The 72089-nt window shown below is 40.6% G+C and overlaps 2 protein-coding genes and 5 pseudogenes across 2 annotated transcripts; 4 read left to right on the forward strand and 3 right to left on the reverse strand.

The window, feature by feature from the left end:
* Nucleotides 1-14529: 14529 nt before the first annotated feature.
* On the reverse strand, nt 14530-15731 carry LOC147433136 (uncharacterized; annotated as a pseudogene).
* A 1986-nt stretch (nt 15732-17717) lies between these two features.
* On the forward strand, nt 17718-19466 carry LOC147433137 (uncharacterized; annotated as a pseudogene).
* Nucleotides 19467-21993: 2527 nt separating this feature from the next.
* On the reverse strand, nt 21994-22940 carry LOC147433138 (uncharacterized; annotated as a pseudogene).
* Nucleotides 22941-35109: 12169 nt separating this feature from the next.
* On the forward strand, nt 35110-38133 carry LOC147433139 (uncharacterized; annotated as a pseudogene).
* A 15932-nt stretch (nt 38134-54065) lies between these two features.
* Nucleotides 54066-57051, reverse strand: LOC147433140 (uncharacterized; annotated as a pseudogene).
* An 8620-nt stretch (nt 57052-65671) lies between these two features.
* LOC147433141 (uncharacterized) lies at nt 65672-66904 on the forward strand. The gene is made up of 2 exons (XM_086492037.1): nt 65672-66170; nt 66282-66904. Exons 1-2 carry the CDS (start codon nt 65672-65674, stop codon nt 66902-66904), a joined length of 1122 nt encoding a protein of 373 aa, XP_086348163.1.
* Nucleotides 66905-67315: 411 nt separating this feature from the next.
* LOC147433142 (uncharacterized) lies at nt 67316-67969 on the forward strand. The gene has a single exon (XM_086492038.1). It carries the CDS (start codon nt 67316-67318, stop codon nt 67967-67969), a length of 654 nt encoding a protein of 217 aa, XP_086348164.1.
* The last annotated feature ends 4120 nt before the right edge of the window (nt 67970-72089 follow it).

Here is a 72089-nt window from a genome sequence, read left to right on the forward strand (position 1 = left end):
AATGGTTATCAAGCCGCACGAGGGGTAAGGGATTTGCAAGGACCACCACTCTATTCAAGGTATCAAGGAGAGAGTAAGCCAAAGACTCAAGGGTCAACAGATCCTGGAAGACCACCCATAGAACGAGTTCGAAGAGATGAACCATCTTTGGCAAGAAATGTTAGAAATTATGGCTTAGGAGCAGCACTGGGAGAGGAACCAGCCTACTACAGAAGACCAGAGGAGGTATATCGATTAGGACGTGGAGATCCAATGATCATGGTTTGTAGCCATCATAGAATTAGACCTTCTCAAGTGCAAAAATGGGTAAACAAGAAATACACAGGAAACGGAGATCCAAGAGATCATATAGCAGCCTTTGTGCGTGTAATTAGAGCTGAAGAGGTGTTAGACTTACCTACCCAATTTACAGGGTTTGGACTAACCCTAGAGGATGACACTGCTACTTGGTTTGACTCTGTAGAGCGTAGAGACATTGAGTCTATGGAGGAAGTGTTTGACGAGTTTATCGAGGAATTCTCACAAAGGGGGATAGCTCATAATACCGTCTCACAAATCCATAAATTCAAACAGAAAGATGGGGAATCTGTATGAAAGGCAGCCCTAAGACTAAAAAGATATCTTAAGTTCCGCCCTGTGGAAGAATTGCCAACTCCATCCAGACTTATGCTTATATTCATCCAAGGACTAAGGAATGCAGATCTCCAGAAGGACTTACATATGAAGAGGAGCACGGCGTTGAATGAGTTGACCAAGGAGGCTCTTTACCTTGTGGACAATTGTGCGGTCTACAAAGAGGGGGAGTTCAAGGACCTTGACGACGATTCATCTTCACAACAAAGTGGAAGCAAGTCTTCTAAGACATCACTGAACATTAGGAAAAATATGAACCCTCTAAGGGACCTTTGGGATTAAGGTTAATTAGAGGCCAGCCAATGAGAAGAGGGTGGTGGATACACTCTATGCCCTCAAAAATGTAGGGGGACAAAGTAGTCTTACACTTCTTAAATGGGCTCTTACCTAGTGAGAAGGTGGGGTGGGGGGGTGGGTGGGCCATATGGAACCTCCAACTTCCCACCTTCTTGATCCGGTTTTGAAAAAATCCCAAAAATTTCAAAACGTGCACCCAAAAACCCTAAAATTCAATTTTTTAAAAAACTTTTGAAAAATATTTTTTTGGTATCCAGAGCTCCCCCAAAATTAGTTCTTAGGCAAAAAGTGATTTTCTCTCTCTAAAACCCCTTTTCCAACCCCTCCTTGGTTGCAACCATCACACTCATCCTCTACTCCAACACTCTCTCTCTCTACACCATCTCCATTGCTGCAGCAAGGAAGCTCCTCTCTCCTCCCCTACCACCTTCCATTGCCACACCAAGCAAAGGTTATCCACCTTCTCCTCCCATTGCCACACCAAGCAAGGGTTATCCACCTTCTCCTCCCATTGCCACAAGGGTTATCCACCTTCTCATATCACTTTATCCTCTATACATTGTAGCAACAAGCAAGGTCCTTCTCCTCCTCCTAGTTTTCTTTGCTCAACCATGGCCAACTCTACTTCGCAAAGGCGGCCAAAGGATAAGGTCACATCACTTGCATGCCACAACACTAGAGGTGTAGATGATGAGTGGGTGCCACAAGAGTTCACCAAAGGTGCTTGGGTATACATGCAACCATCTGCTATTGGCCCTCATCGTGTGCGGAATCGTGCAAACTTGGATCTTCATTGGAAAGGAAAGCTCCCTGGCTTCAAGAACCGCAAAGACAAGGGGACCGTAGCCATTGTGCAACATGTTTTCTCAATGTCAACCATGCATTTGCAACAACCACCTAGATTTCCAACACATTGTAAGTACATGTTTTGAGAATACAAAGCTAGGTGTGAAATCACAGTGTAATGTTATTATGGATTCATAATTAAGATTTGTCATGCATTTATAGTCATATTTCCATCCACGTTGGTGGAGGAGCAGCCACTACATAGTCTCTCTGGCACATTCAATGCTATACATGCGGATATTGGAGCAATAATGTTCCCACATCTTTGCCCAACCAAACTGGTTCAAAGAAGGATTTTCTTCTATCCTCACTCCTATATTGTCCCTACTTCTACACAAGCGTTTGGAACGCTTGAACCCATCAAAGTAACTTCCTTATTAAGTATGGAGTGGCCGGTGCCAGATTTGTGGTCGGTAGCATCTTTCAAGCAAAAGATGATAATGGATGTCCAAAACTCTTTGAATTACTCTAAAGCTTCTAGGTCTGTGGGCTTGAGTCGGTGTTTGCCTATTCATTGTTTTGTGCACATTTTTAAAGAGTTTGGATTTGTGGAGACTACCACAATGCTTGTATGTAAAGATGCACATTACGAGGAATTAGGAAGGCTTTTAGAAGAGGACTGGGGTTTTGTGGAGGGCATGCACAAAGGGGACCGGTACCATTGTAAGGTTGGAGCTTCAGGTATTGGAATGCGCTATTTGAAATCCCGCACCTCCTTGTACATACGATTTCACTATGATCGTTGGATGTGCAAACTTGGAGTGTGGATTCCCTTACAGAGTGTAGATGGTGCTATTGCAAGCTTTGACATTGCAGTGAAGATGCCCAACGATGCTTTGGAGGCAGTCCAAGTGAGCAAGCATTGGACTCTTAGTAATGTTCGAGAACATTTTGTTATTATGGGTTTTGAGGCCCTTCAACAAGCACAATTTCGTTTACAAGGTCACAAGGTGAGAATCCTTCCACCACATTTTCAATACATCATGGTTTGTCGATCATTGGATGCTTATTGTAATGAATGTCCGCAGATTGGGAAGAGAATGGAAGACAAATTGAAGGTCGAGGAGGACTGGGGGATGGATGGAACTATGCTATCGATCTTATAACTTTGTAACTCTTGCAATTTTCAAACTGATCCCCGCTGTAATCAACATGATTTGCTTCGACAAATCATGCCTTTGAATATAACTTTTTGCATTGGGATGAGAAATCATTTTTTGGTGAAAGTTCCTTTTTTTTAATGTCTTAAAAAAAAGGGTCCATTATAAAAGGGGGGCCACCTAACTCGTTCACTAGCAACATTTATCTTCTTGGTGAGCGAGGAACCTGATTTGGAGGAGCTTCGCTTACCACACCTTCAGGTTGGGTCCTTTATCAAGGACACCAAGGAGCAGCAGGTTATCCCCATGAACCCTGCAACGGAAGGAAAGGCACACCGGCTCGAGTACCCTAGGGGTCTTGAGGAAGTGGTTGAGAAATCCATAGTTGCGGCTGGCCCTAGTGACACTCCAGTGCCACTACCACTGACGGATGTGGCTATCCCAGAGGTAGAAATTAGCCACTTCTCCTCAGTGTTAATGGATGGGGAGGAGTATGTGTTCCTGCATGATTTGGAGAAAGCATTTGGCCTGCGCATGGATGAATGCTTGAGCGTGCTATGCAACAACACCAAATGTCCCTTAGAAAATACACCAGATGCCCTAGAAAGCAAGCTCTTGCCAGATGGGGACTCTGTTGCTGACACTATTGCACTTGTATGTGCGGAGGTCCTGGCAGCAGAGCAGTTTCACGTGGCTGATGAAGAATTCCAAGCCACGCAAGCCAAGGTTGAGGCTGCTAGGATGCGTATGCCATTATGCAACCTCCCATATGATGATCCAAAGGTCGTATCTGTGGTGCATGGGAGCATTGACTTGGATGCAAAGGGCAACAGGGAGGAGGACGACAAGGAGCAGGAGGTAAACTGTATCCTAAATTTCATGTTACTATTTTATCCTTCATTGTCGTTTTTCTCAACCTTCATCGGTTTATGACAGGATGTTGTGGATGTTGTTGATTTTGCTGCAAGGACGGGATTTGGACCTCAAGCTTCCCTTGCGCATTACCTAGGACAACTCCCCCCTGGCAATGTGGCCATTATACATAATGAATTTACTCCCCAAGCCCATTTTATGACTTGGTCGTTAAAAGCTTTGAGCAAGTTTTTGTGTTTGAGCACCATTGCTCAAACTGCGCATCAAGTGTTCCTAGTGCGTAGATCCCTTGTATGCACAGCGTTTGGTACTGGCTTTCGTGGTAAAGTGCTTGCCCAGATAGGGATACATGCTTCCATTGGCTCAACTGACCCAAAGGCCATAGCGCAGTCCCTCTTGACTGGGGAGTTGTCTTACGCGCAAAATAGGCGCCAGGAAATGGTCAAAAAAATTATGAACTCCTTAGATACATGATGTAAAATCACCGTTTTGGAAGTAATAAAAAATATTTGAAATTATCTCTCTATCTTGCAAATTTTTTTGAATGTGATTTGTCAATCTTGAAAATTGTTTCAGTTGGTGATATGAAAATTGTTTTGATTAGTGACTTTGTAATTTCAAGTTCTGTATGTAATTTCAGTCAATTTCAATAAATTTAGGTATTTTATGTTCCCTAGGGGGTAGATAAGCCTACCAAGGGCCAAAAAAAGCATGGCCACAAGGGCGCGCAAATGGCCCATCCATCAATTTTGGATGGGCCTTTTGCGCGCCCTTGTGGCCAGGCTTTATTTTGCCCCTGGTAGGCTTATCTACCCCCTAGGATACTTACAAAGCACAAATTTATTGAAATGAATTGGTTTTTCATCATTAATTTAGATGCACCCTTTCTATGGCAATTCCAACATATGTTCACACTCAAGGACACTAGAAAAGGTTAAATCAATTATGAAATAAAGTTTCCAGCACGCTATCACCTGCTTTAGCTCTACCTAGTACACCCCTGCACCAAAAAGTCCAATTACATTGTACATTTGAAATCTCCAAATTAATGTTGCATAGACACTTGGTTTCACAATATGTTATTTTTTTGATATCCTATAGGGAATTCAAAGCTTCAAATGGCCAAAAAAGGGTGTCCACAAGGATCCATGTAAAATAATGTTGCAAAACCAATAGGTCATAATCTGAGGATACTATCTTGAAGCTCCTTAAGCTCGGAAGCTCCTCATAAGCGGGTCATAATCCTCTAATCCTAAGTTCTTATGCCGAATTAAGCCCTATAAGCTCGATGCCCTTAATCTAATCCTCCTCATAATCTTATGCTCTTCTAGCCGCCCATTATGCTCTGAAGCTCTATGCTCTTAAGCTCTGGATAATGGAAGCTCCATTTTCTTAATCTCCATAGCCTTAAGCCATTCATAATCGAGATTTTCTTAATCTCCATATTCGAGTCTCCATAGCTGGAACAAAGCCTAATCTCAAACTGTTAACAATGTCCATTCGAATAAGGAAGCAGAAGGCAGAGTAAGCAGGATTCCATCAATTTTCTTGTTTAGCACCTGGTTTTAGCCAGGATTTCTTCTTGTAAAGAGCCTTTAAGCCCCATTAGTGATCGACTAAACATGGATTTTGTCAATTAACTGGGGATTAAATGCACTGTCTGTTTTAAATACTGTTGTCGATAAATTGTATCTGCTACACCTTGTTTTCCGCACCTCTCACAGCTAGGGGCCCGATGCCTTCCCGGATCACCTTTCGCACAATTATCCCCCGACATTCTTGGTGAACCCGACGCGAAACGAGCCGGGGTGAGCAGTGTGGTGAAGAAGGATGTCGACACCGCAAGAGGCTGCCATGTAGAAAATGATGCAGCAATTTATTGCTTACATGCAACAACACCAGGCTGCTCAACAGCAATACAATTTGCAGGAGAGGATTCGTAAAGCTCGGCACACAGTGACCAAGAAATTACATCTATTTGAAGGCTGAGATATTATCAAATTCTGCAGTATCTATGAGTAGGCAATGGAAGAGAATGGAATTGATGATGAGAACACAGTAGAAGGGTTCCATTTGATTGCTAAGCCAGAACTTAGGAGTCGAATTAAAGAAATTCAGGTGCTTCAAGGCGTGAATTGGCAAGATTTCAAGAAGGCGCTTCAGGAGGAGTACTTCCTGGAGGATTCTCAAAGAGTAACCAGGCAAAGTTTCATGAAGTGGGTGCAAAAGAAGAACAAAAATCTGTCTGCACGAGAGTTAATGCGGGAATTTGAGAAGAAATTTGAGCAATTGTCTTCGACAGAGCAACATTCAATGAGGGATCAGAAGGTTGAGTTGTTCATTCAGGCTGCTGATCGTCGACTTCAAAAGAGTTTAGTGCAGTTGCTAGAGGATCCAAGTGGAGAATTGGGCTTAACATCCGACTGGAAGGTAGTCACCGAAGCAGTCGACATGATTGTGAAACGATAGATGAGAGTTGACAAGATGATCGTGGCTGACATCATGGATGTTGCGGAGGAGGAACCTAAAGAGAAAACAACCTCGGCAATACCCAGAGTGGAAGAGCCAGTTCTTGACGAATTGGTGAAAGGTATTCAAGAATTGAATTTGAATTTTAAAGCTGTTAAATTTGATGGTCTAGCTGCAAAAGGGTCTACATCGGAGCCTAGGCAGCAGCCACGACGCAAAGGCTGGGACCGATGCATGTGGTGTGATAGTGAAGACCACAAGTATGTTAAGGAGTGTGATGAATTTGACGAAGCATATAAAAAGAATGTGGTGTTCTGGAAGGACAAGAAGATACACCTTAGGGCAATAGGTGAGATGCTCCGCCTGAACTTCGGTAGGGGCGGCATGAAGAAGATAGTTGATGAGATTCAGCATAATGTTGCTCTTGTGGAGGCAGCTACTTATGGGCTGCAAGTTTGCGGGAAGGGTGATGAAGATGGTGCTCGTACCAAGGGTCAATTATGGCCTTATGCTTTGAAGACAACAGAAATTGGACAGGTAACTTATGGGAAGCTGTGGCAAGTAGGGAATTCAATTCGAGAAACCACAGGGTGGACTGATCTAGTGGATTCCCTCTCAGTGTATGCATTCATTGCGAAGTCTCAAGCTAATGAGGCTATGGTGGAGGAGAAGCGGAAAAGAGATGAAGAAGCTCCTGGGACATCGAAGAGGACAACGAGGTTCAACAGCAAGAAAGAAGAAAGTCCTGCTCCAAAGCCCGCTCCTGAAGTGGTGATGGAGGATGCACCTAAGGACAAAAAGCAAGGTAAACCTAGGGGACCCTCTTATAAGCTCAAGTCTGACATTGAATTAGCTACATATTTAAAGAAAGTCTTTGAAGAGCGAATTCTGAATAGCAAGGTGGAGCTCACATTGGGTGATATATTGGGGATTGCCAAACGTGAGTTTCATGAGGAGATAATAGATATCATCAAAAGGAAGCGGTAGATACCAAGTGAACAGGAGCTAGAGTCAGTGAAAAGCCAGGCGGTATGCCACATTGAAGCAATTCTAGACGATTATGAAGAGTATTTGGCGAATATTGAAGAAGAAGAAGAGTCGAGGTCTGTGGTGGTGTCAAATCCAACCGTACCTGAGGTAAGGCATGTTCATTTCAATGAAGATGAAGATAGTGAAAGCATACCAAGGAGTCACTTTTCAAGGACTCATGGGGAAAGAGCAACAACCGAAACTGTTGTAAAGCTTGGCGACATTGAAGAACCGGTCTTACCACTCATAGATCATGGATCGGAGATCAATTTGATGGCTAAAAGCTTGCACAAAAAGGGGAAATGGCCTATTGATGTGGACCATGGTTGGCGGATTCGAGCTGCCAATATGCTTCTAGGCGACCTCTATGGTGCATGTGCCAATGTTAAGGTAACTGTAGGGGATGTCTGTGACGAGCAAAATTTCTTTATACAGGAGCATTCCTCTTATCCTTTAATTTTGGGGAAACCATACATTACGGCTGTGCAAATGGAAACCAAAGTGTTGGATGATGGCTCGGCCTATGCCAGGGTTCGGAGCCGCGATGGTAAGAAAGCAGTGCAATTCTTGACTATATGTGTTGACCATGCTAGGAATAAGGACAGTCTACAGGATCATCCAATGCCGAAGATACGCAAGGAGTTTAGAGAACACAGGTTTTCACAGGATTTTCTCGGAGTGCCATTATAAAGCGGGACTATGGTGGTACAAGTGAGGAGAAGTTCTCGCAAAGAGAAGCTTTCTCTTCGGGATTTTTGGGGTTAACATCTGAAGGTTCAATCTCTTTCAGAAAATTTAATGATTTGCCGAAGTGGGAAAAACAGTATGTCTTAGGTATTCAAAGTGAATTGCAAGGTTGTGATGTGCTTGAATCCGATGATGTGATTTCAGGAGTCTTTGAAGAGGTATCTTATGAAGATATTATGTCAGTGCTTGAAGAGATGAGGCAAAATAGGTTACAAGTTGTAACAGAAGTAGTCAAGGTTCATTCAATGGACATGTATGATGAGTTAAGTTCATATGAAGAACTTATGCATATTGAAGATGAATCAAGTGACACTGTTGAAGCACATGTAGAGACCAAATATAAAACTGTTGCAAAGAAAGTGAGGCCAGTGGCTACATCACTTCCAGAAGGAAGTGATGGGATGATCAAGGAGGCTTCTCGACAGCCTATACTCAGAGATCTGAAGAACATAGGGCATAAGTTTACCAAGGAGACACTACAGCAGCTGAAGGTTGGTGAAGATGGTTTCCTCAATGAAGAGGAGATCAAATGTTTTCAAGGTATGCTCGAAAAACATGGTAAAGCTTTTGCTTTTGAGCCAAATGAGATAGGGTGTGTGGATCCGAGTGTTGTTTCACCAATGGTTATTTTCACTGTTCCACACATGCCATGGAGCTTGCGTCCTATTCCAGTTCCTAAGGCTCACTTGCCAAAGCTCATCAATTTTCTCAATGAAAAGATTCAAATGGGAATTTTGGAGCCGTCATGTGCTCCGTATTCTAATCGATGGTTTATTATTCCGAAGAAAAATGGCACATTAAGGTTCATTCAGGATATGCAACCGGTTAACAAGGTAACAATCTGCAATGTGGGTACTGGTCCAATTGTGGATGAATTTGCCGAGGCCTTTGCAGGTAGATCTATTTACTCCATGGGCGATCTTTATTCAGGATATGATCAATTCCAGTTAGCTTTGGAGAGCAGGGATCTTACTACAATGCCTACTCCTCTTGGTTTGGTAAGGATGTGCACTCTACCACAGGGTGCTACTAATTCAGTAGCTCATATGATGAACGGCATGAATAAGGTATTAACGGACTTTATCCCACATGTTACCATGCCTTTCATTGATGATCTACCAATTAAGGGTTGTGAAGAAGGCTCAAAAGATGAAGCAAAAGACCAGAGGGGGTGCAGACAGTTTGTTGCTCAACATATTGCTGATTGTGATGCTATATTATCAAGGCTTGAAGAAGTTAACTTAACACTTTCAGGTCAAAATCGACTTTTTGAGCTAAAGAGGTCTTAATTGTGGGACATATGTGCAATTCTGAAGGAAGAAGGCCAAGTCCTGCAAAAGTTGAAGCAATCCAAAAGATGAAGGACACGTGTGCTTCAGTTACTGAGGTTCGTCGATTCTTAGGCGCGTGTGTGTTCTATCGTGTTTGGCTGCCACAATTTGCTCATGTTGCAGAGGTGCTGTATCAATTGATACGAAAAGGTAAGAGGTTTGTTTGGGAAGAAGTTCACACACAAGCTATCAAGAAATTAAAGAAGATGCTTCTTGAGGCTCCGACCTTGAGGAAAGTTAATTATAAATGCGACAAGCTAGTTATTTTAACAGTTGACACTAGCCCTATAGGTCAAGATGATGTTGAAGGACACAGGTATGCAGTGAGATTTGGAGCCAAGGTGCTCAATGCAACGAGGATATCCACAGGTTAAGAGGGAACTTTGGGGCATTGCTACTGCTCTAAGGACCGATAAAGAATATTTTATTGGATCTACCGTTGTGGTAGAGACAGATTGCTTGCCACTAATAGGAATGATTGAAAATTGCTCTACTCCGGACATTGCCATGCTACGATGGATAGCGTATATCAAGTCTCTTAACCCTGAATTTTGTCATATTGCAGGTAGAGATAACCCTGTAGCAGATATGTTATCGAGAGCCAGATTTGAAGATGAAGAAGAGATGCTGACCATGAGTGATAATGTTGGCTTGAAGTTCTACACATCTTCTTATCTACATGCCAACTGCGGTAGTATTGCTCATGTTTTTGAAGTTTTTTCTGAAGAGTTTTATGATGGAGAGTGGCTTATGATTGGCCGCTACCTAAGTACTCTCACTAGACAAGAAGGATGGAGTGATCAAGAATTCAGGAAGATCAGGAAAAAGGCCTATAGCTATTTCGTGAAAGATGGACATTTATGGAAGCAACCGAAGCGCCCAGGAGGGGTACCACAACGAGTTATTTGCGACAAAGCAACCCAACAATAGGTGATTAAAGAGTTTCATGAAAGTCTATGGGCTGGACACAGAGGAGTCTGGGCAACCTTTGTCAAAATTAAAGACCGATATTGGTGGAGAGGTATGTATAAAGACGTGGTTCAATTTCTAGAATCATGCTTAATATGTCAACAGTACTCTAATGTGCGACATAGAGATGGGTTGCATCCCACATATCCACTGGCTATGCACTACAAGTGGGTGGTGGACCTTATTACAATGCCAGTAGGAGTGTGGCAGATGAGATATATTGTTCTTTCCAGGGAAGATCTTACTAATCAGGTGGAAGGCAGAGCTTTGCGTGCCAAAGCTACTAGTTCAGTATGCAAGTTCTTGCTTGAAGATGTTATCTCTAGGTATGGATGTGTTGGCAGAATTACTGCAGATAGAGGAGAAGTGGATGCAGATGAAGCTCGAGAGTTTTTTGCTCGTATGGGCATTAAACTCACCCTCACCACAACACATAATCCAGAAGGTAATGGGAAGAGTGAAAGGGGACATCCGCCTATTGTTAAAACTTTAGCAAAGGCGTGTGAAGGACATATTGGTGATTGGCCTAAAATCTTGCCATTTGCTTTGTGGGCTGATCGCACTACTCACAGTTCAGTTATAGGATTTACGCCATTCGAATTGATGCATGGGCAGAAACCCATCATGCCTACGGAGGAAGCAGTTACAACTTGGACCATAATGCCATGGGAAGAAGGTATGTCTACTGAAGACTTGCTTGCTCTACGTATTCGGAATCTTGAGAGGCGTCAAGAGGATATTGAGCACGCTAAAGAGAAGCTTAAGGAGGCGAGATTGAAGAACAAGGCAACATTTGATGGAAAGCATAGACTACGACCACATGCTATCAAGGAAGGTGATCGGGTACTTGTCTATGATAGTAGCTTGGAGAACCAATACTCCGCTATGCGAAAAATGGTGAAACGGTGGTTTGGACCATATGTGGTGCAACATGTTTTTGATGATGCGACATATCAATTGTGTGAACTAGATGGTACTATGCTTAAAGTGTCTATTGCAGGAAAAAGAATCAAGTTGTTCAAGAAGCGAGAAGGTGAGATTGTTCTTGAAGATTCTCATTCAGATCCACCTCCAGAGGATCATGTTATGTATGCGTCAGATGATATGTCTGATGATGATTTTAATGAAGCTGATTAAGTGCAATTGGCACAGACCGGAGGTTGTGCAGGTTCAAAGGGGGTGAATGTCATGCAGCTCCGCTCCCATGCAAAGAAAGATGCCAGGAAAATGCACATTAATTTTGTTTGAAGATTATATGTTTAATGAACAGGGGGGATGACCATTTTGCGAGCATAATCCCACGAGCAAGACGAGCGATGGAAAAAAAAGTAACAAACTTAAAAAGAACCCCAAAAACACAAACATTATGCTTGATGTATTTCACTAAGAAACACTCGATAAAAATCAAACACAGCTTTGCATCTTATCACAAAGAATCTTTTTAAGCAAAGGTAGATCAATGCTACATGTTGCAAACTTCCTTTACAATATGTATGAGCATCATAGTATCAATACCTTTGATATAGATTATTCTATTCAACAAACAAATTAGCAACAATAATTTTGTTTTGCAATTTCATAAGGATTTAACTCATAGAAACTGCACGTAGTAGTGGTGGTTTTATTTGAGAAACATTTCTACATTTCCAAGAATCACAAGACCATACGCAAATTGAATCTTTATGCATTGTAAATGTATCACTAGAAAAACAATAAATCACACTTTGTTAAATCTACCTTTAGTTAGCTCTCTACCTTTTTGAATGCCTAATTGTGGAATGTATACAATAGTAGCCAAGGATACATGCTCATTTTAGGCTAAAAATTTTGAAGGCTGTATACCATAAACAATGCATTTGCAAATAATTCAATTGCTAGAAAAAATACCTTGTAAGTAAACAGACAATGTAAGTTTTTGAAACTATATATAGTACAACTGTAGGAAAAAACACCTTGAGACTGTATATAGAACCTAAAAATATTTTCTCAAAAGTGGCCTAGAACATATAGAAATGTATATATGAGCAATCACGTAATGTATACAAATACAACAATCGCACATGGTAGTTTGATACAATCGCATATGGTAGTTTGATTGAGCAGCTATACATAGACAACATTTTTCAAAATTTCCAAAAAAATGCAAGGTAATCTAAAATCTATGACAAAAGTCTCAGTGCTTGATGGAGCTCCCTTTTAGTCAAGGCTGCTTGATGAACAAACCTTTGATGAAACACATCTAACCCAAGCTTTTTTGTGTAGACAAAATAAAGATGCTTGCAAGGCATATATTTTTTACCCTCTTGTAAACGCTTTTGGAAATCCTCACATGTGCAAGAAGGAAAGATGGACACTACCACCAAATAGCTCTCCTCATTTTTCTCGCTTGTACTGGTTGTCAAAGTAAATTCCACATGATCATTTTGAATCACCACACGTTGGCCATGAATTGTGCAAATCAACTCTGCAGATCTATTGATTCTTGCCTCCATCTCTTTTGTTATGACCCTAGTGACCACCCCCACCCTACTATCACGATGCTTAGGATGCACATCAGCATCATCTGCATTGTGAACCAAATTTGCATTTTTTTGTGATGTAGTTTCAATATTCTGCAAGTCAAATCCTGCAGCACACAATGCTTCTATTTTTGTATAATCTAAGGATGTTCCTTTTGAAATTGGCCATATAGTAGGACGGTTTGCTGGTCTCTCCTTCACAATTTTTGATGGCTCCCATGTATGATCAATGTTGTTTCCACAGAACCATACAAATTGTTTTCTTAGACCTGAAGGGATTTCAATGAGACTCTCAAAACAAGGGGCAGGCACCCCTAATAATCCTCCTCTACCCTTCTTATCAATTAGCTCATTGCACTTTTTGTTTTTATGTCGTAAGTATCCTTGGCATCGCACTTCACTCCCTGGATTTGTCCTTCAAATAGCCCATCGTGTGTGGTGAACATCCACCTCAATAGTGGTTTTTATTCCAATTGAGCTATGGGTAGGTCGAGTTGAGCGATGTGCAGGTTGTGTGACATACTCAAATTCAGGCCGATGTGAATCTCTATCTCTAATTGGATTATTGTGTTTGCCTTGTCGTCGTCGCCTCACTGTCCTTGAATCACCATCTTCCAAAAAGTTTCTACTGGAAGCATTAAGCTCAACTGCTGCCTGATTAGTTAGGTCCACCACTTCTGTAGGTCTTGGGAGGGTTGCACTAGATGAAGCTCGTCTTTTTTTAATTTTCTCAATTCCAGGGCCACATCCAAGGTGTCCACCCTTAAGAAAAGAGTCATATTTTGACTGCTGCAAAAGAACAGTACAAAGATTACCGTAGCAAGCATTGTATAGAGAAATATGTTTAACCCCATCATTGGAAGCTAACCAGCTCCCATGCACGGACTCCGCTGAGTTTGCCTATGGTACTAGTTGTCTGTCACTCCCCTCCAAAGCCTGAAATAAATTTAGAACATTTAAACTTGCAATTATTTTATCTACTAAATATTTAACAATGACTCACCTTGACCATGTATTCACCCCAATGTGCAACTCTGGCATGCCACCAGACAAGCCATGTCTTGAGAATTGAAATCTTCGTCTTGTATAAATGTTCTTTTCTCAACCACATACGTAGATTGTCCAATTTTGTTTCGGCAGCCTCTTCAGAAGGTGCAATCCTCCATGCTCTACACCTTTGTTTAAACTCTTCTTGACTGTGGGGAAGGATACATTTTCTTGCATGTTGTTGCATACTCTGTTCCCAATGAAATGAGCATGATCTTTCCTGTCCAACCATAACATTATTAGGGCCTCCATTAAAAATTGTCCTCACAGCTCGCCAATTTGCCTGAGCTTCATCAGCCATAAATCCTTTGAATTCAGCCTTTTTGTAACCCTCCTTTTGCATCACTCGATTCAGTAGCATCCCAAAAAGAGTTTGAGCTTCAGTATCTTCCACTTTAAAATCTCCAATAGCTATGGTTTGAATTTCTTGAACATAAGGGTTATATACATGGCATGCCATAGTTGTCCATTCTTGCATTCTTTTAACAAAATCAAAGAAAACCCAACAACTTTCCAATTCGACACCAGGACACATTTTATTAACCAAATCAACACCATTGCCAGGTCCTTGGGTTGACATTTTAAAAATGTGACATCTATCAAAGCCAGAGAACTCTAGTTGACCAGGAAAGGCCATGCTTTGAAAAAAGTCAAAAAGCAAGCGCTTCTTCAAACTAAAAATGGAATCATAGCTAGTAGTGGGTTGGCCGACCTCCTCTTGTGCTTCTTTCCTCCACCGTGACAATCTTCGTTTGTCAAGTGTAGGTGCAAGTTTAGCAAGACCTCACCTAAGTCCTTGTCAGAAAGCATTGTCTTAGCAGAGTGGTCTTTAAAAAGTGCTGATTGCAGTTCTATTTCCTTTGCCAATTTTTGTTGGAGAGACCTTGGCCTACCCACAAAATCTTTAGATATCATGTCCTTCACTTTGACTTTAACATCCACCATTGCTTGTTTTGCAACACCCTCAGCAACTGGGTGTAAGTGACAACCCATGTGAAGAATCCCTCTCGTTATTCTCTTACCAGGGATCTTTGAGGGCAAAAAAATAATGAGCTTACAAGGGCATTCAGAGATGCAAGTTGGGGGAAGATTACAATAAAAGCATTTTAGGCTTCCAAAGCTGCCTATCGTGGATCCTGAGGGACAGACTTTTGACAAATGCCCTATCGAAAACTTTTCGTTCATTTCTTTTGATCTTTGTACTCCTGAACATATATTGTTTAGGCACATTAAGTGTCCACCACATTTTTTGAATCTGACAATCCCATCAAATCCAGCAATATTGCTTGTTACTACATTTGTCCAAACATGTCCATCAAATTTGTCATTTGCTCCTGTTGTCCTGTTGGTAGGGCCTGCATATGGAAGCTCAAACATGATGTTTCCATCATATCTTTGTGGTAGCTCATCAATCTTTCTTATCTCGCGAACTAGCTCAAAGTTTGCTCTTAAAGAGTTCTTTTGTTGCAGATTTCTAAGCATCTCAACTATGCTATGTGCAGTGGAAGTTTCCAAGCTAGCAATCTCTGTTGCTTTTGGCTCACCTTTCTCCTCCACTGCCTGCTGTATTGAACACTCTTCCTCAATTTCTATAACAGGAGCTTGTCTTGATAGCTGTCTGCCATGCAAAACAAATTCCTTCCAAATTGAATATCCAATTGAAACACAGTATTCTCTCCTCTGTGAATATTTGGCACCTCAAAAGGAAGACCTTCATTCTGCTCACCAAATAATTGATGAAAACTTATTGTATGCTCTACTAATCTAAAACGTGCACTTAACTCATGGCGTGAGATCTCCACAACACTGTTTTGAGTTGAAATCTCTATCTGTTTAGTGCTGCTCTCATCTCGTATAATTGCAGTATTCATATTTGCAGAAAGTAGAAGGCAAAAGGCGAAAGTGGCAAAAGATAGTGTTAAACAGAGAAAAAGACTCGTATATATGATGGTATGAGAGTGAAAAATAAAGCACAAGATATTCTGTTTTAAAGTGATGATTGGCGGTATTCAATGTGGAGTATCTTACTTTAGATATGACTCAAGCATTGTTATCATTTTTATTATATATCATGTATTATCATTTTTATAGTTTTCATATATTCAATAAATAAAAAAATAGATTTAAAATGTCCTACACGCCGTGGTCTTTGATTGTGTGGACAGCTTGAAAACGTAGCTTTGTGTGCGATCCCTACAGCACACAATGAAACGGCGCAATTAGCAGAAACGTGAACATGTACTCCTCTCTCTCTCTCTGTTGTTTTTGCTACCAGGTCGTGGAGGGGTTTCGGCAGTGAAACTCCTCTGTATCTTAGCAAATTGGTTTCGGGTGCACACAGTAGCATGCTGTGCAGCTCGACTTGACCCTCGAGGGCACACAATCCCTATCCTTGACACAGTCGGGGGCAGCCCCTATCATTGACCCTCGCACACAGTAGCTCGACTTGACCCTCACACACAATAGCAGGCTGCTCTTGGTCTAGACGGCCCTTCTAAAGGGGCCCCCACCCACTGAGAAAAACGCGTGACCAGGTAGTTTTGACGGCGAAACACTTACTGTGCAGGTGCCCTTTGCTTTCCAGAGGTTAATTAACCTTTGCTGATTTTGCCGTGCGAAAGGATACAAGCCTGTTGATAGCCGCCAAGGACGTGTGATGTGTTGCAAATCTGTTGCAAAAACGCGTGATCTGATGCAAAAACGCATGATCTATTGAAAAATCTGCTTGAGTAAGTGTGTAGGTGCCCCTTGCTCATTTCAAGAGAGAATGAATTGCCTGCGCAGGTGCCTGAGAGCTATTGCGAGCAGGTATTGATGCCATGGCAATTGAGAGATTTAAATTAAGTCAATGATGTGACTTTTGGACAGGATTTTCCACTGCTCTAATGAATCCATACTGCTTGTTATACTAGCCTGCTAATGCTGTATGTCAGTGATCGTACAACAGAAGCAATTAGTGAAGAAGGTCCGGACATTGGGAAAACAAAAGAGCAGATCCTCCCAAGACTACCAACTTCAGTCTTGTACAAGTCATGTAGAGTATTTATTTGAACTTAAAAGTTACTCCCCTCTAGATCCTCATAGGATGGCTCAACAGGATTACCCTTGTTGCTTCATCTCTCTAATTCATAGATTCTAAACAGAGCCCAAAACAGAGAGCCTATTCCTTGCCATTTCCTTGCTTGTAATCACCCAAATTATCCAAACTGTAGTATCAAACATGTGCCTTCTTCCCAATCATCTGTCAAGATGTGTTTTAGAACATGTCTAAGCATGATCTACAGGTGGGCGAAGCTCTTTTGCCAAATAGAACATGTGCCTTCTTCCCAATCATCTGTCAAGATGTGTTTTAGAACATGTCTAAGCATGATCTACAGGCTGGCGAAGCTCAGTTCAACAAATCTAAATTTCACCTCTTGAAATCTCTAGAAATTATGCACAGACCAGGTAGTTTCGACGGCGAAACACTTAACTTTTAACCTCCAACACCATGAAAGAGTGGATGATCGATGCCATAGCAATGACTGAGCAGGTGGCTTGGGGCTCTTGGCAAGATTGGGTTTCTCCGGCAAAATACCTTTGAAGACGTAGATTCTTGACCAACATGGGACTTGCTAGCTGTGTATTGGCTTTCCACACCATCAAAAGGGGCTAGCTGTGTATTGGCTTTCCACACCTTTGACCTTCAACTATGTTATGAGCTGCCTTTCCCCATCGAAATGCATACATATCTCAGTCGAAATGCATACATATCTCAGTAAAATTCCAACATATCTCAGTCGAAAGGCATACATATCTCAGTCGAAATGCATACATATCTCAGTTGAAAGGCATACATATCTCAGTCAAGCCATAAGATGAGGAAAGTTCTTTTCAACACTGCTCCATGCCAGGGGTTTCGCCGACGAAACCCTGCCTGGGTATTCGTCATTGGAAGGTCGCATGGGGGGGGGGGGGGGGGGGGGGGAGCATATGCGGGGCATCATCACAAGAGTTGGAGCATAACTCATCTATGGTGTTGGAGCATAACTCCTCTTTGGTGTTACACTCCGCATTTCTTGAGAGTTCTCGAAGTCATTACTTCATCTCTAACTCCACCATAACATCAACAATAAACACAATTCTATGATATTAAACATAAATTATTTGACAAGGATTGGTGGCCGGGAGCCACAGATGGTGTAGGCTAAATGCGATGCCAATTGAAGTACAATCAAACAGTAGCCATCGGTTAAGGGAGATACCGACCGTTCGTCCTTCAGATATCTTACTGTGGATGTGTTAATGGAAGAGGTTAAATTTTTTGGTTGGACTTCTTTTCCCATTTGCTTTGGCCATGAAGCCCATTGGCTATAAACTGCCTCTAACATGCCATTACACTTAAAATGTCAAAAACTATCTGGAGTATTTCAAACCAATAGTATTTCGAGTGTTTGTGTAAGTGCCGAGGCTCTTCCCCCATTTTTGGAAGAGGCTACTGTTTGATTGTACTTCAATTGGCATCTCTTGCCAATAGTTGATTGTAGGAGGTACCCAGTATGGATTGGTGATTGGTTGAGATGTGTATGATGCATATACATAGGAATGGGGCTGGTTTTAAGCATAGAAGGCCAATGCTAAGACCTCCACAAACACACACACACACACACACACACACACACACACACACACACACACACACACACACACACACACACACACACAATGCATGTGATGTCGGATTTTGACTGAAATGCATGTTCTTAAGTTTTGAATTTTAAATTTGGCCCATAAATAAGCATCTTGTTTTGAAGAAATTTTAAATGTATGTAAGTTTAATATTTTTGTTGATATGCTTATTTGTTCTTTATTTGTGCTTTGGAAAGAGGACAAAAGGTTCACCCAAAGTCATACGCAAGAAGAGGAAATCTGTTGCTAGTAGTGAGGATAGAGAAAAATTAGTTGATAAAGCTGAAAATGCTCAGGCTAATCAACAAGTAGAAGACATTCATGATGATCAAGGAGATAAAGAGGACACTAATGATGATAAGGATGTAGATGGGGGTATGAAGGACAATGAGAAGGTGACAGATGACAAGGAGGTTGAGGAGGTCATCCCACAAGCTATTATCACGCCTCAAGGCTCCGAGTTTATAGACAGTTTAACCCTCAATAAAGGATGTATACCCCCTATGATTCCTCTTTGTAGGTGTTTGATAAATGAGAGAGTACGAGAGCTTAGAAGGGACCTTTCTCTACTTAAGAAGGTTTTTGAAGAAGAAGGGTACCTTAAGATGAAAGGTATGTTCATCTTATCCATAAATCTTCCTGATGGTTCAAGTAGAGATGTTAATGAGGACATTACAAAAACTTGGGACAAGTATTGGCATATGGTTAACAAAGAGTTTGAGGATGAGCTTGAAAACAATGATCAATGGTCCATGTTGAAGGGAAAGATGTTCTTTGTCTAGGAAGGGAATCATCGAGCGGCCTCTTGGATGGAGAGCATAAGCGAGGTCTCACGTAATGACAAGAAGAAACATGTGAGGGTTTTGGCACAATTTATTGTTCCTACCCAACAAGAGGAGTTGAGATTAATTGCTGCTCTTCAAAGATTGAACATGTAAGTCTTATTTTCATTTGTACATTAAATTTTTCTTTTTCTTTGTTTTAATGATACGTCTTGAGGTAAATTTTTATGGTTTATTGTTTATGTAGAATGAATGAAGAAGCAATCATTAAGACCAACCTCAAAGACTACTTGTATCATACAAGTACTGAGGCGGTCCGGGGCGGGCAACAAGAAGAGTGGCCTCTAAGCACCCTTCTAAGCTCTCGTGCTGCTCAATTGGGTTGGGGTTGGAAAAAAAACAACAACACACACACAAACCCGCAACCTAACCCTACACAAATTTGGGGCACCACCTAGTTTTGGATGCGAACTAGGACGCGTAGAGAGAGAGAGAGAGAGAGAGAGAGAGAGAGAGAGAGAGAGAGAGAGAGAGAGAGAGAGAGAGAGAGAGAGAGAGAGAGAGAGAGAGAGAGAGAGAGAGAGAGATAGTGCTCGGGCTGCTTTGAAATGTATCGGCAATGAGATCAAGCAAACACAATTATATATGTAAGAAAGAGAGAGAAGGGGGAGGGTGCTTGTTGCATTAATACCTTCTTACAAATCTTTCATGATCAATCAAAGTGAGATTTGTACTTGTTCAACATAGCTTGAGTAATTACACCACAACACATCACAAGAAAAGCCACCCCAATCACTGTCTTAAGGCCAGGGGAGTCCTCTCCACCCTGTCGCCCTCTTACATTATGTGGGATTTATGGCTAAATTGATGACAACACCCAGAGACAAGCTATAAAGAACTTAAAAAAAACACCAAGACACTTACACATCATTGTTGTCCATTACTTCACGTTGGAAGAGAGACAAAGTATCCAAGCTTAGTCCAAATACACCCTCCTTGATTCAGCAAATGTTGGGCTTACACTAGTAGGAGAAATTATAGATTTCTTACTCTCAATTGAATGATCACTCTCTCTTACAATGGCATAGAGTTCCCTTGCTAATCACCCCTAATACAACACATGCATATGCATAAGACAATGAGCTTCCACTCAAGAGCTCCTTCTAGAGAGGTTGAGCTTGGATTCTCAAGCTATAGCATAGTGCTCTTGCTTATGGCTCCCCCTTTTTGTGCTAGCTACACCCTCCTTTTATAGAAATTTTGAGGGCTAGGGTTACTCCTCTAACCATGGTTGGGTTAGATTTTCAGCACTTATCTAATTTCTTTTTCTTGGAATTATCAAGAAGTTGGTGTGGATAGATGAAGAAGAGAGAGAGGAGAGAAGTGGAGGTGATAGGACTTTCCATAGTAGGTTAGTGTTAGTAAATTAGTAGAGTTAGTATCTTTATTGATTTACAAATGGAATTGGATATTTACAATGGGAGTATCCAAGTAGGATACAAATAAGGAAGAAAAAACTCTTACTAGGTAAGAAAACATGGATTTCTTACAATGTTGATGCTCCAAGTGTCTTGAGTAGGGTCAGTTTTGACTCTTGTTGACGGTCCACTAGCTTTGAAAGTACGTTTTTTCCACTCTTGACCTTCCTTTGGGAGCCAAGGTAATTGAATATGAGTAATCAATCACCATGATGCTGTCTTTCAAGAGAAGAGGCTGAATTTTGTGGTTTTTTTATATAGATATGGGTAATATGGATGAGGAAAAATGAGACTATGTGATCAATTTAGAAATGGAAGTGTGTGTAGGAGACATGAGTTCACCATGGTTTCTCTTATTCTTCAACGTTGAGAAGAAGGTGAGTAGGGTGCAGAGAGGAGTGGTGAGAGAGGTAGGGATGATGAGTGGAGAAGTGTGTGTGAAAGAGGAAAATGATAAAGTGGAAGAGGGAGTGTGGTTGTATAGCATGGGAAAACTGGGGTCCACCAATAAAATCATAGCTCATAGCTCGTAGCTCAAAAAAATATGAAAAAATTTGAGGTGAAAGTTCAGCTCACGAGCTACAACTTTTGTTTGTATCACCTTTTCAAATTCGGGGAGCATGTGATCTTTAAAAATTCAGCAAAACCGACTATTTTTTCCACTGCACAAAGTCCTTGTGAGGTCCTTCTTTGGATAATTCTTTTGAATGAGTGTCAATTTTTTGAAAGCTTTTCATTTGGAGCTTTCTCACATAGTTTAGGTCTTCCTAAGTTGCATGCTCAAACTAGAGTATTCACTTAGATGTTTCTAAGTTTTATCTATCTTTGCAAGTTTGATACATGTACAATCCCTTCATAACAATAGCATTAGTGTATAAAAAAAAAGTACAACCCAACAAGAACTTCTATGTATGTCATTCTTGTAGAGAAACCTACAAGGCTACAACCAAAAAAGTACTATTTTTGCACATGTCAAAGTTAAATACTCAAAACAATTTTGCACATGCTACAAGCACTACCATCATTTCAAATAAAGATTCGCCAAAAGCAATAATATCTAGGGTCCCAAATAGAACAAAGCAAAAAGCATGCCATCGAGGAGATTGTTTTACTCGGAAATTCCAAAATGGAGCCTCACAAAGTATACGATCTCCCACCAAAATGTCAAAACAAATTGTGCAAACTACTGGGAATTTCTGTCTTCTCTACTTCTTTGAAGGCGTATACTGTCGGGGCTGATTCAAGATGAAAGTGAGATCTCTTTCACGTAGTGTTGGTTGATGTATAATCATATTTTTCTTACCATCCAACGCAAGAATCTGTGTGTAGACAAAGTATAAATGCTTACAAGCTATGTAAGATTTTGTTGCTTTCTCCCGTCCTTGAAAATCAAGGCATGTACAGTAGGGCTCCATAGCCACATGCACATCATATACATCTTGCGTTAATATCTTGAACACGGCATGACGATCAGGCACCATAATTATCTCTTGTACAAAACAAGCTTCCATACATGCTCCTATTTCCATGCGCTTATTTGCCTCCTTAGAGACACCGGACCTCCATTTTTTACTGTGCTTTCTAGAGCTTCCCATTGTCTCCCCTTTCTTGACAACCTTTGGAGAAGGATCTCTAATCAAAAAACCTGCCCCTAGCAAACAAGCATACTCCTCCTTTGATACACTTGCTCCACTCTCTACTAGCCAAGTTGTTGGCCTTTCCGGTGGTGACAATACTTGTTTGGCCACAACATCAGTGTGTTGCACATCATGGCCACAAAACCACATCCATTGGTGTTGCCTCTGGTCTTTGTAAGTTCTCTCTCCCCAAAAGCATGGGGCCACAAGTCCTGGAGACCTACTTTGGATGACATTCTCACATCTCTCCCTTCAAGCACACCAAAGCACTTACGAGAGACATTTTGAGGCATTCGTCTGATTGCCCAATGACCCCTTGGCACAGCAATCTCAAAATCACCTATAGAATATTCACTAATAGAGGGTGCGGTGTCATCTCTTATGTCATTATCTGCATGAATCTCCTCATCTGTGGAATCTGCATTCACATCAAATTTCTGTCCCTCTTTCTTCATGTCCGTATCAAACAAAATCTTTCGTGGTCGTCCGTGCTCTTTTCGTTGTCTAGACTCCATCACATAACCAGGATTATGAGAAGCTGTTTCTGCAAACCCTCTTGCCTTCTTTCTTTGCACGGTTTCCCTGTCTCCATGCAATAAGGGTTGCCCATAAAATGGTGTGCCTGCGACTGCTCCTTGGAGAGCATGTTCCAATGCAAGTGGGCTGAGAGTTTTCTCTTTATTTCTTGATCTCTCTAGATACATTTGCATATCCGGACCAAGCCCTATGTATCTACCAGTCAGATAACCATGTTGCTTTGTGCATTGAATGTAAGCGTTGATGACATCAGTGACATGTGCATCATACAAGGAAATTTTTTTGCTACCCCCTTCACCAGCAAGCCAAGATGCATGAATGGTCTCTGACAAATTGGTACTAGGAATTTGAGCTTTTTCCCAAGGACTCATAGATATCTGCATTCCACCAACAAAAAAATTTGAATCAGTGAAACAAAAAATAGAGAAGGTCAAAGTTAGGCTCATGATTGTATCATACTTCATTGTGTAGGCTACCCCAGTGAGATATCCTTGTCTCCCACCACTTGAACCATTTCTCCAGTGACTTGATATTCTCACTTGCAACATTATTTGACCACCATCTTCTAATTGCTTATGCTTGCTTCATTGCCAGACCCATTGTCCTTGATTTGCGCCAAGTCTCACACATGTCTCTGTGGATACTAAACTTTTCTTTGGCTATATATTTTTTAGTATGTTTCTGTAGACTTTGCTCCCAATGGAAGAGACAGGACCTTTCCCTTCCAATCATGATGTTATTTGGCCCTCCATTGAAAATTGTACATACGGCAACCCAATTTGCTCCAGCCTCATCAGCCATAAAGCCTGCAAAGTCTGCTGATGGATAACTTTCTTGAGCCAAAGCATCATTAAGAGATCTCCAAAACAAGACTTGTGTGTCTGTATCCTCCTCTTTGGTGTCACATACCGCTATAACCATCAATCCCTTGAAACTAAAGAAAATAACAAATCTTAGCCACAACAAGTCTGCAAATGATGCAATGACAAAATGCTGCAAACCATAAAAAAATTACCTTGCATCATAGACAGAGCATGACATAGTTTCCCATCCATCTATTCTGTGTGTGTGATCAAAATGCACCCAAGAAGCACTCAAATCTCCATTTGCTCCTCGACGCATGCGATTGACAAGGTCTATACCAGACCTTAGACCTTTTGTTGACATCTTAAAGATGTAGCACTTATCATTTGGGACACCTTGTCCAGGGAAACGACTCCCATGAAAGTAAGGAAAGTGACATTTTTTCTTCAAAACCATGATGTGGTCAAACCCATCCCCAACAATCGAGTATTGTTGTCTTTGATTCTGAACCAGTGGAATCATTTCTTCCAATATATTTGAGAGCTCTGACTCCCCCATTTTTAGTTCATCTGAACCAACAATAGCGTCAACCAATAATTGTCTGGCGACAATCATCTGAACTCTTCTTGGTCCACTGCTTCTATCCACCTTCAAGACACTTGCAACCATCTTGCGTATTCTCTCTATTGTGGCTCTTGACGTACCTTCTTGAACATCATGCAAGTGATGACCTATGTGAATCATCATTCTTGTAAGCTTTGGATTTGAGGGCAAAATGTAGTACACTTTACAAGAACAAGGACTCTCACAGAAAACAACTTTTTTGCAATAATGACAAGTGATACTTAGGTTTTCTTCTTCACATAGAAGCCCTTTGCTTACTTGCTTATCCAAGTAACCATGAAAGAAGGATACATTGAACTTGGTGTTGTTCAAATAATACGGGCAAAGAACTCTATGACAAACTAATGAGCCCAAGCAATAACTAAGCCTAACAGTACAATTTATGGACATGTTAGTTTTATGCGGCCTAGTCCAAAGATGACCATCAAATTTTTGCTCCATCCCTTCCATCCTCTTACAACCTTATTCAACGGGGGGTAGCTCAAAGGAAATGTCACCATCATAAACTTGTGGAAGTTCAGTCACCTATTTGATTTTCTTACTATTGTTTATCAGATGTTGTAGTCTAAAACATGTTTTGCTACCTAAAATCCAAGGGATAATGGAGTTTTTTGTCAAATCATGAACGTCATCATCACTGGAGTCCAATATTTGTTTTTTATCAGCAGGCTTTGTTTCCTCTTGCATTGATGGATTGTTTATCTCAAAACAATCTTCTTTTGCACATGGATTGTTGTTGATGCTTGTTATGCCTGGCTTAGCACCAAAATCACTCTCGCCACTATCTGTAATATAGAGCATATCACTAGAATGTTCAATGAGATACTCGGAAGAGAGAGTAGAGTCTAGTAAAAAGTGCTCATTTTCATCAATATCCCACTCTGAAGGGGTTTCGATATACATTTTTTCCAACCCGATGTAAACTATTGCTTTCAAACAGGTAAATTTGTATGTTGGAGGAAGAAGACACTGAAGATAATATCTGCTGAGCAAGAGTTTGTTGTGTCGAAGCTCTACTTCTCTAGTGTGAGTCTCTTTTCCAAGTGTCCAAGAGATAGTTACTCTGTCCATCTTCATAGCAAGACAAAGGAAGCAGCTGCTTGTCTAGACCTAATACAAATTTCTTACCAAAATATAAAACATAATGTTAAAAGAGAATGCATACATTTTTACAAATGTAATATTCTTCATAGAATCATTGACTACCGCATCATAAATGACGACGGCTACAATCATAATTTAATATCTTCTCATGGTTGATTTTTAAATAATACCGACGGCTACAATAATAATTTAATATCCTCTCTCCAATCATAACGTTAGGTAAAAACCATATATTTACGAGGTAAAAGAGACTCGCAATCATTAGACATGCAGATCATTCCACAAAATACACCTACTTTCAAGAATATAAACACAAAAACCAAGAGGTTTTTTTTGGATAAGTTGCGTAGGTATTACGAAAAAAAATCCACTAGATTTCACAAAAACCTAGGTTTTTTCGACCATCTAAAGTTTGATAATAAAATTAATGAAAAATTACCAAAATACCTCTCTAATTTGTGGAATATCCCAAAATATCCTTCAAATTTTTCACAATTCTCAAAATACCCCTTTTTGTGAGAGTAAATTTATCCAAAGATTAAAAAAATTGTAGCTTTTCATAAGAAGACTGATTGTCAAAAACTAGAATTCAAGCTGGTTATTTACGCTTTGGAGATGAATTGCGTCATTATTTTTAGACATAATTCTCTTTTTTTGGGAGGTGAGCACTAAAAACCGGATCTCGATCGTCAAAAATTAATAAAGATAGAAAATCGTGAGCAAGCGTATTTTGGGAAATTTTGAAATTTGAGAGGTATTTTTGGAATTTGCACAAATTAGAAGGGTATTTTGGTAATTTTTCCTCAAATTAAGAAGATCCTCAAGTTTTAAAACCCTAAAATTATTAATAATCCTTAACTTTGCAAAGCTTCTTATTTGTGGAAAAAATGGCGGTGCAGATCAGCGAGCAGACAAGGTACATCACATTTTTGCTCTCCTCCTCCATCTCTCCCTCCACGCCTTCTCCCCACTCATTGAGCACGCTATCCGTCTGCGCGCGCGCAGACGGATAGCGTGCTCAATGAGTGGGGAGAAGGCGTGGAGGGAGAGATGGAGGAGGAGGGGTATGCGAGGATGAGAAGTATTTTGAGGAGTGTAATCCATGTGTTCTGCCCAAGCTCTGCTTGGTTTGTGAAACTTCGCCCTCTCCGGTGCGAGCACACTGTCCGTCTGCGCGCGCGCGGACAAATAGTGTGCTTGTACACCTGCGTCGTCATCATCAGACCCTGCATCGTCTGCATCGTTATCGTAAGACCCGGCGTCGTCATCGTCAGATCCTGCGTCGTCGTCGTCCCTGCATAGCCAGAGGTTCAGTATCGTGGAAGAGATTCCCTGACGCAGGAGATTCCCTGGCGTGGCTGCTACAGTTTACGCGAGCTCAGGTTTACGCGATGGTTCCATTTACAAACCTTGATCAGGTTTACGCGATCGTCTGTATGTTTCCATTCGAAGCACTATTTTGGCTTTGAAGACTGCAGATGTTGGGTGCTGAAGCAGGAGATTCCCTGGCGTGGCATGCCTTGTACATGGTGAATGTTGTCCTCACAGAAAAAAGCACAGGGATTTAGGACTGATAAGCTGTACATGTTATAGAACAGGTTTTAGAATACCCAGGTGCAGGCCATACTTTACCTGTCTTTTTCGATGTATCATCCCCCAAGCACCGTCCGCAGGTGGGAGTAGCTTTTAGACACCACTGATGATGATCAAATGCACCATAGTTTGGGATGGGGCAGAGTTGAGGTTGTAGGTCTTCGGATCAGGAAAATTTATCTGCACATGTGGCCGCCATGCACCCAAAAAAACACAGCAAACATAATGAATTCTGATCCCAGACCATGCATAACTCACAAAGTTCCCGACAGTGCAATGCATTATTCACGAGAGCACGAAGATAAGTGTTTTGACAAGTGCCATGAGAACACGCCACAGCTGGTGACCATAGGTTCTTGATATGTAGATCTTGCAGATAATCTAAGATAGACAATAAGCGCTACACACATGTAGCAAGCCATTTCTTTTGATGTAGATGTGCTCTACAATTGAGTATTGCACATGCAGACACATTCATGGATGGTCTCTCTTGTTTCTTTGAGCTTGTGTCGCCTCTTAGCATTGTAATCAGTAGTGCTGAATTTACGAGGGATAAAAGATGCACTAGTGTGTACCATGTACCATCGGCCTTATCACCGCATGTGCCAGTGCGCCCTCCACTCTCAATAGCGAGTAGCTACTTCACCAGGCCAGCAGCAACACCAGCTTGTTGCACTTTCAAACCTAAAATTCCGTTACAGCCGGTGGGCTTGCTATTTCATCTTGCCTTCCCACCTTCACAGAGTGATACCTCGATGCTTCCTCCTTACCCTTTGGAATATTGCAAAGGAAAACCAAAAAGAACCTCCCACCCGGCCTACCCACTACACCAACTTCCAACTTGCACTTCATGTTCTAATAATCCAAACCCATTTAGCCTAAAGTTAAGTCCTATTATGAAGCTATTTATAACTTCCATATACACTTGGACCTTAGAAATACAGTAACTTTTAATAGTAATCCATCTCAAGAACCACATAGTACCATGCAAGCTCCACTCTCTACCACCCTGCCGCTCTTTAATTTTCTTGGATTTTGGCAATCTAGGTAAGTATTTGTCATCAACAAACTCAAATTTCTCTCAACTTTGGCCGTACATTTGTCACCTGTAAGCTTTGAGCGTTGGTTATAGGACGTATGCCCCCTCTACTTTGCTTAAAATAAAAATTTCAAGGAAAATTTGCTCTGGCAGTGCAATGCATTGAAAAAGGCTGGCAATGGACGGAAAGCCTTTCCTCAATTGCATTCAGTCGAACAATTTGTTCAACACATAACTGGCAATTCCGTATTTATGCTTTTCTGTTAGCCTTGGTTGGCATTCTTGTCCACTTCAAAATCTTAATGGAGAATTGTTCCACTGAAAAATTTTTGGTGCTAGTTATTGGTTTTGACATGTTTCTATTTGGTTATTGGTTTTGACAGGTTTTGACGTGCAGTTTTTATGCCTTGAAACCATCTTGAAGGTTCATTTTTATCAGGTATTTACCTTATGTTCATTTTTTAGCAGAAGGTCAAGCTTTTCTTCTTCTTCTTTGTCCTTTGGTATTTATATATTTGTTATGGTTTTTTTGCACTTATAGTATTTTAAGATAGAGTAAGTAATTGTAAACAAAGTCTTGATTATGTTATTTATTTTCTTTATAGATATTTAAGATATTTACCATGGTTCCTAAACGCTCCATGAGAAAACGAGAAGCGAAATGTTCAGGGGGTATGACTCTATGGTCTGGGACTGTTCAAGGAAGGCAAGTTACACTTGAGGATGGTCCCTCAAGGATTCTACCAATGAGTCCGCCAAAGAAGTCTGTGAAAAGAAGAAATCAATGTGTGTATGTTGTTGATGAAGAAATCAATCTATAGATGGAGCTTCTAATAGCACTGCTATCACTCCAAATACTGTTGGTCCATCTTTTGCTCCCACTCCACAAACTACTCACACAAAGAACAATAACCAGGATGAAGAAGACGACTTTTCAAAGCATGACAGGGTTTTTGGGGAGAATGTGTCTCTAGGGTTGATGAATGAAGTCATAAGTCAATTTCATATCAAAAGAAAGTCAGAACCCCCTTTTGTTCCCTTATGTAGATTAATAGCTACAGATGCTGTTCGATGTGCAATTTTGGATGCACCTTGGTTGACATCCACGTTTGATAGGGTTGGCTATGTCTCTTCAATGGGTTCTTTTATTGTTTCACTTAAAGGACGACATGGAGAAACAAAACATTTGACAGAGGACACGATTGAGAAGTGGGATCCAATATGGCAAAGACTCAATGTAGAATTTGAAAAGAATCTTGTGGGTGATTGGGTAGATCTTCGAGGCAAACTGTTTTTTGTGTGGGATGGTAACCACAGGTTAAAAACTTGGATGCGACGAATTGAAGAAGGCAAGTGCTTCTTTTCGCTTGTGTTTGAGTTTGAATATACATTGTTGCACTTGAAAATTTATTTTGGATGATGTTTCTTTTGTAGAGCACTCTAAGAATGAAAAATATCATGTGCAAGTTCATTGTGAATTTATTGAGATAGATAAAAAGAAGAAAGCAGAGTTGATTTTGAGTCTTGATACAACAAACGAGTAAGAATTATATGGATTATTGTTGTTCAATTCTCTGGTTGTAATGTGATTTTTCATTTGATTATCCTTTAACTCTTGCTTTTAGAATCTCGCGGGCTACAGCTCCACCCAACTTGGCACATGAAGTATTTATGTTTCAGAAGTTTGGTATAGCAAACAAGTCGAGCATAATGGAATATCTCACTCCTGAGCAGAGATCTTGGATGGAGGTTGAGCTTAAATTGGAGGCAAGAAATAACCAAGGGATTGTGCCATGGTACTCAACGCCATGCATTTTGATTGCTCAACTTGTTTGGAAGGTATGTCATGATGCTCAACTTGTTTGGGATAATAAATACATTTCTTTAAAAAATTTAAATTGCAAGTACTTTGAGAATGAGTATGTCTTCAACTACTTTATTTTGAAGGTGCCTTAGTTGAAGGTTACAAGTTATGCCTGACTCCATGTTTTCAAATAAGCCTTTAATTTTCATGTGGGAAGTCTATTCAAATTATGGATTGGGTTACGATTTGTATAATGCCCTAAATTCCCACGTGGGAAGCCTTTGCAGAGGTGGCAAGTTATGGATGGAATTTTGGCTTGAAATATGCTTAGAATTCCCATGTGGGAAGCCTTTGCAGAGGTGGCAAGTTATGGATGGAATTTTGGCTTGAAATATGCCTTGAATTCCCATGTGGGAAGCCTTTGCAGAGGTGGCAAGTTATGGATGGCATTTTGGCTTGAAATATGCCTTGAATTCCCATGTGGGAAGCCTTTGCAGAGGTGGCAAGTTATGGGTGAATTTTGGCTTGAAATATGCCTTGAATTCTTATGTGGGAAGCCTTTGCAGAGGTGGAAAGTTATGGGTGAAGTTTGGCTTGAAATATGCCTTGAATTCCCATGTGGGAAGCTTTTGCGGCGGTGGCAAGATATGGAGGGAGTGATGGTTTCAAATATACCTTGAATTCTTGCATGGGAAGCTTATGTGCAGTCATGGATTTGTTTGTGTTGTGTTGCTAATGGCTCATGAAAACATTGCCAAATAATTGTTTTGCTTTGAAGGGGAGTGGGAGTCCTTTTTGGCTGATGAAAAGAGAAGGCTTAGAACTTTAGGTCTTCTTGGGGAGGATTTAAAAAAGAAGATGAATGAAGCTTTAAAGAAGGAAGAAGAAAAAATGAGGGATAGCGGATATAAGTACCTTTCTATTGCAAATCCTGCACATGGTGAAGAGTTTTTTACTATGTTATTTGACAAGGATTGGCATGACAAAACAATGGTAGGGATCACTCGTGATAAATTATACAGCTTGTGCGCCGCAAAGATCACAATAGAGAGGTATGTTTTATTTCATCTTAAACTTTGATTTATTATTTTTATGTGCAATGTAATTAGTAACATTAATTTTTGGATCAACGATTGTAATTCAATAGACGCAAAGAACTTCTTCACATGATGATTTTGACCAAAGTTAAGGACTCCAAAGGAGGTCATTTTGCAGACTATACGAAACTTAGAGCTTACATGAGACAAGAGACCTATTGGCAGGGAATGTTTGGTGAAGCTACAATTATTATTGCTAAGTTTGAGGTAGAGGGTCCTTTGTTGCCAAAAACATTTGAGGCCTTCTTTAAGGCATCTAGGAAGACACATGTTTCATGATGATGTATTTTATTGTCTCATTTTTATGTTGAATTTTCATTTAGATGGCTATTGAATTGTATGCGGCTAAAGATGATAGAGTCTATGCCGGAGGATGTACAAGAATGGTTAGATAAAGAGGACGAGAATACTATGTTCTCGTCAACACTCTTGGAAAAGGGTATTACACCTTGGGAGTGCTCTCACTGTCCATGGTGGTTGGAGTATCCCCTAGGTGTTATCCCAAAGAGCGAGCAAGAGATTCATGCTCGTAAGTGAACTACAATCTCTTGTATGAAGTACTATATTTTAGTTAAAATAGAATTTTGTTGATTTTTTTTTTTTTGTGAACTTTTGTATGGAAAGGTTTTTTGGAAGAGAGTCCCATCTCTAATGACAGTGTAATCTCACCCCAAGCTACATACATTGATCCATCCACCAAGCCACCCTCACGTGCAAGAAAAGGTAAAAAAATTATAGAAAAAACCCCCCAATGTGTGCCTGTAGATGTTGATGTTGAGGAGGAGAGCTTTCCAACGTCTCTTCTACCAAAAAGATCCACCTTAGCATCAAAATCTTGCTTCTCCGAGACTATTATGAGTCGTTCTCTAAATGAGTGGATGCCAAAAAAACGTACCACAAGTAGACGTTCTTTGCTTGTTTATTTGCTTTTTATTACTCTAATTAATTATTGCTTGCATTAACCATTGACATGTCCTATGGTTTTCTAAGCATTCTTTGAGATTCTAAGCAAATGAAAATTGCATTTTCATGTTTAGGAGAGGAGTTCATTACATGTGTGGATGCTTTGTTATTGGATGTGGAAGCAAGTGATGACCTAGCATGGCATAGGTAAGACTTACATATTTCTCTAAAAATTTATATTACCATAATGTACTCTTACCATAATCATTTTTGTGTGTGTTAGTATTGAAATGTGGTTCAAGGAAACACCAATCTATGATGGGCACGAGTATGCATTGAAGGGGGAACTCTCCCAATATGTGGCAAGATTGATCTTTGTAGACTTCCCTACATCCATGTTAGTTGATGGTATTCACAATCACACTATAGGTGAACTTTTTTTATGTCATTTGGGAGGCTTCGTGCTCGTTATAGAATGCATATATGTTATGATGTAATTTTTCATTTTAACTTGCTTGTGTAGGTAATGTAAAAGTTGTTCCTGAGTGGAACCACTTTTCCACTGCCGTGGCAACTGGTGTCATGGAAATTGCTGATGTTCACTTGGTAGACGAGGGTTTCTTGGTGACTTTGTCTCTTGCACAACATTTGGGAGATCTTGTCATGCAAGCTAATAGATTTAGTTTGCAGCTCCATCGCTCGTGGACTTTGATGTGTGATGGGGGATATTTACACCCAGAGACTGGTGAGCAGGTGAGGTTGCCTTCTCTATCTAAAGCTTGCGTATGAATTTAGAGTTATTCTTATTAAGTGATTTGTTCTCTCCTTTCATAGGTGATGGATCTCACTCTTGGTCTATTTTATCGTAAGAATTCTCAAAGCATTACACCTCATTATGATAGAAAGGCTGGGGAGGATGTTTCTCCTGAGTTCTTTCCGGCCTCAAGAAGCTACCTCACAGAGTCTCCTCCTCGTTCATGTAATGATTATACAAGTTTAGCTGGAGATTTGATTCGAGGGGGAGCAGAGCGTACTAAGACATTTTACAGGTAACTTTCTAGCCATGAACTCTTGTGAATTAGGACACACATCTTAATAGTTCTATGCAATCTCTTGTCGTTAAACTTTGATTATTATGTTTAACACAGTTGGCTGCTAGAAACATTCACATATGAGGACGACCATGTTATGGACATCTTTGCCAGGTGTGGTGGTTTGGGGCTTGCTTGCACAAAGGAGATACATCACAGTCTAATGTTAGAGGGTGATTTCTTTGTCTTCTCTGAGTGTTTAGAGAAGAAAGTTTGTGGTCCTCCTGCTGAGGAGGAAAACTAGTAGATTAGCTACTTCCATTGGTGGAAAATTATTTTTGTGACTTGACTCTATGTATTGTTTGAGATAGTATTTTTTTAATGCAACAACGAGCAACATATGGAGATTGTGGGTTTTTCCCTTGTCCCCACAAGGGTTTTTTCATCCACAATCATGGTGCCTTGACTTGAAAATCGAGGCTCAATCTATATGTTGTTCAATTATGGGGAAAATGTTGTGTTTCTCATGTCATTATCTTGTTCTTGTTGTTCTTATTGGGGTTAGGGTAATGCAAGCAAATGCCTACTCAATAATCATCATGTGTGTGTGTGTGTGTGTGTGTGTGTGGGGGGGGGGTCTCTCTTATTCTCTCTAATTGCTTATAGCATGAACAAGATAAAGACTCATTACTAGAGTAGACTTCAATTTTCCTCATACCAAAAATTCAAAGATTTCACTTTGTTCTCTCTCTCTCTTTCTCTCTCATATTCTCTCTAATTGCTTGTAGAGAAAACAAGATAGAGACTTGTTGCCAGGGTAGACTTCAACTTATCTCATGCAAGAAATTTAAATATTTCACTTTGCTCTCTCTCTCTCTCTCTCTCTCTCTCTCTCTCTCTCTCTCTCTCTCTCTCTCTCTCTCTACTTGACTTATAATGCGAACAAGATAAAGACTCGTTGTGCTAGAGTAGACTTCAACTTACCTCATACCAAAAATTCAAATATTTTACTTTGTACTTAAAATTCTTGTGGATCATAAACATAGACTTTGTGATGATCTTTCTTATAAATACTACGTATATGACATTGTAGTATCAATATATTGACATTGATATGGTTATTTTAAAAAAAATCAAATCTATGTTATATTACGATGGCCCTTAATTGTGTCACAAACATGTAGAGCACAAATTTTTTACTATGCACTTTATCGACCTAGTTCAAAAGATATATACCTTAGTATGTGCAAAAGGTTACATCTGATTTTTCTACCCACAAAAAGCTCTAACTTTGTAGAGAAAGCTCTAAATGAAAAGCTCCTATATTTAATATCTTCCTTTTGAATACCTCCAAGAGTGAGCCCCCCATGGTGCATGCATGCATTCCACATACCCTTGACCTTATTTGGTAGGTCTATAATTGAAGATATTGTTGAGATCATGATATAAGTGAATAGTATAACTAAGAAAATCAAATATTGAGGGGTCTAAAAAAAATATGTACATGTCAAATATAAATAATATAGGTGGAAAAATATAAAGGGGTCAAAATAAATATCTCTCATTATAAGTCTACCATAAAAAGATGAATATTTTTGGTAGTCTAATTTATGAGAGTAATAGGGAATAGATGTAGGAAGGAAAAAATCACAATAGTGAAAAAATATACACATAAATAGAACTAGTTTTTTTGGATTTTTGTTGGGATGGAGTTACACAAAAAATAAGAGAATCTTGCATGAAATTATTTTTATATGGAATAAAGAGTATGAAAAATGGTAAGAAAAAATGTGGTAATGGTGAGTCAATGTACATAGCATAAATAACACACACCTAAGTATAAATATTTAAATAAATGCCAAAATAATTATGAAAAATCCTTTTATTTAGGCCCTATATACAATAAAATATTTACACACAAATGGGCCATAATATACTTATATATATATTTTGGCTCAACTAGCCCGGTGACTAGATAATTGAGGGTTTTTAAGAAAATATGGAGAAAGTCCCTAACTCACACACGCCTATGTGCAGTGAAATGGTAGGGATAACCAAAATGTTTGAGTGATTTGATAGGGTGAGGTAGCTTACTATGGCAATTATGGAAAGCCAAAAAAACGGCTATCAGTACCATTTGTTCTTTAGATGGGTCTCAAATCACTGAAAATTTTACTGAGACTGAACGAGTGTCAATGGAGAAAGGAAGGGCTCAAGAAGCACAATCAGGAAAGAGGGTTTGGTATCCTCTTACTCAATCTATCCTTGGTCCCATGGTTTATGGGGTATGTACTTAAATTTGTTAAGATTTGGTAAGATTTTAATAATCTTTTTGGTTCTTGATACATTTTATTGAAATGGTGTATACAGAATAAATGGAACTCTAATTTACAGGTAGCATTAAATAAGATACCTCTTACTTTGTCACAAGATGAACGTGTGAGGGCTGAGATTCAAGCAAAGAGGAATGTTGTTAAAGCTTACAATAGACGCATGACTCGGGTAAGTACAACACTCTATTAAAAGTATAATAAAAATATTTTTTTGTTTATTTTTTTTGGTTATTGTAGAATCTATCCGTGGTGAATCCTGCTAATGGAGAAGAATGGTTTCTAATTTTATGGAGTCTTCCTTTGAGGATGAAAAATTCAAGATTACAATAGAGAAACTCTACTCTATATCTTGTGCTACATGTTCTCAAGAGCTAAAGATAAAAATGCTAAAGCTTTTGGGAACAAATGAGAACTTTTGCCAAAGTTTTGGTATGCCTTTGGGAGATCATTTCTATATCCCTTGGTTGGCCAAGGAAGTATGGATGGATCAAGTCTTGGAGGATGCAAGAAGGCTTTTACAACAGGTTATAGATTCCACACATGGAGTTCACAAGGTGGTTTTGCCTCTAGATGTTCACTTGGAGTCATATTTTGAAGACATTGTTAGTAGATATAGAGGAGTACTTTTTTACGAATTTCAAAAGGAGATGAATGTGGCTACTCCACCATCAAAGCATGTGGACTTGAAAAATTCTTCCCGTCGATTGGTTTATAGGTAATTCCTATGTTATGCATTTTGCTAAGTGACTATTGTTGTATTATATAAGTTCGTTTTATTTATGTAATCATATTGTTGTAGATTCTTGATGTATCTCATAAGAAGTAAGAAGATCACTTGCATGCCTGACATATGTAAAGCATGGACAATTATGTGTCCTCCTACATATAGTATGTACACCTCCACTATCTTCAGAGAGAACAATGATTCTGGTGGAGCCTTTCTTCTCACGGATTGGGAGCGTAAGCACTGCCCTTGGTGGATTGATATGAAGAAAGGTGAGTGTCTAGAAGAGGAGAAGGAGAATTATCTTCGTCATTTGAAGGGTGAATGTAAGTCCAACTCAGGGTCATTAGGAGAGATGACTGTTGAGCAAAGGAAGAAGATGGAGGAAGAGTTGAAAGCTCTCAAAGAAAAAGAAGATCAATAAAGACAAGAGCAAGGCAAGAATCGTGGAGGCTGTCCACCAGCAAGGGTGGAATGTCAATCAAGGGTAAGTAAGTTAAATTGTTGGTGGGAAAAATATGTTCTTGCTATTCTTTCTTTTGTTATGTCTTATGCTAATCATTATGGCATGGATTGATTTGAAGAAAAATGTGTTATTTTTTTGGCTATTGTTAGATACAAGAAACTTAGGAAGTTCTCATACCCAAAACAATGTTGGAAAGGGAGCTTTGATTCATGCACCTTTGGCTAGTTTCCATTCCATTCAAAAGAAAGGAGACATAAAACAGTCGAAGGTTTGGATTTATGATTACATTGAGCTTGGCAAGGAGTTCACTGCAAGAAACTTCAAGGATGGTTTTGGTGATGCGAGAGTTTTTTGTTGGCTTGGGTGAACGTGAGAAGATAAGAAATGGAAAACCTAGTGCATGGAGTGTTGATCTTACTGTTATTGATCTTCCTACTGGTAAGAGAGTTTTCAATGCTATCTTGTATACACCATGCATATACTTAGCTCAAATTCTTAACACTCAAATACAATAATTTTGCTTGTAGGTGGGCTTGTTCAAGGTTTTGATGGCATTCCTACATGGAATGAGCTAACAGATGACCATGTCAAGTTTTCATTGGTGGTTGCATCTATAGTGATGGATGACATGGGTTGGGTGCTTGTTCTTTGTCCTAGCACCGCTCTTAGTCTTGTGGAGCGCTTGGCGACACGCACAGGCCTAGAGCTGAGTTTTAGGTGGATCATGGAGAGCTCTGAGCCATTTTCATCACGAACAAAGAATGGGCATACACAAAAGGTAATAAAACATCCTTCAAAAAACATGAACAATTCTTTAAAAGAAATTTGATACATGCAAAATTGACTTTTTTATGTGTTGTTTCCATGGCTATGATAGATGAATGTATTCTATGCTTTGGCATTTCACAAGGCGAGAAGTAATCCTTCATTTGATCATGAGAGTGCTCAAAAGGTTTGTGTGTCATTTTTTATTATTCAATGTGATTGTTTTTGCACTAAAATTCTTAAATGTTCATACATAGCTACCTCATTTTCTTGTATGGTAGGTGGGGAGAGTCTTGCAACAAGATCTCTCAATAGAGATTATCAGTCACTACTTGCCATCGTCTGCTCGCACAACACGTAATGGCAAGAGTGGTGGGTGGAGAGGCATGTTAGAGAGGAGTGTTGCCCATATGCTATTTTTTTTAGAGGCCTTGTGCCCTAAAATAGGTACATGTTTGGAGCTTGGTGGTGGTACAGGGCCTTTATTAAAGGCGTCTATGCACACTTCTCGTGGTTGCTTGGTCGTGGAGAGTGATCTAGAGATATGTGAGGGATACTTGTCTCCTTTGGTACAGGGGTACTATGGTGCTCTGCAGGTTGCCGAGCTTGGAGATAGTGATGATAGCATGGATGATGTGGGGAATGATTTGGTTGTTAATGATGTGCATTCAGACTAGTGAGTTTTCTTTATTCATTATTTTATAGCACCTAATTTTTATTTTTTATGACATTATTATCTCATTGTGATTGATAGTGAGCTACCTTGCTATGCAGAGGCAATGGCAAGGCACATGGCGACCACCTATTCATATGACCAATCACTCGTGCGTGAGAGGCGAAGGCGACGATGTATTTTCATTGATGACCACGCAGATTTGGAGTAGTCTTCTTTAGAGTGGATCTTATTTTTTTTGCATGATCACTTAGCTTCTTTTTGGGTGTGCAAAAACTTGATTCTAGCCATGCAACTACTATTGTCTTTTAGTTTTATTGACTTGTAAACTTTGAGAAATATGTATTTGGGCAAAACATTGCCTAGACTTTTGGACTACATTAAGCTTGTTTTGTATATGCAAACACTTGATTATGGGCTTGCAATATGATATTGTCATTTGGTGTAGAGTGATGTTTTCTTTGAAGCCTCATAAGGATGTTACACATATGGACATAACAATGCCGAGACTAGTGGACAATATCGTTATTGTCAATCTTCTTGTCATTCATTGATGATTGCTCAATATTAAGATGACACTAGCTAATTGTTTATTGTAAAATGTACATTTTTCTTTCACTCATTATTGAGTGCTCAAAATTGGGATGACATTAGGGTCTACTTCAAATAAATTAGAAGTATTGTCTGTGTGTGCACGGGTGCATATTTCCCCTCAAAAATGTCCGCTTCCATTCTCGGCCTCTTTTTATAATATCACGCTTGACAGTCGTGTAAAATTCATTCGTAATGTGTGGGTATAGCATGGGCTTCGTGAACTCATGGGCTTGTAACACTAGATGTCAATTTGAAAAGACATATCTAGTTAAATTTTCATGACAATTGGAAACTTTTTGAAATTGTATGATTGCTTCAAAATCCTCATGTGAGGTCTCTCATAAGGAGAGAATGTTTTTGGTAAAATAGTCTGTTATACAAACAAGAATCTAGCCGATTTTTAAAAGGAAAATACATGAACTTGAAATAGCTTAGTTAGGGTTACACACACATATGCAAGGTAGAGTGGTGACCCCTTGATCCTAGTGATTAGTAAGTAAATGAACGCATGAAAGTTTGTTCTGACATATACACATGCATATATATTGAATTAGTTGTACATGTGATGTCTATGAGGTTTGCTAAAATTTGTTGATTTCTCATCATTTCACTCTACAATTCCCTCCATGAGTTAGTCAGTCCACTTCTAAAGATGTCTAATTATGCGTATCTAAATAATTATCCACATCAAGGTGGAGCGGTGATCCCTTGATGATTTGATCATTTGAGCATTTGATGCTAGTGATCCTTGCAAGATATAGAACTCTAAATTATGTAGAACTTAAAAAAAAAACAATGTTTAAGCTCATTACAAGTTAAGAAATACACATGCACATATCCACATATATGTGCACACACACACACACACACACACACACACACACACACACACACACACAAACACACTTACACTCACACATAGATATATATTTTCATATAGAAACATACATAAATTGTTCACTTTTATATGTTGCTTGAGTAATTCCCTTGATCGTGTTGCTCATGAAACTATGCTTGCATGACTGACGTACTCATGAACAGGGATTAAGGGCTGGTTGCAGGCCGAGTTCAATGAAGAATGTATGTCAAATGCGGCTGAAAGAGCCAAAAAATGCTTTAATGATGCTAAACATTGTTATGCTAGAAGTGAACATGGATAGGGTATTGTGCCATAGAACTGCAGTGCTCGATGTGCTCTACCGACCTGTCTTTACGGCTCGTCGATTGGAGCTACGATAAAGAAGTTATGGCAGTTCGAAGTTTAAGTCAATTGCAAATCCGTGCCGGGTTGGGCAATAGTAGCTGAGGGGATAAAAATGAAATAAATGCATCAGGCTTAAGTGCTCACTTTGTGGAGCATGTCGGTCTTTTCAGATTAGAGATTGGACTTATGGTTACCAAAATATTAATTGTTTAAGATTTACCGAGGGCCGAGTCCACATTAGCCGGTCCACTTAGTTGGAGTGCCAACACTGCTATGGTTTGCTGTAGAAAACTGAGTAACTCAGCAGAGCTTCGCCGATATGTATGCAAAGGTGGCGGTTGTAGAGAGATGTTGTTAATGGAAATGCTTTAATCAGTATGTATGCCAATTGGGGAGGTGACAAGGCTGCCGAGTGTTTGGAAGTGCCTTGGCCGATTTGTATTCTAAATATGATGCCTTTACGAAGGCCGACCGCCCCAAATGATTGAGCCTGGTAAGTCCTTTGCCGACAAGTATGCCAAATGTGGTGCCCTACAAGGGCATTAACACCTTCAAAGCCCAAACTTTAAAACCGCACGCCCAAGTTAACCAAAGAGTGGCCGCCCATTGTAAATGGGGGCTCACCTAAACCTTAAGAGGTGTGAAAAACAAAAGGGCAACCATGGCGGCAGCGCGCTGAAGGCGGAGGAGGGAAGAAAGAGACTCGCACTGGGCGCTACAGTCATCGGGCGTGCATGACGCAGAAGCGAGAAGTGACCACAATGCCGGCGTGAATAGATTTGGTGCTACTGCCGCTGCAAACTGTGCTGGGCATCCGGCGACCTGCCACGTCAGCAAGAGGCCGGACCCATTAGTGACATCGCTAATGGGTGCCGGCCATTTTTAGAAAAGCATGCCCCATGCAACAAAGGGGAGGCTAATATAAAAGCAACAAAATGACCCTAAGGTGGGGATCATCTTCACTAGGGGATCAATACTCTCGGGAGGAAGGCTCTCTAAGCCAAGGCCTCGAGAGCTCATAAGAAATCGAGCTACTAAAGCTCTCTCTCCTTAAGCAAAGGGAAGGAGAAATCTCTCGAACTCTTGGAAGCAAAGGTTAGTTAAGCTCTTAATCTATCTTCTTGAGCTGCTCCTCATAATCTGAGGATACTATCTTGAAGCTCCTTAAGCTCGAAAGCTCCTCATAAGCGGGTCATAATCCTCTAATCCTAAGTTCTTAAGCAAAATTAAGCCCTATAAGCTCGATGCCCTTAATCTAATCCTCCTCATAATCTTATGCTCTTCTAGCCACCCATTATGCTCTGAAGCTCTATACTCTTAAGCTCTGGATAACGGAAGCTCCATTTTCTTAATCTCCATAGCCCTAAGCCATTCATAATCGAGATTTTCTTAATCTCCATATCCGAGTCTCCATAGCTGGAACAAAGCCTAATCTCAAACTGTTAACAGTGTCCATTCGAATCAGGAAGCAGAAGGCAGAGTAAGCATGATTCCATCAATTTTCTTGTGTAGCACCTAGTTTTAGCCAGGATTTCTTCTTGTAAAGAGCATTTAAGCCCCATTAGTGATCGACTAAACATGGGTTTTGTCAATTAACAGGGGATTAAATGGACTGCCTATTTTAAATACTGCTATCGATAAATTGTATCTGCTACACCTTGTTTTTCGCACCTCTCACAGCCAGGGGCCCGATGCCTTCCCGGCTCACCTTTCGCACAATTATCCCCCGACAACGTACGTAGCCGGGAATCTACCTTTCAAATTCTCCTTGAGAAGCGGCCATATTTCATGCGTGAATTGATCTTTTTTTAGGAAATCGGGTGCAACTTCCCCCCTTGCCAATGACTCAACCCATCGTTCCCACAAATCCACAAATTTGGACTCATAGGTGGCATATTCTAAAAGACCCTCCTGCTTCAAGTCTCTCAACTTGTCCCACAACTTTTCTGAAGTGGTACCTCCCCGAAAGCGCCTCTTAAAAGAGGTTTTTAAGGGCTCCCAGTCATCCTTGGTTGCTTGTGGAAGTGCATTGTACCATGATCTAGCTTCTAGCTTCATGAGATGCTTAAAGATTCTAACCCGGGATTCATCCGTATCTTTGTTGCTCACTACATATTCTACTTCAAAGTCATCTAGGAAGTCTGTTACCAAATCCTCCCCCTTCTTTACTTTAAATGTTGGAAATGCTACACTTGCCATGATTATTGAGAGAGAGCTAGAAAGACACACTGCTTAACTTGCAAAACTTTTTTTCTTCTTTACAGGGAGGCGTGTATACCCTCTTATACTAGGACATAGATTAAAACTTCAAACGGTACATTGCCTTGTACCAAAGGTAAGACAAATGGCTGATCTGTTGCCAGAACCTCAAAAAACCGCTCCCTACCTGGCATGGTGTCGATGACGTGCTGGTAGTGATCCTTCAAGTCCAGTATTACCTTGATTGAGCATACACGTGTTGGTATGTGTGATCTGTCTTGAGGTAGGTTGTACTGATTCATGTGAAGCTTAGAGGTGCTTAGTCACTGTCCAAGCTTGTGGGAGAGGGTGGTGTTCTTTCCTGAAACAAACTCAGTAGATCCCTAGTTTCTCTAGTGAGAGTGTGAGCCAATGCTTCCGTTATTTGTGTTGCAGCATCAGGTGCGACTTGGAAACTGACTGTGATAATTACCTCGGTGACTTGAGTTACCCGATTCTCAAAGTAGAATAGTGTTGATTCTCTATTGTGCAGAGCTCCTTCCATCTTGTTGTTGTGGGTTGGTTGTAGGTTGCGGACATGGTTTCGACCTTCTCCTTCTTCTTCTTGGCACTCGGCCTATGTATATCCACTGGGTTTGGCGTGTTGGTTGACTCTCCCACTGCAAATCGATTACCGTTATGCCTGGCACTCCGCTTGGTACTCGAGCTTCAATGGAGATGCGGAGTTCGTCTAGTTGTGCTTGGAGCTCTCTTCTTCTGTCGTCCAGTTAGCAAATCCTGCTAGCCATTCATCCATTCACAATAGTTTAGGGGTTTCAATCTTGTAAACTGAAGGGTTTCATGAAAAGATCCTCCGTGGGGGCACCAAATGACGAGGGAAAATCAATCCCCGAACCCCCGAAGGCCTCTAAAAGAAACGTCGGGGGCCGAATGGCGCGCCTCGAGCCTGTCACACGGTAAAGCGAACAAGGGGCACCACCTAGCTTTGAGCGGCTAGGACGCAAATAACACACCACCATAACAAAGTTTTCATCCAAGAGAGATGGATGCTTAATTAGCTTCCCTTCATCTTCCATAGCCCAAGGGTGTAGAGGTCATGCTCAAATCGAGCATGGTGACTGCGGTGATGGTGATGGTGTGGGTGTGTGGGGGGGGGGGACACACACACTGCATAGTGCACTCTTTGGTGATGTTGTGTGTGTCTTAGTGTGATGGTGACCCCTCTTTATATAGGGGAGGAGGGGGAAGAAATTATAGAATTTAGAAATGAAAAAATCATTATCTACACAGGCCATGTGACTGTGGGTCCCACTTGTCTGGCTGTGTGTATATGTGCCAGAATAGCAGTCTCATGAGAGAGAGATGGGTTGATGAAAAAAAGTGAGAGGTGACATGGAGAATAAAGCAATTACAAGAGGGGAGAGAGGGGAGTGTGTTCAGAGGTGAATCTGTGTGCAGATGTGTGTGAACACAAGAAAAATCAGGTAACCACCGGGTGGGGATGGGTCTGTGGGCACCTTTTTCAGTGAAACTGAGTGTGTGTGAGTGTGGGGGAGGTTATCTGGCTACAAGACAAGAGACATGGCGCCCTTTAGAGAGAGAGGGGGATATTTGGGTCATGGGATATGATAGGAGAGAGAAAAGGGGGGTGGGGTATACTATTTTGGAAGATAGGAGAGGTGCATGTGAGTTAGGGTGCATTATTGGTAAGGACAGGGAGTGGGGTAGCTTGAGGGGAGAGAGAAAGGAGAAAGGACAAGGGGAAGAGAGAGGGGGTTGACCTTTTGAGTGGAGGAGAGGAAAAGGGACACACGGTGGGGCAATATTGAAGAAAAAGGAGGCAGGGTGGGGATGAGCTGCCCCGCAGGCATGAGGTGGCCTATTTTACCTTTCTCACTTATTTACATACTCATACTTTATTTTTTTTCTTACTTTTCCAATGCCTTTTATCACTCCCTCCCTAAGAGGGGGTTTCCATGGGGTGGGGAGGAGAGAAGAGGGGTATGGGAGCCTGGCTCGTGAAAAGCCCCCATCAGGGGCACGGAGACTCTGAGGGTCTCAAACCTCAAGAAGTGAACCTACCAAGCAAACATATCATCTCAACAAACAAACCATCACTCTTTGATCAAATTTTTTTCCTATGTCCTATCTCGTCACTCCAGGTCATAATGCCATTTTGTGGACTAAAGAGACTTGGATCATCACAAAACTTTAAGTAAAGCTATATTAGGTCTAAGGACATAAGTTGACAAAGTCTAGTGGTCATTAGACAAGGTACCAAAATCACGATTCATCATGTATTAGGTCATAGAAACTGCAACAAAACAGCAGAAACAAGTCGCCCTAAGGTCTAATAACACTTTCCTATGGTCAAAATGTCCCAAAAAAAGATTTCAACACTCAATTCTACAAATAAGACTCACATATGCATAGTCTTGAACCACATCAAAACTTGTAATTCTTATACTTATGTGAAAGAGAAAGACACAAGGAACAAAATGCAATTGTTGGAACTGAATTTGGATTGCTAGATCAAGAGAAAAATGAGTTACACCTTGCACCTGAGTAGCCACTTATAGTCGTACAACAGAAACTCTTCAAAGTCCAAAGGATAAGTTACAAGGTGCATTCAAGCTAAGGTTGTTGAGCTTTATACCTAGGGCTTTTCAAAAGCGCCAACAACCGGCTCAACTAGTTTTGGGCTCATGAAAAAATAATACAACTCAAATTGTACAGTTTTCGGGCCAAAATTACATAAATTCAATTACAAGGCTTCTAAAAAAAAAGGGATAAATTACATTAAAAATGTGGCTTTTACAAGTTGTGGTCAACTAGAAGGGTGTCTGTCAGTTGCATTGGCCAAAAAAATATCTACCATGTATCAAGAAATTGCTACTATGAGTGGGCGTCGGTTGCATGTTCGCTGCTCCTTGCAAGCTGTCAGTTCTCCAGGACTCCATTGGGACACTTTCCAAGTATTTAGTCAACATTCAAACCCCTCTTATATATGTGTGTTGGTGCTCGATGGGGTATCCCCCTCCCAAAAAAATTTCCCACCTTCTTGTATACATCTTGCATATGATTATGAAATTGTCCCTTGTCATTATCTCTTTCTTACCCCTTCTCTCTCATGCTTCTGCATGTACACTCTCACAGATGGAGTCCCAACCAACCCTCAAAATTTCCCCCCACCTTGTTGCCACATTGGCATTTTCCATTGCATAACTCAATTTGCATAACTCACTGTACGACACAGAATGTGAACTTCAAAATTGAAATAAGTCCTTTCCTCATTTGGTTCACAATGTGCTAGCCTCTTGAAGTCCAAATGGGCAAAAAGGTCAGGACCAATGGAGCAGTTCTTGTCTCAAATTCTAAAGTTGAGAAAATGCAGCCCAAATCTCAGATCTTGAGAGTTTTTCCATAAGGATTTTGGTGTAAATGATGAGACTGGATTGTAGATTTGTCGGCTGACATAGAAAAGGCCAAAACAAAGATGCAATATGAAGGCACTCTCGAGGCTCAGAGGGCTGTTGTGTAAAAGCTTTTCTTGGGCTACATAGGCAACCCTTCTTTGGCCATTATCTTGCCAATGTTGACCTAAAAACACAAATGAGGGCTGAAAAAAAATGAAAATTTGGACAGCTTGAAAGCACAAATAAGCTCCTTTACGGTGCCCGTATGAGCTGAGACTAAGTGGTCAAGAAGGTCTCAACTTTTGAAGTTCTTCTTCTTCATTGCCCCAAGATTGCACGCAAAATTCAACATTTTGAGAGGTGCTTGATGGGAAGAAAGTGTTGATGACAAGGTTGAGTCGCGGGTTTGTTGACTGCCAAAAGAAATCCTAAAAAGGATTCCAAATGGTCACAAAGGAGAGGATATGATCAATGGTCTTTGGTGACCCACAAGGACCTACATGATTAAGCCCTAGTTGGTTGGGGATTGACCTCCTTCTCTCCTCGTAGCCATTTCCTTTCACCACTCTGACCATGCGCTTGTTACCTTGATTATGTAAGATCGATTTTTGCCATAGATCGAGGAAGAGGAGGTATGCCACTTAGCATGCGTTGATTTGAGAACTAGTAAAGCTATTTCCTATCTTTTTTTCATTGAGATATGGTGACTCTAAAAAGTACAAATTATGGCCTCCTCCTATTGTGGAAATTTAGCACCTCAAATGTCATGTGGCTCTCCTAATTCAACAGCCACCGTCTATCTCGTCAGTTGAACCTTGTGTGAGTTAACGGCAAGGCTCTCAAGGCCAAGAAGGCTGTTGTATAGGCACCTTCAATCGGGGGAATGAGGAGGACTATTGAGGCTTATCTAAAAATTAAAATGAAGGCCCAAGAAAATGCAATTTGGATAGCTCAAAATATGCAAATCAACCCTTTTTAAGCATCCTCAACTCAAGAGTTCATGCGCCTTGTTGATTTTAGCCATTAATCACTACGCATCAAAGTTGCTTACGAGCGGCTGGGGTAGAATCCTAGCTCGTGCGAACATGCCCTAAATAAAGAGATGGGGTGGTAGTTGAAAAGGGAAACCGACATGCAGTATATAATCGAAGGAGACTCAAGGGTGGATCCACACGGGAGGGAGTAGAACGAGGCTAAACTCTATCAAAAGGAGATTTTTGACGAGCAAAAGAAAAAGAAAAAGAGGCAACGTTATAAAAAAGGTCAACGCAAGTCATTTTCCAACACGACATCAGCAAAAGAAAAAAAGGCAGCACTTATTGGTCTGCAAGAAGTGAGCACGACAACCCTCGTCACTATCTCGCCTAGATTTACAAATTCGCCCTGAATTTACAATTCCCCTCGCATTTACTATATGACATACTCAAATCCACTATATTTCAATGAACACAAGCGGGCGTAGTGGTTAGTGCACATGGCTTGCATTGGGGAGGTTGTGGGTTCAAGACATGGAGCACGGCCCGCCCCGCCCCGAATTTACACGCCTACCCGAATTTACTTTAATTTCTCCTTGAATTCTCCAAATGTCCCAAATTTACAAATGTGCATTGGACGGCTCGAATCACTTCAATCGTCGATCCCCTCCCACCGTGCCCGTGTGAGATAGCGTGGAGGCATGACAATTGCACATAGTAATCGAGAGCGAAAGAAAATAGGGAAAAAGCTGGTGATTTTGGCCGTTGGCAAGCAAAGCAAGAAAAAAAAAGGACAATTGTGAGCAAGGGCAAGAAGAGCTTGGGGGACACAGTCTAGACGATTGAGAGTGTCGTGGTTGCATCTTTGAATGCGAGCATGTAGGAGCCCTTAGTTGTATACTTGCGGGCTTGCATATATGTGCTAGTTGCCACATCGTTTGAAGGAGGTTTACATACCGTCAGTGGTCCGGAAAAATGTGTCTCAACTTAATATCGTGCCATTTTCAATTTCAAAAATGCTGGTTGAAGGCAAGGGGAAAAGGAGGAATTCCACCCCAAGATAGAGAAAATTAGTGTAAAAACCCAAAAAATAAACCTAATTTTCTAAATTTCCTCTTGGAAAATTCAAGAAAGGGAATTTTGTATGTTTGGAGAAATGATTTTTTCCGAACACTGCATACCGTGCAACGGCTTGAGAAGTAAACAAAAGAAATTTACATAAAAATATTTGGAAGGAGGTGGAGTTATCGGAAGCGAGCCAGGTTTCAAGGCAAAGGCAATGAGGTCATCTATGTGCATAAGAGCAAGTCCGTGATCGAGACCACGAAGAACAATGTCATAAGCTTCCAAGTTGATGAGCAAAAAGTAATTTTGTTACAAGTAAAATTTTATTCCTAAGTTTTCGTTAGCTTGTCGATAAGGTACGAAGAGGATCAAAGAGAGTGCATGTGGTTATCAAAGGAAGTGCATGTGGTTATCAAAGGAAGTGTGAGTGTGAATAAAAGCAATTTCTAATGTGTGTAAAATCAAGAAAAATATCCAAAAGAGCAAGGGAAAGGAGCATAGACAGTTAAAATTAAGGAGAAGAAAAGGAGAAAGGAGAATTATGTCCTCACTCATGCTCAATTTCTCCGTTAGACTCGACCTTTTGCTTTCGATCATGTTCTCAACAGATTTAAGAGTACATGGCGCCTATTGCAATCAACTTATTGTACTCATTTCATTATTTATGTATATTAAAACAAGGTGAAAGGTCACGGTGGCCTGCAGCATGGTAAATGAATGGTGAGCGGTACTGTCAAAGGTGGTCAAAAGGCAGTAGAATGTATGTCGTGGAGTGATCAAACCAGTACATGTAGTTGGATCTTGATTCGTATTTGGATATTGTCGAGCTAGTCCAAATATGGTCTAAGAAGACCCATAGATTGTTGTAACATCTTTTATTAATTATCTGATGTTATATTTGTGCCAAAAAGAGGAAAGGTGGTTGTATGAAGTATTAGGAACTTTAATGTCAATGTTGAAGTCACCCAAGATAATGATTGGAATTTCCATAGTGTGTTGTTCAAGTGATGATTTTAATGCGTTATTAAATTTGTTAATCGTGTCGAAGGCGAATTGTAGAGGGAAACTATCTTGATGATTTTGTTGTTTGTGAACTTGATTGTTGTATGTAACATCTCAATTCCTGGACGAGAGATATTTCCATTGGCAAAGTGGGTTAGTGTTTCTTCGTGGAGAATCGAAACACCCACTTTTGCATTAAATTGGTGTTGTAGGAAGCATGGTATTGCATGCGGTATTGTTTTTGTTAGTCTTGTCTCTTGCAAACAAAGTACATGTGATGTCATTAGAAAGGAATTTGTTGCAATCTTTCTTATGTGTTTATTAAAGAACACAATATTGAGAGATTGGATGATGATATGTGTGTTTGAGTAAGGTTGCAATGACTTTTGGGTGGAGATCCATTTAGCTTGTACTTTTAGGCGATCCAATTCTTGTAGTACAATTTGGTTGACTTTGATATGGGAAGGTTGTATTGTTTTGAGCAGGTAAAGATTTATTGGCTCTCGAATGCGTGACAATGCTGTGTATGCGAGACCATGTGCTCGTATGTTTCCAGGATTGAAGGCTAGTGTTTGCAACGTAAGACCTTGGGAACAATGAATTGTTCGAGCACTAGTTGCTTGCAATGGGAATTGGTATCTAGAGATTACATTCAAGTAGTTTTTTTCGACCTGGAATTCATGAACAACACGTTCTATTGGGGTCCATCGGTTTTTAATGGTTGATAAATACAATGTTTGATTTTCATAGCGTTTTTTCTTTCCAATCATAGGGTTAGAGAAGTGAACCCAAATTATTATTCTTTTCCTTGCTTCTGTAAAGGTTTTGTACTCGCCTTCTGCTCCATTAACCAGCCCATCAAGAATATCCAAGTTTCCTGCACATAGCTCGACAACAATACTTGTTTTCAGGCTTAGTGTTGAGTGCAATCCTCCAGTGAATTTGGGATCTGTAGGGATGTTAATTGTTTTGTTGCATGAGTTATTTCTTTTATCAATAGCGATGAAAGTTTGGGATGTTCCCTCCATTTGATTGAAAACAACAAGATTATGAGTGTCCTTTTCTTTGTTGGAGTAAAATAGATGAGAAACTTGATGGCTGATTGGAATGGGTCTGTAGTAATTGCTGTTAAGATATTCCAAACCCTCAGAAGTATGTTGTCCAATGCGAAGTCTGTTAAGAATGTCTATGAACGTTGGATCGTTCTGTCGCATTGTTAGTATAAGCTCATAGCATTGTGGATGAGTGTGCCCATACGATGGAGAAACTGCTTCTAAAAGTGCATGTTTTTGCGTGAAGATCCAGCTGTCCTTAATAGGGCTTGCCTGACATAGATCACCACAAAGAATGACGTCCAACCCACCGAATGGTTTATCGTGAATGCGCTTGATTGCTCGCAAGCATGAGTCGGCCATGGAAAACATTCTTGAGCCTATCAAAGACACCTCATCAAAAACTGCAATTCTCAAGTCTTTGTAAAGGAGAGAAAGGGCATCCAACTTTTTGGCGCTCAACCTTGTATGTGCAGAAGTAATTAGAGGCAAGTGAAGCGTCGAGTGGATTTTTGTGCCACCAATACTAAAAGCTGCCTTTCATGTGTACACCATGAGCAATGCTATTGGAGATTCTAGATTTGGAGCATTTCTATGGCTGTAAAATCTTTGTAGTCCTTCTACTAACAATAGCAATGTGAATGTTTTCCCTGTTCCTGCACCTCCTGTTAGGAAGAGGTGTATTTTTTTGTTGGGTTGAATTCTTTTTTTCAACATGATGTCGTCAAATATATGTCGTTGCTGCTCATTTAATTTTTCGATCCGTGCGTGGAAGTCGTCATTTTTCATGGAGGTGTACTTTAAATGCTGTAAGTGAAAAGGGTTTCTAGAGTGCATATTAAATTGCAAGTCATTAAGAATGTCTGCATGATCTGAAGCATGTGAGTCGTTGTTGGTCGTACTAGTTATGCTTGGGGTGGAAATGCAATGCATGTCTAATTTGTCTATTGGGCTTGAGTCTTCATTGAACTTGATTTCATTTGATTTTATGACTTGTAGATATTGGTTATATACATCACTCCATGCAAAAGATTCTGTCAGATGTTGGTGTTTATTATTGATCCAAGGGAGATATAGCAAGCATTGTTCTCTATAGTGATCTTTTGGGTTTTTAAGAATGTTATATTTGACGAATCTTATGATCTTAGCTTTGCGCAATTGTTTGTATATTGTGTCCTCTTGTTTAATGTTTGATGCATATTCAACCAAACATAGATGATGGAGAATTTGTGGTCTTTTAGCATATTTATCAATAATGTTTTGGAAGAATATATGAGTCTAGTTTTTGTAGAGATGCTTTTCTTTTCAGGACTAATGCACGTTGATCAGGAGGGTTGGTAGTTATGTAGACAAAGTCACGAGCTGTAGAATGGAGTGGCAATGATAATGCTATGTAAGATGCTTGTTGTGCTCTAATTTGTTGTGTGTTGAGAATAGTGTTACCGAGCTTACGCAGCCGCTCAATTGTTGTTGTGTTATTGGCAACGCAAATATCAAATTGAGATTTTATTGCTCCTATCGATGTGTTGTCGATTTTTGTCATCTATGATGTGCAATAACTTGTTGCGCCATGTGCGTTCAAGACGAAGTGAATATCGGTCTTTGCGTCCCACAGTGTGGAAATCGTGGGGTTGAAATTGTTTGTGTAAATGTCTGTTATATCTCGTTTCAAGAAGATTGTTGTTGTGGATAGTGAGTTTTCTATTGCCAAAGTATATTCTTTGAATGTCAAATGGAGGCTTCGTATCCATTCTGCAAAGGAAATGGTAGTTCCAGTGGGAAGTGTATCAAGGCTGTTCTTAATGCATTTAAAAGTTTTCTTGATTCTCTTTCGATTTTCGTAGTCATTGATGGTGGGTCTGAGAATGATTCTGAATGGCATGGGGAACCTTGGAAAAGAGAAGCGACAAGAGTTTCCTTTCTTGAGACAAGTTTTTCTATGGCGATGTGTTTGTATTTCATGAAGCTCTGATGGTAGCTTAGAGCTGCCTGTACTTATGTACTTGTCCACAAATATCACAATAGTATCATCTGTGTCCTGGTCTAATATAGGAGCTTCTTCAACCCATAAAAGACCATGGTCATGCTGGCTGCCACGTCTTTGGAACTCTGTAACAAAGAAATAATCAAGGATTTTTCCACATAATGTACTTTCGTTAAGCAATATTCTTTTCATGGCTGTGAAGTGGTTAAGGTAGAAGCGAGCTGTTGTTATTGGATCTGCTCGTACCAAGCGTCTACGGAAGTAGCTATCGCTCTCATTGCTATCTTGTCTCAGTGAGATTAGTTGTTGCAAGGCATCGACAAGCTTGTTCCAACGTTTCTCAGCAGAGGAAAATGTCACAAAGAAAGTTGGGGACCCTACTTGTCGAATCATGGTGAAAAACTTTTTTTTAAACTTTTCTTTATAATCCGACGAGGTACGAAGCGCTTCAAAGTCTCTATAGCCGAGTTTTGACAAGACTACCTTCTCTATGTTTGTGTCATGACAAACCTGTCCCAGCACAAAGGGTTGCTCCCTCGAGTTTCGCTTTACGGAGGTGTATCCAAATGGAGGATAGTATTTTTTGTGTCATGATCTTCACTGATTTGGAAAACAAGTTTTCGATGTTGAGTGCAAAACGTCTATCTTTGTGCATTAGCTCCCATTCGGCTACTACTTGGTAATTTTTAGATATGTGTTGGTGGTATTTTCTAGGCTCTCCAAAGAAGATGGTAGGAAAACTAAGCTCCTCACAAAACTTATCAGTAAACAAACCAAGTGGTGTGTTCCCCTTCGATGGTGCAATATGCAAAATTTTACCATTATAATCAACGACCTGCTCAGCAGTAGTGATGGTGTGCAAGAGCACATCAATGTCAATACTTTTCTCGTCCTCTACCTCATATGTGCTTGTGTGTAGGGAAAATGATGAGTGCGAGATTTCTTGAAAGTGTGCAAGCCAGTTATCATTTATGGTTATTCTTTCCTTTTTATACAGAGAGGTGTGAAGAAGAGCGTGTGTGGCCTTTACTATCAATAACGGTCTAACAAGGCCAGATAAGTAGAAATGTGTGTACTCGAGCTTGCGTTTGAGACCTATCAAGACTGAAGCCTCATCCTGGATAAAACGAGGAAGCACTTGCTGTGTTTTTTCAATATTCGCAAGAACATTGACGACACTCCCTCGCAAACCCTATTGGCATCATAAGTTAGATCTCAAATCTTTGCAAACGGTATGTGAATGGAGACTAGGTGTGCCTCAACATTGTTTAGTTGCATGATTGGCAGCAGCGGGACGTTGAAGCCTAATGTATGTAAGATCTCAAACGGGATCCTAGATTTGTTTGGTTTGCGTTTGCATGCGCGACAATAGAATAGAGAGCAACATCTTTTTTGTTTTTCACCTCCAGCATGTGAGCATAGTGGAGGAGTGAATTGTGTGACTTGTGAGCGAAAAAAAAAACGGCCTTTTTTGCGCATGGATATGTAGGTGTGTCATTCAACCTCTTGAGGAATTTGTTCAAAATTTTTCTTTTTTGTTGTGGATGAATGGAAGCATATTTCTTCGATGATGTAGTCTCTGTTAGCTTTATATGTCTTAGTCGCTTTAGTTTTGTTGTAATTGCAGAGTGTGTACGGACACAAAGTGGTTTCTTTTCAAGAAAAAGATTTGCGATTTGAGTAGCCGGTTTATCCATGTTCTCCCTCCATGAGCGCGTTAATTCATCACACTCTCTAATTGTACAGTGGACAAGATTATGACGAAGTTGTGAAAAGATAATAGATTAAGCCCATAGTAGATGCATCCATAATTAGAAGCCCTTTTTTAAATTGTTCAATTGGTTTTCCAATTACTTCTTGTTTTTTGTGGCCGCTTGTAGCATTGTGAAGAATTACAACAAGTGCTTTTTTGAATTTGTGGGAGAAAATATTTATGACTTCTATTGTGAGAGTCATCGATGTTTTGCAAGTTTCGTATAAAGCATTCAATTGCGCAGCTCTTTTCCTTAATGGCTCCAATTTTGATGCAAAGAACAATGAAGCCGAAGAATGCAAGATAAAATTCGTTAAGTAGTTCTCGAACAAGCATTGTTGCATCATAAGCCAAAATGATTCGAAGCTTAAGTTTGTTTGCAATACACTATGGAATGCTAAAAACAATTCTTGATTAAAAGGATGTGTTTGCATAAATATCATGTCAATGTCTATCTCTTTTGGAATGCTCAAATTAGTAGGATTCTGCATGTCTAGCGGAAATCGTGTGCACGTGTTTGTTTGTTTCTAGATGTGTGTGTCTACATTTGCACATATATGTATGAAAATATCGATATGGGTATTTGTCTATGTGTGTGTGTTTGTATCTCTGTCTGTATGAGAGAGAGAGAGAGAGAGAGAGAGAGAGAGAGAGAAAGAGAGAGATTTTTTTTAAAATTTGTGTGTGCCTATTTGTCTTTGTTTGTAGATGGAGAGAGAGAGAGAGAGAGAGAGAGAGAGAGAGAGAGAGAGAGAGAGAGAGAAGAGAAACAGACAATCTTTTGAGCAACAACCACAATAGTTAGGAGCACAGCCAAAAGTGTGCGAAAGCATGTTACAAAAAAGTAGAGGATGGAAGCATTGGTTTCATTCAAGAAATAGTTAGAACAAGCATGCAAAATTAAGGGTAGCTAATAATGAAAGACGAACATTCGCAACACTAAGTTTTGGTTTGGTACGCCACCACATGGCTACTTGCATTGCTCTTGAAGCGGCCAAAGCGTGAGGTTGTTGCCAAGGTGTCTCTTGCCTCAAAAACAGACTCAATGTAGATTTCGTTGAAGGTCCTATCCAATGCAAGGACTAAATCAATTACTGCACCAATGACTTGCACATCGAGAAGCTTTTTGTCTTTTGTTGCAATACGTGCTTCCAACTTTGTTGTCGTGATTATTGTGGTGTTTTTATTGCAAGATACACAATAAGGTGCTTGCCTGAGTTTGTAGACTTTTGTGGATTTACAATTAGAACAATGCTTCTCCAACAACACGCTATTGAAGTCGACGAACCGAAGAGTGCCAACAATCTGCACAAGATAACTATGTCAGAGTTTGAGAGAAGGGACTTGAAATATATCACTTTATTCTATATGAGCACACCTCACGATTGTACCCCAAATTTTTGGTTTGAGCCTGGAAGACAGCAACAAGCTTCTCTTTGAGGCGCACACTATGAACAGGCACTAGAATTGTAACATCTAGTATCGACAAGGTGTTTGGTTTACCGATGAATGCTCCAATGTTTCTTGCAGCACACATTACAGGGCCATCAACAACCATTTCTTGAAGCAACTGTTGACAGACATCTTTGCGAGAGTTCACAAAACTCAGCTACAAGAGAATATTAAATATGTAAATCAAATCAAAAAGACCCATGACTATATGATGGAAGATTTCAAATCTACAATAGAAGAGTAGAAAACAATAAGCAAGGTAGGCCAATTCTTATACATGCCCTATCTGATGGGAGAGGACCATCTGCAACTACAAGGTCACCAATAGGTCCACCAAATCTTGATTGTGAGTTGTGCTTTTGTAAAATAACAAAAGCAAGTGTGCTTAACTGAGAACATTGAGTTGAAGATTGTTGTGCACCTATGTCATCAGGAAATGCACGTATCTTGCAATCAGGGGCGAAGGTGAGGGACACTGGGAAAGGTTCCGCTGCGCTTACATCAGTTGTAGCATCAATGTACAAGGAATACAATACTGATTCCCCATCTGCTCTATTTTTGCGCCTAACAATCGGGCTGTCAATGTGAAGAAAGTCACCGAGGTGGAGCTTGTCGACGTAGAGCTCTATGTATGGATCATTCACCACCACCGTGATAGTGTCGGTGCATTCTTCATCAACCAAGTCGACCTTCAAGTAGCAGTTGTACTTCAGTTGGTCAAGGACAACTTTGTAGGTGCCATACATATTCAATATCTTGCCCTCAAAACAGAATCGTGGGCTAGAATCAGCGATGTCAGTTTTCAAAAATTGTGGTAGAAGACTTTGAGAAAATGGAACAATACTAAGATGAATAGACTTGCTATGTATTTGAGATGATTCATCTGGTCCATATAGCCTAGAATCTTGAATAGAAGGCTCGACTTCAATCGAACTTGGATCATTAGCAATGTTCAGAGGTGTGCCCTCAATATGGTTTAGGCCGATTGTTCCTTGCAGTGGCACCAGAGGCTCAGTAGACAAAGGCTAGACAAGTATTTAAAGATATGCTTCCTTCTTGACATTAATGGGGTCCTCCACAACTTGCTTGCCTACATAATCCAAAAGATAGTAAAATCAGGAAATAGCTCTACGACTCGATAAAATGACTCTCAAAGAAAAACACTTTTGAAAAACGAAAGGCTCACATCTAGAGTTCACTGAGTCGTTCAAATGAAACAATGCGCGTGCAATAGGCTTGTGGGGCTTATGGACCTCTTCCTTTGATCTTTTGCAAGGCGACGATGGTGTGCATGCAATTGAGGACACGTTGACACATTTACGACTCGAGCTTGGAGTACCTTCTGTCAACCTTCGGAGATCTGTAGAATATCAATTATGAGGACGTAATGCTTTTCACATATAAGGAAAACTTCGGCAACGATAGGTAGAAACAAAAGCACTCATTTGCGATAAATATTTTCTTGGGTGACAACCTTTTCGTATGGTTACTTCTTGGATATTAAAGCAACTAGAAGGTAGAGACGTGCTTGCAATTATAGGAAGATGGGTAATCATATGAGAGTGGTGAATGTACTTGTGATAAAGGTCTACGTTCACTTCTGTGTGTTACACACACACAAAGAGAGAGAGAGAGAGAGAGAGAGAGAGAGAGAGAGAGAGAGAGAGAGAGAGATTCAATGGCTATCTAATGAGAATGAGCATGTAAGCATATTGTGTGCACATGTTACGCATGCAATGCTATTGTGTTGGAGACAATGCACAATGCAAGGATGCAAAATAAAACCTAAGTGTTTCAAAATCTCGTTGTGCATCAAATGGTGTATTTAAGAGATAGTGCTCATAGGCTCAACCACTCGAAATATTGCTATGGGAGCCCGCCCTGCGTGTTAGACATTGGATGTGCTCGATCACTATTTTAAAAAACAATGCATTTGATTTTTTCTAAAAAGCCCCTAAAAGGTAAGCCTTCTTCTACTTCTTGAGGTAACCAATTGATTAGAGCAACATTACTATTGACCTACTGCTGCATTTTGACTATCTTTTGATGATGTGAGTAGCGATTCAAGACAAGCGAAGCCCATGGAAGGATTCAAGCGTAGCATAACACAGGAACAAGAGAACGACTAAAACAAGCATTACATTTGCAAAAGAGTAATGGAAATAACGTTCATCAAACAACGATATTCGCCAATTGATATTCACCAAATTCAAAACGAGCACCACATTCGCAACACAAGTTAGAGATACATTTCACAATACAAATTCTTCGAAAGTTTGACGAACCAAAATGAGCAACTACAATACAAAAGGCGTCAATAAGCCTCACCGCCTTCAAAATCCATGCTTTCAACACCATTGGAGTCTCCACTGCTTACATACCATTCTCGTCCTTCGGCAACAAAAGAACTCGCACTATGTTCTTTGAAAGCCATTGGGAAGCAAAGCTAAAGGTAATTTATAAGTAAATAAGCTCACAAATTCTGAGATGCACAAAGGCAGAAGAAGGGCTGCTCTTTCACAATTTGATAAAAGCCATTGTCAAGCAAAGCTAAAGGTAATCTATACTTTTTATAATGCAGCTTAAAATTTTCAAGGAAGGAGAGACCCTCCACATGTCACACTCTACTTCATTTCAAAGAGAACCTTTTAAAAAATTTAATTTGAAATCCAAAAGTGAAGGGTAAGTACTAAGATGGTAGAAAATGTACTAAGATGGTAGAAAATGAAAAGGCTTTTCATCCTACCAATGTAAAGTCAAAGGAACTTCTATATCTAACTATACTAATAGATAAAAGGGAAGGGGATTTCGGCCCCCCCCGCCATGTGGCGACCCCTAGAGAGTCAGGGGACCTCAGTCCGGTGGGCTGCGACCTCACGAGCGGGCTGCAACCTCAGTCAGGCGAGTTATTTCAAAAAAATCATCATCGCCAGCCGCGTACTCAAGATGGCGTGCCCGGCGATGCTAGGTTGATCAATGCGAGCGGGAGAGAGAGAGAGAGAGAGAGAGAGAGAGAGAGAGAGAGAGAGAGAGGTCCTCATCGCCATCCTCATCCTCCACGTTGCAGCTACTCACGCCATCCTCCACGCAGCACGCTGCTGATGCCTCACCACATCGCCATCGCTGGTGCAGCTACTTCGAAGGCGGCTACTGCACCACCCGGCTACTGTGGTGACCTGCGTCCTCAACTCGCGGCCTGCAGTGACCTGCGGCTCCTCAACTCGCGGACTGTACCCGGCTATTGCACCACCGGCCTGCGGTGACCAGTTTGCAGGTAGCTCTCTCTCTCTCTCTCTCTCTCTCTCGCTTTGTTTCCACCCTGCCACGTTTCCTACGTCCTGTCACCCTGCGCCCCTATGGGCATGAAATGAAATGTAATGTTATATTATAATTGCCCCTGTGTGCGCCCTGTCACCTTGCGCCCCTGTGGGCATGAAATGAAATGTAATGTTATATTATAATCGTCCCTGTGGGCATGAAATGAGAACGTCTGTGTGTGTGTGTGTGTTAGAGAGAGAAAGAGTCATTTTCGAGCCATTGCAATGTTTCGGAAAATACCCCCAATATTTTGCCCTTCAAAATTTCCAAAATCCCCAAAATACGTGATTCCAGAGAAGGCTTGATCGTCTATCAATACAATATGCTAAAACTAGAATTTGTTTTGGTTATGTAGGCTTTGGAGATGAATTGCTTCATTGTTTTAAGACATGATTGCCTTTTTTTTAATTTTTATATATAGATAATTTGTCACCGTGATTCCAGAGATGCAAAAAAAAATTGTAGCTTTCCATAAGAAGGCTGATCGTCTATCAATACAATATGCTAAAACTAGAATTTGTGTTGGTTATGTAGGCTTTGGAGATGAATTGCTTCATTGTGTTAAGACATGATGCTTTTTTTTTTAATAGATAATTGTGACAAATTACATGCTAAGCACTAAAAAACGGATCTTAATTGTCACAAAAGAATAAAGATTAGAAAATGTCGAACAGTCCAATCAAAATAGATACAAGGGTACTTTCGGGAATTTTGAAATTTAAGGGGTATTTTGGGAATTAGCACAAAAAGTGCTTGAGGCGCTTCCTGTCCGAGATGTCAAGGCGAGAGAGAGAGAGAGAGAGAGAGAGAGAGAGAGAGAGAGAAGGTTGTGGGCTGTTTTTTGTTGCGATCGACCCTCGCAAGGGTGCATTGATCGTAAGATATGTCCAATAGCAGGGTCAGGAAGCTTTGAGCTATTTTGAGCAAATGCAAAGTGAGGACACCTCTCCAAATGATGATATTGATAGTCTTGCACTGTAAGAGGGGTCATTTATAGACCTTGGCCCTTCGAAGATTCCTACCTAGGATGTCGTCTCTTGGAATGCACTGATTGCGGGAAATGTCCAGCTTGAAGTGGCCAATAAGCCAATATTTGCGGACGCCCATGAAGTTGCCAGTCACGACCCACACCTACTGCGTGTCAATGCCCTTGATATTCCACTCGAATGCCTTGCCACATGTATTAGCATTTCCACTATCCTCCTCTATAGCCCATAGGCGTACGCATATTCTCTATTGTGGTAGCCGCCGGCTAAATGACCACCAAGGAACCCTAAAGAGATTTTCCTCTTTCCCCTCTTCAACATCCTTGGCTACTCACAATCGTCAACAGTCAAGGAGAGATGGGTTCTAAGCTAGATACAAGGGGAAGATGGTAGAGAGAGCATTCTCTGGGGAGATGCATGAAGTGGGGTTATAGGTGAAGCTTCAATGGTGGAGGGTGTTGGGTCCAGCTTGAGGATCGCAAGGGTTGGGGATGGGAAAGAGCGTGAAGGTGTTGACATAGTCGTCCATAAGAGAATCATGGGAGGGTGGTATTAAGGATGGTGTAGGAGTAGCGATGATGGAGCTGGTCCATTTCTGGAAGCTTCTTGGCTATGAAGGGGTAGGGTGTTGTTGTGGAGGTCACGGTGGCCTTTTCCACACAACCTAATTTTTGGAGTTGGCCATCCACTGGATGGGAGCTTTGAACCACTGATTGCAGCCACTATTTGTGGATGCCCACGAAGGCCCCCATCATGGCCCACACCTTCCACTCAAATGCCTTGCCACATGTATTAGTGTTGCCACTATCCTCCTTTATCGCATGCAGACATACGTATATTCTCTGTTACGGTAGCCGCCGACTGAATGCCCCTTCAGTAACCCAAAGAGGTTTTCCTCCTACTTCTCTTCAAACATCAGACAGAACTCCATCTCGATGTTGGATGCTACTCTCGCACAGACAATGATGGATACATGTATGAGTGCTACATCACAGATGTTGTAGAACTATAGAGAGAAAGAGAGAAGAAGAAGACAAGTTTTAAAGTTGCAGGCTCAATCCCATGACACCTCAAGGATCAACAAGACTTGAACTCACAAATGCGAAGAAGCTTTGGGTTGTTTTCGGCTGATGCAAAGCGAGGGTGTCGCTTTAGATGCAATCACATACGCTTGCATCTTGAGGGCAAGAGTCACGGTCACAAAGCTCTAGGTTGTTTTTAAAAAATGCAAAGAGAGGGCATATCTCCAAATGCATGAACCTTGAAGGTATGTGGCATCACACAAGATGCTGATATGGGCAAAAACAATCATGATAATATTGTAAAATTGGGGTCGTTCAAAGAAAAAGTCGTGCTTGGCACTACCTTGGTCGACATGTATCCCAAATGTGGTGCACTTCATAAAGCACAAAAAGTGCACGAGGAGATTCCTACCTAGGATGTCGTCTCTTGGAATGCATTGATTGCGGGAAATGTCCAGCTTGAAGTGGCCAATATAACATTTCATTTCATCTTCCTCCTCTCCACGCGAGATTGAGACTGTGAGCTATCGTCATCAATGCCCGAGGATGTTCGGCATGCAGCAGTGAACACAGAACCTCATGCCCTTGCACCCACCCCTCACAGCTCTCAGCATGGCGCAGTGTTGACCACCGACTCTCACGCAAGCTCACCATTGCAGCCTTCCTTCATCCTCCCGACTACTGCAGCAATGCACGCCATCCTCCTCCGGGCTACTGTAGCAACGCACGCGGGTTGTCATCTCTCCTCATCTCCATCTGAGCCGGCTATTGCAGGCCGCACACGCGAGCTCGACATCCTCCTCTCGGCTACTGCAGCAACGTCATCGTCATCTCTGCGGGCTCTCATAGACCTTGGCCCTTTGAAGATGTTTAATATAACGTTTCATTTCATCTCCCTCCTCTCCATGTGAGATTGAGGTAAGGGTCACGGTCACAAAGGTCTAGGTTGTTTTTAACAAATGCAAAGAGAGGGCATATCTCCAAATGCATGAACCTTGAAGGTATGTGGCATCACACAAGATGCTGATATGGGCAAAACAAATCATGATAATATTGTAAAATTGGGGTCGTTCAAAGAAAACGTCGTGCTTGGCACTACCTTGGTCGACATGTATCCCAAATGTGGTGCACTTCATAAAGCACAAAAAGTGCATGAGGAGATTCCTACCTAGGATGTCGTCCCTTGGAATGCACTCATTGCGGGAAATGTCCAGCTTGAAGTGGCCAATATAACATTTCATTTCATCTCCCTCCTCTCCACGTGAGATTGAGACTGTGAGTTATCGTCATCAATGCCCGAGGATGTTCGTCATGCAGCGGTGACAACAGAACCTCATGCCCCCACACCCGCCCCTCACAGCTCTCAGCATGGCGCAGTGTTGACCACCGGCTCTCACGCAAGCTCGCCATTGCAACCTTCCTTCATCCTCCCGGCTACTGCAGCAGCGCATGCCATCCTCCTCCGGGCTAATGTAGCAGCGCACGCGGGCTGTCATCGCTCCTCATCGCCATCGTCATTTTTGTGGGCTCATCGCCATCTGAGCCGGCTATTGCAGCAGCACACACGGACTCGACATCCTCCTCCCGGCTACTGTAGCAGCATCATCGTCATCTGTGCGGGCTCTCATAGACCTTGGCCCTTTGAAGACGTTTAATATAACATTTCATTTCATCTCCCTCCTCTCCATGTGAGATTGAGGCAAGGGTCACGGTCACAAAGCTCTAGGTTGTTTTTAACAAATGCAAAGAGAGGGCATATCTCCAAATGCATGAACCTTGAAGGTATGTGGCATCACACAAGATGCTGATATGGGCAAAAAAAATCATGATAATATTGTAAAATTGGGGTCGTTCAAAGAAAACGTCGTGCTTGACACTACCTTGGTCGACATGTATCCCAAATGTGGTGCACTTCATAAAGCACAAAAAGTGCACGAGGAGATTCCTATCTAGGATGTCGTCCCTTGGAATGCACTCATTGCGGGAAATGTCCAGCTTGAAGTGGCCAATATAACATTTCATTTCATCTCCCTCCTCTCCACGTGAGATTGAGACTGTGAGTTATCGTCATCAATGCCCGAGGATGTTCGGCATGCAGCGGTGACCACAGAACCTCATGCCCCCACACGCGCCCCTCACAGCTCTCATCATGACGTAGTGTTGACCACCGACTCTCACGCAGGCTCGCCATTGCAGCCTTCCTTCATCCTCCCGGCTACTGCAGCAGCGCACGCCATCCTCCTCCGGGCTACTGTAGCAGCGCACGCGGGCTGTCATCGCTCCTCATCGCCATCGTCATTTTTGTGGGCTCATCGCCATCTGAGCCGGCTATTGCAGCAGCACACACGGACTCGACATCCTCCTCCCGGCTACTGTAGCAGCATCATCGTCATCTGTACGGGCTCTCATAGACCTTGGCCCTTTGAAGACGTTTAATATAACATTTCATTCATTTCATTTCATCTCCCTCCTCTCCACGCTAGATTGAGTCTGTGAGTCAGTGTTCAAGAAAAATGTGTTTCAGCTTACTATCGTGCTGTTTTCAATTTCCAAAATGCCGCTTGAGCGCAAGGGAAAAAGGAGAAATTCCACCCCGAAATAGAGAAAATTTTAGAAAATTAGGCTATCGTTTGAGTTTTAAACTAGATCAAAGCCCTATGTGAGTAGGGCTAAGCACTGCACAACAAGCCAAATAAATTAAAGTGTACCTCAATCGATGATTGGAACAGCTACCATCGGACACTAGGTGACACTCTTAACAGTTGAGGGTTTGAGATAAGCGCTGACAACATCTTGAGCGCACTCTGTACCACCGGACACTAGGTGATGCTCTTAGAACAATATGACACTCTTAGAACAATATGACACTCTTAACAGTTGAGGGTTTGAGATATGGCAGCGGATATCACCCTGAAAGACCTCTTGGTGGTGTGAGCTATGCTTTTTGAAACGCTAAAAGTTTAGGTTGGAATCCCCTCCATTTGGTGCTTGGTTTTCCATAGTCTACCAACAGTTACAAAAAATAGGTCTTCAAAAGTAATGTTTGGTCTCATAGACCTTGGCCCTTTGAAGACGTTTAATATACTCTCCATGTGAGATTGAGACTGTGAGTCAGTGTTCGGAAAAAGGAGAAGTTCCTCTCTTGAATTCTAGCATTGCCTTGGTCGACATGTATGCCAAATGCCATGCACTTCATAAAGCACAAAAAGTTCTTTCAATGAGCTTAATCTATGGGATGTCGTCTCTTGAAGTGCACTCATTGTGGGATATGCCTACACATGAGTAGGGGGGGGAGAGAGAGAGAGAGAGAGAGAGAGAGAGAGAGAGAGAGAGAGAGGGATGGGGCAACCGCTCTCTTGGCCCTAACCAAGTTAGTCATATCCCACAATCAGTGCATTCCAAGAGACGACATCCTACACACAAGCTTTGGCTATTGCTCTCTCTATGGCCACCTTGTGCCATAGAGAGGGAGGTATAGAGAGGTGGATAGGGGAAAAATAGAGAGAGAAATAGATAGAGAGAAAAACATCTATAACCCGGTGCTAAATATATATCTTATTATTTCTTACAGAGATGGAGCACGTGCTTACCTCTGGAGGAGATTCTTCGGAGGTGATATTTTCTACCCCAGAGAGAGACCCAAGCAACAATTTACAAAATTCCAAGCGCGTTGCCCGAGGTGGCGATGGACCTGCAAAGAATAAAATTGTAGATGGACTAGGTATCATCCACACAGTATGCTCCAAAATTCAAGCCTCATGTGACAGAGCGGAGGAATCATAGATTTCCTATAGAGAGAGCATTCACTGGTTGAGCCATTCACAATATGAGCAAGGGGTTTATCTTCATCGTCTAGTGGAGAGGATGCAGCTACAGATCAATGGTATTTTGCAGTAGCAGAGCTCAATGCAAGGACAACTTTCTCGCATAGAAAGCAACCAGGAAAAAATCATGAGTCTCTTGGAGAGGTCCGTTCTTATATTTTGAGGCCACTTCCTTGATGCATATCTCTATGTTTTCTATTTCTCATGAAAAGTGTATTCTTCACAACATAGGCAACTTGGATTTTGCATGTTCCTTTTGTGGTGCTTTATCTTGGAAAACAGAAGCAAAGACCATTCGCACATTTGTGGGGAAGAGTTGTTGCAACTCAGGAAATGTTTCTTTGCCGCCATTAAGTGAACCTCCTTTAGAATTAAGGGAATTGATGCACAGGGGTAATACTAGAAGTAGAAAGTCTTGAAACATATCAGAGCATACAATAGTGTATTGGAATTTGCTTCTTTGGGAGCTCATATAGATGAATCTCTCTGCCAAAGAAAGGGAATCTATACCTTCAAAGTGCATGGATCTATTTATCATAACATTGGTCCATTGATGCCAGAAGAGCGATTATGTCAAATCCCTCATTTTTCTCAGTTGTATTTTTTTGACACTGAGAATGAGTTGAAAAACAGGATGAGTCATGTTTCTAAACTCAAACCAAATGTTTTGGAAAGCTTGCAATCGATGATGCATCGAGTAAATCCGTATGTTCAAGCTTTTAGGGGGTTTGCTACAATGGTCCAAACTTCCAATAGTCCGGAGATTAGGATGGTCATTACTGAGAAGCGTACAAATGGCTGGCAATATGCTGCTCCAACAAGTGTGGAAGTTGCTGCAATCATGCCTGGTCAGGGTGAAGAGAGCAACATTGGCCATCGTGATATTGTGTTGAATCTTGTGGGTGGTGGTCTAAAATAAATCTCAAATTGCCATAGGTCATACATGCCTCTATTATATGTGTTGCTATTTCCAAATGGTGAAGAAGGTTGGAATCCTTACATACCCTAAGTGAACAAAGCGGAAGTAAACAAAGAGCGAGTAAATGGAACTACATTAAAGTATATTTCTACAATGGATTTCTACAAGTATAGATTGCAAATTAGAGATGACATGACACAATGTATTTTACATGGTGGTAGGCTACTGCAAAAATATATTGTTGATGCATATAGTTGTTTGGAGGAGTTGAGGATTTTGTGGGTTCGTGATCATCAAAGTGAACTTCGCAGTGAGGTGTATCAAGTCTTGACAGATATGGTTGGAGCAAGAGATGGAACAAGGGATGATAGAGAACTGTTATTGGGTGCTAATGTTGGAAGAAGGGTTGTATTGCCTTCTTCGTATGTTGGTGGCCCTTGCTATATGCACTAGTTGTACCGGGATGCCATGGCAATTGCACGCAAGAGAGGAAAACATGATCTCTTCATTACATTCACATGCAATCCTGGATGGAAGGAGATACATGATGCATTACTGCCTGGACAAACATCCAATGATCGTCTTGATCTTACTGCCCGTGTTTTCTACCATAAGTTCAAGGATTTGATGGGCTTGCTGATTAAGAGAGCTATTTTTGGTAAGGTCATCGGACACATTTATGTGATCGAGTTCCAAAATAGAGGCCTTCCTCATGCTCACATTCTGTTGATACTTGCACCTGAGCATAAGCCAACAGAGACATTGCATTATGATAAGATTGTGTGTGCGGAGCTTCCTGATAAAGTAATGTTTTCATAGTTGTATGATGTTATCAGTCGGTGTAATGTGCATGGACTATGTGGAAACTTGAATAAGAATGCTCCATGTATGAAAGATGGAAAGTGCAGGTTTAAATATCCTCGAAGCTTCAGTGCATCGACTACTATGGCTAGGGATGGATACCCAACGTACATGAGGAGGGATGATGGAAATTACAATGTTCGTAAATAAAGTGCAAATGAGTAATAAATGGATTGTTCCATACAATCCATTTTTGTCAATAAGGTACAATGCACATATCAATGTGGAGGTTTGCTCCACTATATCCGCTGTGAAATATCTCTACAAGTATGTGTATAAGGGACATGACAGGGCCACTGTTGTTCTACAAGATAGTGAAGGGCTTCTAAATGAAGTTACAAACTATCTTAATGCTCGATATGTATCAGCATCTGAGGCTATCTGGCGTATACTTGGGTTTCACATGCATCAAGAGAAACCTGACATACAACGGTTCCAAGTTCACTTGCCTCATCAAAATCAAGTCATCTTTAGTGACAAAGCGACTGTACAGAGTGTGGTGGAGGGAGAGGTCAGCAAAAAGACAACGCTCATCGAGTGGTTTGTTGCAAATCAACAATATCCAGAGGCCAACGATTTGTTGTACATAGACTTCCCAACAAAGTGGGTTTGGAAGCCAGCAAGTAGAACATGGACTCAAAGATAGATTGGCAACATGATTGGAAGAATGTACCACATTGTTCCCAATGTTGGAGATTTGTACTATTTGTGTATGTTACTCAACATGTGCAAAGGATGTAAGTCTTTTGAGGATATTAGAACCTTCAATGGACGAGTATATGACACATTGAAAGAAACATGTAATGCACGAGGATTACTGCAAGTTGATGATGAATGGTTTCTTTGTTTGGAAGAAGCTTCTTTTCAACAAACAGGGAAACAATTGCGCCTACTGTTTGTAGTCATTTTGTTTTTTTGTGAACCAATACATCCTGGTGCATTGTGGAATTTCTTCTGTAAGGAGCTTTTTGAGGACCATGTATATCATATGAGGGTTCGCACAAATGATGCGAATACCTGTGAACACATGGCACAAAACCAAGCTTTGTCAAACTTAGAGACAATGCTTCAACACTATGGAAAGAGGCTCTCAGATTATTCTGGAATGCCGCAGGTGGATCACACCTTGCAAATTATGAGTGAGCATGGAGTGCTTGCTGAAGAGTTCATGTATAACAGAGATGAACAAAGAGTATTGTCTGCTCCAATGGAATCATCTTTCAATGTTGGGCAAAGAGAAGCTTACAATCGGGTTTTACAAGCAGCTGGCATGAGAAGAGGGACTGTTTTTTTCTTGGATGGGCCAGGTGGAATGGGAAAGACTTATCTCTACAATGCATTGCTCTCTCGGATATGAGGAGAGTCCAAAGTTTCTTTGGCATGTGCATCGTCTGGGATTGCAGCAGTGACTTCTCAACAACGGAAGGACTGCACAATCTAGATTCAAGATCCCTATTGATATAACTTTTGAGTCCACATGTAACATTAAAGTAAACAGCCAGCTTGCTGAGTTGTTGCGAATGAGTTCATTGATCATATGGGATGAAGCCCCCATGGCTCATAGACAGGCTTTTGAGGCTCTTGATAAGACACTAAGAGATGTCATGAAAAATGACATGTTGTTTGGTGAAAGGTTCTCCTCCTTGGTGGTGATTTTAGATAGATATTACCTGTTGTGCATAAAGGGGGAAGAGAAGACATTGTTAATGCATCTTAGTGCCACTCATACATTTAGCAATGTACAGAAATCATGCATCTAACACAGAATATGCGAGTGGTCAATTGTTTAAGTAATGTTATTGAAAGAGAGTTTGTGCAATGGACATTTGATATTGGTAATGGCGATGTTTGTGATGGGGACATACTTGATAATTTGGCCCTGCCGGCTTTCATGATGCTACCACAAAATGATTTGCAAGCATTGGTTGCTTGCATATATAGAGACCTTGAAACACAGACTTGCCATGCATCCTTTTTCAAGGATAGAGCAATTTTGGCTCCATGGAACAAGGAGGTGGATACTATAAACAATTTGGGCTTGCAACGATTTCCTGGTACTTATAAGGAATATATCAGTGCGGACTTAGTGTGTGATTCAAATTGTGATAGCATTCTATTCACAAGTGAGTTTGTAAATAGTTTAGATCTTGGGGGAGGTTTTCCACTGCATGTTTTACAATTGAAACAGAATGCTCCAGTTATGTTGCTTCGCAATTTGGATCCAAGAAGTGGTCTTTGTAATGGGACACACTTGATTTGTAAGCAATTCCACAACAAGGTGATTGAACCAGAAATCATTACAGGGTCACATGGAGTAAATGCAGTGTTCATTCCAAGGATTGATTTTCTCATGGGATCTAGAGAAGGTCTCCCTTTTGATTTGAGACGCCGCCATTTCCCCTACGTTGTGCTTTTGGGATGACAATCAACAAGGCACAAGGCCAAACATTGGGAGTTCTTGGATTGTATCTCCCAACATCTGTTTTCACCCATGGTCAACTGTATGTGGCAATGTCTCGCGTGAGATCCTCTTCTACCATCAAGGTTGTGGTTGGTGATAGTCACTTAACAAGCATTAGTAGACATGGAGATCAAAGAACATACACTTCTAACATTGTCTACATAGAGGTGTTGCAATTGACCTGCCCTCTGCCACCCCCTTGCCATGGGGTTTAACGTGGCTGTATATGTTTCATCCAATAAAAAAGTACGGTAAGACCATATTAGGTAAAGTGGGAAAATCCCAATTCCCAGGTTGGACAACTTTCAATATATCATGTACAAAATATAGAGATTTTGTCAAAAATTTGAGTTTTCTTAAGGTCTCATTCCACTTTATGCGCATACAATACACAATGAAAACAACTAAAATACCATGGTTTCAATCAATTGGATTATTAGGAGACGAGTATATTGCATCCATTATCGTTGTCTATGTTCTACTGTCCTACCTACAACTTATCTCAACATGGAGAGCTTGGTTTCTAGGTCCACCACTTGTCCAAGTTAATGTAAACGTGACTCAAGGTTCACAACTTGTGAAAGCAAGGATCCATTGAGGAATACAATCCACTTGGCTATTTTTCCTTACTTTATTGCATGTGACATTCAAGCAAGGTCCACTTCTAATCTAGAACTTCTTAATTTGAGGCATGGCGCATACATAAAATATGTAGCATATGCTCTATTGCCTCATTGGAAGGTTGGTTTCAAGGTGCACTTATCCAGGCTAGCCTATCTTGAGAAATGATGGAGCTTGCTTCTCTCCTTGTTTCAATAGAGTTAGCTTGGACAAGTGGTGACCTTGGAACAAAACCCCCATGTAAAACATATCATGGGTATTCCAAGTGATTAGAAAGATTACCATTTAAGATATAACCTTATAGGTTGGACAACTGGAGCCTAGCTTAGAGAAATGGTGGATATTTATTCTCTCCATGTTTCAATGGAGCCTATCTTGGAGAAATGGTTGAGCTTGCTTCTGTCCATGTTTCAATGGAGCCTAGCTTGGACAATTGGTGGACCTTTGCTTCTCTCTATGTTTCAATAGATTTAACTTAGACACGTGGTGGATCTTCAAACTAAACCAACTACTATCAATGTTTCCTAGCTTGGACAAGTGGTGGAGTGTTTCTCCTCTCCATGTTTCAATGGAGCTTAGTTTGGACAAGTGTTGGACCTTAAAACAAAAACTCCATGTACAACATAGCATGGACCCATGTTTCAAGTGGTGGACCTTGTAACAAACACCCCCATGTACAACATATCATTGGTTTTCTAAGTGATGGTAAGGAATACCATTCACGATATAAACTTATCGCTTGGATAAGTAGTTGACCTTAAAACCAAATTCATCATAATACAATGAAATACAGGTCAACCAATTCTTAAATCTTGAGACCAAACCTCCCATGCTATTAGAGATAATATATTGGATAAGTGGTGGACCTTCTGTTATTTTCCCATGCCTAGTTTAGACAACCGGTAAACTTTGCAGCTCTAAAGGTTGGACGAGTGGTGGACCCTTGTTTCTATCCATGTTTTAATGGATCCTAGATTGGACAAGTGGTGGACCTTGAAAAAAATCTTCCATGTACAATATATATGAGTTTTTCCATGTTTTAATTGAACCTACCTTGGACAAATGGTGAAGCTTGCTTCTCTCCATGTTGATTTTGGAACTACCTTAGACAAGTGGTGGAGCTTTGCTTTTCTACTCTTCATAATACAATGAAGTATAGGCTGGTTACATGGTGAATCTTAAGGCCAAACCTCCCATTTTACTAGAGATGATAGGTTGGACAAATGGATCAACCTTCTATCATTTCTCCATGACTATATTAGACAATTAGTAGACCTAGCATCTCTCTATGTTTTCTAGAGACGAGCTTGGAAAAGTGATGGAACCTGCTTCTTTCTTCCCTTGGTTTACTAGTTTGAAGACTCAGTATATATACTTTCTTAGATCTAGCTTGAACAAGTGGTGGACCTTGTATCCACAATCTTAATCCATTACAAAAAAGTATATGAAAAAATAACATAGGAATCTTGGTTTGAAGGTCAAGCAATTAGGTTCCAAATACACATAATAATATATTTTCCACCCATAAGAAAAGAAAGTTAAATATGTTATTTCATACCAAATTGACAAAGTTAACGTCCAAGAATTCTAGCTTTTCATCTTGTTAGATCTAACCTTCATCAAGGCGAAATGCATGTATACATCAACTTTCAAGCCATTCAAGAATACATGCACTTAGATTCCATAGTTTTCTTTTCAAAGTCCTTTAGGTTCTAAAACTCTTTTACATAAAGGATGTAATGATAAAATTCTTGAAGAAAACATTTGTGCCCAATAAAAAGATCCCTCTCACATATTTAAAGTCCATGAATTCTCTGATCCATACAAGTTTTATTTTGACATCAAACATGAATTCTCTCCTAGTTACAAATAAATGCAACCTCGATATGAATTGACAAAAAATGAATGTCTTTTACTATATGATCCAACATAGGCCCCAATCAAATAAAAAATGAGTCCCCAAAAATTTGGGTGCACTCTAGCAATACATCAGAGTCCCCTTACAATAGGATGCACTCCAATAGGACATTGAAGTCCTCTTAGAGTAGGGTGCACTCCATTGAAGTGTTCATAAAATTGACACACCTTTGTTTAAAAAAAAAAAAGACTATATTAAATTATACAAATGTAAATATACACATTAGAATAAATAAAGCATCTTATGGACATATTTATTCAATGCTTTCATGTTGACAAGTACACACCAAGGACATAATTTGTCCCAGAATCACTGTACTAATTTACAATTGTGTTGTATGTATAGACTCTCTTATCTCTTGCATACAACCATCCTACCAACCATGGAATTATTGTTCTCTGCAAGAAGTTTTGAAGTTGCTCGGAAGTTTGCCTCCACATCTTTGGAAATATAAGATATGTCCCTAGCATGTTCCACATCACCCTATATGGAGTGTCATAAAACATTAAGGTATTGTTTGCATCCAAATCCTCAAATATCTTCCAAATATCACTCAAATTTTTGTGATAAACCATTGTAAATCCTAACATGATATTTGGATTTTGGCAATTTTTGTTACTCATAAACACTTTGAACTTGGTATACTGCTCAGGAAAACATTTTTGTGTGATGCGTTGCACCCTTGTTAAGTTATAGCAACTCCATATCCATAGCTCAAAGTATTCAACACAAAATTCCAAAAAACTTTGTGCGTCTGGTCGCACCACATGATAAACTTCATCTTTATCCTCCACAAGTCGCATGCGTTGAGCCCAAGCTGGCATAGAATCTCCATGTTTCATTTCAATTGTCTTGAGAATTAACCCCTCTAGATCCAAGATAAGTACTCTTTTGATGTCCTTGAAAGCAAGTGGTAGGTGATAAGGAGGTGGTTGATTCCTTGGACAAGGTCTTGGTGGAGGTTGGATAGGTAATTCAATAGTTTTTTTCAATTTATGCCAACATATAGCCAATCCATTTTTCTGTAATGATTCTGAAATTAAAGAACAAGAACACTTAATGCAAACACAACAATAGACATGAGTTTTACATTTTCTACCCTAAGGTTTTATTAGATACCAAAATCCATCTATGATCTACTCATTAATAGAAAGAAAGTCAAATTAAAATCCTGACTCTTTTTTATGCTACACTCTCTCTTAGTCTCAATACCATGGAGTTCAACTAGACTTAAGTCAACTAATAACTACTACTTGTTGTTAAAGGTATGCTTGAAGTGCATAAGGCTTAACCAATGCTCTAGTGTAGAATGGGTATTTAGGTCTCAAGGTCTACCACTTATCCAAGCAAAGATCCATTTAGATATGGAAACCCAATTTTTCTCAATATAATGATATAGAGTGGACAAGTGGTGAATCCTGAGACCAAACCACTCATGATAATAGGGATAATAGGTTGGACAAGTGGTGAACCTTGAATGTAAACCCCCCATGTACAAAGTATCATGGGTTTTGGGTATTTCAATGGAGCCTAGCATCTTGG

The sequence above is a fragment of the Adiantum capillus-veneris genome, chromosome 20 (genome assembly GCF_014529385.1).
Source record: "Adiantum capillus-veneris isolate H3 chromosome 20, ASM1452938v2, whole genome shotgun sequence".
NCBI classification, from domain to species: domain Eukaryota; kingdom Viridiplantae; phylum Streptophyta; class Polypodiopsida; order Polypodiales; family Pteridaceae; genus Adiantum; species Adiantum capillus-veneris.

Coding starts and splice junctions, on each gene's coding strand:
- LOC147433141 (XM_086492037.1), top strand. CDS start 65,672: ATGGAAATTACAATGTTCGTAAATAAAGTGCAAATGAGTAATAAATGG. Junction 66,171..66,281: donor GTGGGTTTGGAAGCCAGCAA/GTAGAACATGGA, acceptor ACATGTGCAAAG/GATGTAAGTCTTTTGAGGAT.
- LOC147433142 (XM_086492038.1), top strand. CDS start 67,316: ATGCGAGTGGTCAATTGTTTAAGTAATGTTATTGAAAGAGAGTTTGTG.